The 72,089-nt window shown below is 36.4% G+C and overlaps 1 protein-coding gene and 2 pseudogenes across 3 annotated transcripts; all 3 read right to left on the bottom strand.

Moving 5' to 3' along the window:
• Positions 1 to 16,506: 16,506 nt before the first annotated feature.
• Positions 16,507 to 17,993, bottom strand: LOC105032821 (putative UDP-rhamnose:rhamnosyltransferase 1; annotated as a pseudogene).
• A 4,039-nt stretch (positions 17,994 to 22,032) lies between these two features.
• LOC109504938 (putative UDP-rhamnose:rhamnosyltransferase 1) lies at positions 22,033 to 27,327 on the bottom strand (annotated as a pseudogene).
• Positions 27,328 to 27,406: 79 nt separating this feature from the next.
• Positions 27,407 to 38,068, bottom strand: LOC105032806 (protein DEHYDRATION-INDUCED 19 homolog 2). Of its 3 annotated transcripts, XR_003798797.2 has the most exons (6): positions 37,758 to 38,068; positions 37,498 to 37,673; positions 34,929 to 35,006; positions 34,504 to 34,772; positions 30,963 to 31,089; positions 27,407 to 27,740 (listed from the first exon to the last, which is right to left on the bottom strand). XR_003798797.2 is itself a non-coding variant. In XM_029261138.2 (5 exons), the coding sequence occupies exons 1-5, from the start codon at positions 37,831 to 37,833 to the stop codon at positions 27,638 to 27,640; spliced, it is 702 nt and encodes a 233-aa protein (XP_029116971.1). In that variant the 5' UTR covers positions 37,834 to 38,065; the 3' UTR covers positions 27,407 to 27,637. The 3 variants fall into 3 exon arrangements, 2 of the variants coding, with proteins under 2 accessions (XP_029116971.1, XP_010905677.1); XM_029261138.2 differs by lacking the exon at positions 30,963 to 31,089 and having other exon boundaries at positions 37,758 to 38,065; XM_010907375.4 differs by lacking the exon at positions 30,963 to 31,089 and having other exon boundaries at positions 37,498 to 37,643; positions 37,758 to 38,062.
• Between the last annotated feature and the right edge of the window lie 34,021 nt (positions 38,069 to 72,089).

Genomic DNA, 72,089 nt, shown 5'->3' with positions numbered 1-72,089 from the left:
GGTCGGCCTCTTGTAGGAGTGTGATCTAGAGGAGTTCTTTCTTCTCTTGGGTGAGCATCCTAGAAATTTGTTCTAAAATTTTTGGATGAGGAAAAAGTCAAAAGAGAAGAGAGTTCTCCCTCCATCTTTTCATCACCAGCTCCTCCTTATTCTTTCTACAATTTCAGGGGAGTCTGCGAGATCTATAGGAAAAGAAGATCAGCCATCTATAAGTTTCTACGTGAGCTAGCACTCCTGCAGAAGCTTATCAGTGCAGTGCTTTGAATGGATCACCTGTAGAGGCCGGACACCTTGTGCAGCTGCGAGCAACCAGCAAAATCATGATTTTTCAGATGTGGAGATCTACTACCCGTGCTAAGGTATCGGGTTCTAAACTCGAAAGATATACATATGATGTATTGTGTAGATATGATCTATGGTTGTATATTTAGATGTGATCTTGCGTGCAGAATTTTGTTTTAAGATTTTTATATGCATACATAACATGTTATAGATCTTAGGGTAGGCGTTAAGATTAAATCTTAAGCATGTAGTATAGATTAAATTATTTAATCTAATTTTTTATTGTATAATTTTTTTTAAAATATATGCTATGCGTCTGTCGATTTTCTAACAGTGATATCAGAGCCTAGATTATTTATAACATGATTATATATGCATGATAGATCTAATTTTTGATATTTAGATTAGATCTAAATAGTTTTTGTATTCAGATTTATGATATATGATATTTAGATTTGAATAAGATTATCAAAAGATCACATAATCTGCCATGAGGTTGTCCTACTGTAGGATTTACCACCTACAGTGAAAAAGTTATCCTAACATTGTGTAGATCCTTTGAATAATCTAAAATATTAATATTTAGATTAGATTTAAATATTTTTTTATCAGATATTTGATATGTTACCCAGTAGATTAGATAAAAACTTATTTTTCTGCAAAATTCTAATTTTTGAAACCCTAAGTTTTGGTTGTATATGATACAAAATGAACAAAAAATAAACCATCTGAGATTAAAATTTATTTTAATCATAAAAAATAAAATCTGAAATCATAAAAAATTTGAATATGATCTAAAAATTGATTTATAGTTTATTTTGTTTCAGTTTGTGCAAAGTTTTTATTTACTGAAATTCTAAAAAATCTATTGGCATGCTAACTTAGTCAGCTCAGTACTGATTGAGTCGATCAAGTCTCCTGTTTTAGCTGACTTAGTTGTAAACTGGATCGACTAACTTACCACAGGCCAAACAGTAATAGTTACTATTCATCTACAGTTAGCCGACTAAGTATCAGACTTGGTTGATCCACTGTTGTTAGTTGGTTCAGTCTAAGACTGAGCCGATTCAGTTTTCAGAGATGAAAATTTTGTATGAATTTGAGTAAAAAATTTACAAAATTAAAATTATTTTAAAATTTAACCTAAATTCATGTTAAATTCAGACTTAATTGAAAATTAAGTATGAAACTAATTAGATCTAGAATTATGAATTAAAGATCTAATGACACTTTCATAAAATATAAGGGTGACATGGATTAGCTTGATCAGGTTCTCTTAATTGGATTCAACTTAAGATTAGAATCAAATGGAATATGAACTAATTAGAGAAATTGATTAAATCTAATCAAAAATTAAATTAAATTAAATTAGAATTTTTCTAGATCCATTACAATAGTTGTAGTTAGTTAAAGTCTATGTCTTTGATTCGACCAAGATGGACTTCGATCATGGCTCAGTGGTTGAGCTCGAGTCTTTAGGCAAACCAAATTGAATCTGATGAACCAATTGATGTCAAAGATAAGTTTGGCAGTCTTGACTGGTGGTTATTAATTGAAAGCTACTCGTATAGATTGAGTCTACGGTGAGTTAATGGCATATCTCTCCTATCAATCTTACTGGCCAATGTGGTGAATCAGCTTTTGATTCGGTTGCCTATTGATTCGTGCTAAACCCATGCTGCATAGGTTGATAAGTGTGACTGATTTAGATGCCATGACCAGCTTGAATCTAGTTTTCTTTGATCTGACTTGGTAAAGTCAGTGGGAGGATTATGATTAGTCAGTCAAGTTCAATCTCTTCTCTTAAATATGTCAACCAAATTCTCTAAATTATTAGGTTCATAAAATGAGCTAGTTATGGGGATGATTAGATTATAGCCTCCCATTAAGTTGGATGATAATGGATCTATTAGTTGGATAATCATTAGACGATCCAAAGATTTGGTGCTCATCTGCTATTGAAATTGTTATTCATAATTTGATGACTCAGTCGAGTCTCTTTTATGGATAGTCAGGATAACTGACCAAAGTCGGACCTGATCATTTGTTAGTTAGATTCTTAGGTATGATCATGTTAATGGTTGGACCTAACCAGACCTTTCAGTGGAGGCCAAAGCCTACTGTTAAAAATCTGAGGTAAAATTAATTACTAAAAATTATTTGGTGAAACAATTAGTTAAGAACCTATCCATAAATGTATATGGGTGGGCCGACCATAATCGGGCTCATGTGCGGTCTGTATGGATTCTAGTACCCACTAAGAAATCAGGATAATTTTTTAAATTGGAGGTAGAGGTTACCAATTCATACAAAATAATGAGAGAATCTTTAGACTAAAATTCATATCTTTAGGCTTAATTAATTCATATACTAATTAGATTTTTAATTTTTTTTGTACTGTTATGGCCACCAATTTGTCACTCTGATCACTGTTGGACAGTGACAAATTGATGGGATCCAATTTTGATAGCTGATATCAAAAATTAAAAATAATTTTGAAATATGAGCGGATTTTGTATGTGCTGACAAATCCGACACCTGAGGAGTTCTCTCTGAATTCTCGCAGTGCGATTCGAGATACTTATCTGAAGTGGTTCAACGATTGTACCACGATGCATTGTATCATACGGGCAGCCATGAATGACAAGTTCAGTCACAAATTCGAGGAAGCTCAACCAGAAGATATGCTCAAGGTGTTGAATGAGTATTTTGGCACTTCCAATGATGTTGAACGGTATAAGACAAGTTGTGCTATTTTCAACACCCAGATGAGGGAGGGAGTATCGATTATCGATCATGTATTACACATGATTGAGCAGATCGAGTGCTTGAGTAAGCTCAGCTTTCTCTTGCACGAGCAGCTTTGGAAGGATGCGATCTTGAATTTTCTATTGAAGTCCTATCTACTATTTTTCGGTCATTATCGAATGACGAAGCCTATAGTGAACTACCATAATTTGTTGGGGTTACTGCAGACTTTTAAGAAAGATCACTAGCTCCATAAGGGGACGGTAAATATAGTGGGAGGATCTTCTTTAAGTGGGCACCGTCCCTTTAAGAAAGGGAATAAAAAGAAAAATAAAAAGATACCAAGTGCTGGGGGTCAGACCAAGAAGTCTAAGTCCAAGTCCGACTAGAGTCAGGCAGAGTGCTTCTACTGTTGGAAGTTGGGTTATTGGAAGAGAAACTGTTCTCAATATATAGCTTTTCTTGATTCGAACGGATCGAAGAAGAAGAAAAAGCAATTGGTTACTGGGCAAAGTAATTATATGATAACACCTTGTAACTTCTCTATTTGTAATACAATAAGCTGGATATTAGATACTGGTAGTCCTATTAACATTTGCAATTCATTGTAGGGACTTTAAGTCAGTAGGAGATTTGAAGACGGTGAGAAATTTCTGAACATTAGAGATGGAAGATCAGTTCTAGTTCTAGCTTTAGGAATTATCAAACTTGTATTCAATTCTGATATCATTGTTCTTAGTGATTGTCATTTCTATCCAAGTTTCTTATCAAATATAATTTCTATAGGCCTTTGGACCAAAAAAAATTATGAGATTTCAACAAAATTTTTTTTTTGTGATATTATTTTGAATGGTGTTACTATAATGCACAGATAATTGAACAATAAAATTTATGTTGTATCATGACCTAGTGTAATGTATACATCGAACAAACACCGTAGGATAGATGATGTCTCAGATACCTACCTTTGACATTGTAGGCTAGATCATATTAACAAGAATAGGATGAACATGTTAACACAAGAGGGAACCTTCAAAGACAATAATTATGAATCATTGCTAACCTGTAAGTCTTGTCTACTTGGGAAGATGACCAAGTCATCTTTTACTAAAAAAGGTGAATGAGCTAGTGATATTTTAGATCTTGTACATATTGATGTATGTGGATCCATGAGTATAAGTGTTAGAGATGGGTATCACTACTTCATTATGTTCATAGATAACCTATCAAGATATGGATACATCTATTTCATGAAATACAAATCTGAATCGTTTGAAATGTTCAAACGATTCTGTAGTACGATAGAGAAACAAACTAAGAAGAGTATTAAAACTCTTCAATCTGATCGAGGGGATGAATATCTTTTCGGTGAGTTTTTGATATATCTAAAAAAAATAGGATTCTTTCGCAATGGACCCCTCATGAAATGTCACAGCACAATGGTATCTCGAAAAGAAAGAATTGAATCATGTTGGATATGGTTCGGTTCATGATGGACTTTTCTAGTCTGCTGATATCTTTTTGGAGATATGCACTCGAGTTGGCTTACAATGTACTTAATAGGATTCTAAGTAAGTCTGTGAATAAAACACCATATGAGTTATAGATTGGGCATAAAACATCATATGAGTTGCCGACGAGAAGAGAGGGGGGAGAGCTCGGAGAGGGAGAGGGAGAGGGAGAGGGGAGAGCTTGGAGAAGGGAGAGGGGAGAGGGGGGGAAGGAATGAGTTTCTTGTGAAGGAACATCGAATTGATGTGCATTGAATGCAGAACTATTAGCAACGAAAATTTTCGTTGCTGATACTATTATTTGTGATGAAAAATTATTTTCATCGCCAATAATTTTTATCAAAATAATTTTGTTCACTAAATTTTTTTTAAAAAAAAATTATCCAAAAAAATTATTGATGATGAAAAAAATTATCATTAATAATCTTATTAGCAACGAAAATTTAACTTTCGTCATCAATAATTTTCGTCAAAAAAATATTTTCACTAAAAAAATTTTCTCTCTAAAAAAATTTCATCCAAAAATAAATTATTGATGATGAAAAAATATTCATCATTAATAAATTTATTAGTAACAAAAATTAGATTTTCATCGCTAATAAATACTATCAAAAATTTTTTTCCCTCTAACAATTTTCTTTTCAAAAAATTTAAAAAAATTATTTTTAAAATATTTTTTTGATAAAAATAATTTTCTTCACTATTTAATTTTTTTTCAATTAATAATTTTTTTGTTTATAAAAATTAATTAAAATAATATTTTTAAAATATGGTTGCCAATGAAAAATATATTTATGTTGTAAATATATTTTTTAAAAAAATTTGATAAAAAAATTTAAAGAGTGTTTATGATAAAATTTATTTTACGTTGCTAATAATTAAATATCTTTTCAATATCAATTTCATAAAAAATTAATTTTAGATTTTTGCCATCAAGAAAATTTTTTATTCAAAAAATTTAACAAAAAAATGATATTAAAAAAATATTCATGATGAAAAATAAAATTAATTTTCTTTAATCTAAAGAATTTTTGGTCTAAAAAAATTTTTCAAAATAATTTCATCAAAAAATTTAATTTTTTATTAATAAAAAAAATTATATAAATAGTTAATTTATAATTTTTAAAAAAAAAATTTTTTTTCTCTCAAAAAAATTATGTACATAAAAATATAATTATGATGAAAAGTTTAATTTACGTCACTAATAATTGTTATAAGAACAGCTCTTCGATTATCATAATGGAATGAAAACTATGAAAGATCGATAGTTTTGAGGTCTTCGATCTTCAAGGAGCTCGTCTTCTTCTTAGAGTCTTTATTTCGAAAGTTGGAGTACGAGAATATCGTGATAATTCTGAGATCGTGAGAGAAATCTATCAAGATTAAGATTTGGAGGATATGGTAGGGATAGAAAGTTAGAGGTCCAGAAGCTCGTATATTGCATGTATGTAAGGATCGAGCTTGAGAAATTCATCAGGAATTGTATAAGCATAAAAAATCTAGCAATTAACCGGAATCAAAGTAGGCCTATGGGTAGTGCAAGTTGTATTATAAAGCACAAGCTCATATTTATGCTTTGTATTGCTAGGAAGATAAGTACTTATATTGTTTGTCTTCTCATGATTAAAATTTCTATAGAGATACATTTGAGCATCGATCGATACAGAAAATATGGTACGTTTCGAAATCGTAGAAGTCATGCTAGAATGTACTACTTAACTAAATAGTTTCTACATAAAAAGAGACTCCTTTCATGCAGCTTAAGATAGACACTCTATCAGAAAGATTCATTGATATCACTAGTAACAGTGACAGCGATGAACAGATGAATTTTACGTTGCAAATAAATATATAGCTCATTTCATTCAAAAGGATCTATTTATTTTAATCTGCGAATATCATCCATTTTCATATAATTTTTTCATACAAAAAGTTTGGCCTAGATCATAACTCACATTTACTTTTTTACCATATAAAAGGATAAAAGATGTATATAGCTGCTACAAAAAATAGATGTAGTTGCCTTATACAAAATTAAAAATTTAAATTTTATGATTTTTTAAAATTTTAATTTTTTTATATATTAGTGATAAAAATATTTTTATCATAAATAAATATATTTACAATAAAAATTTTATCTTAAATAATCATTATTTATAATAAAAAATTTTATCACAAATAATAAGCAACTTTTGATTTTTTTTTTAAGTACTGATTTTTTTTTAAGTATTTACAATGAAGATAATTTCATCATGAATAATCAAGTATTTATGTTAAAATATTTTTTTCATCATTAAAATAATTTGTTTACGATAGAAATTTTCATTGTAAATAATAATCAACTTTTGATTTTTTTTAAATTTTTTATTTTTTTAACTATTGGTGATGAAATTTTTTTATCAAAAATAATTAAGTATTTATGATGAAATTTTTTTTCATTGTAAAAAGTTTTTATTTATGATGAAAAATATTTATCATAAATAATTAGTAATTTTGATTTTTTTTTTAATTTTTTAATTTTTACTATTTATGACTAAAAGAGTTTCATCATAAATAATCAAGTATTTATGATAAAAATTTTTATTATAAATAATAAGTTATTTTTGATTTTTGAATTTTTTAATTTTTAACTATTTATGATGAAAATATTTTCATCATAAATAAAGAGTATTTACAATGAAAAAAATTTTTCATTATAGATACTCAATTATTTATGATATATTATTTTCATCATAAATAATCTATAATTTTTAAATTTTTTAAATTTTTTTAAAATATTGATGATGAAAATATTTTCATTGGGAATAAACTTATTATCGATGAAAAAATATTTTTTATGATAAATACTTAAATTATTTATGATAAATTTTTTTTATCATGAATATTAAAAATTTAAAATTAAAATAAATGATGCATTATTTATGATAAAAATATTCATCATAAATAATTTATATTTACAATGGAATAATTTTTCTATCGCTAATATGTAACTATTTACGATAAAAAATTATTTTTATCATAAATATTTTATTATTTATGATAAAATTTATTTTTCATCATAAATACTATTATTAGCGATGAAAATATTTGTGTCACAAATAATTTCATCATAAAATGCTCTTTTCTTGTAGTGAATCATTCGGTCTATCTGGACATCGAGTCTCATTACTAGATGGTTGCATCGATTAGTTCAAAAAATTATTTCTGTGCTACTGACTTAGGTTCGAACCTATAGGATATACTCAAAAGAAGTTACTATTTGATCATGTGGCTGATTGACGATTGAAAATTATTCTAGATTGTAATCATCAATTCGATTGATGGTTAGTCTTATGCAAAAGTTGCAGTAAATTAATTCGCTAAGGATTAGTAAATTATAGGAGGATAGATGAGCAATTAGATTACTAATTAGCTCAATTAAATTAAGCAATATGATTTGGTTCAAAATTAATTGAATTGGATTTAATTTGGTTTGACCTGATTAGGTTATAAGATGATCTAATTATCAAGGGTAAATGGTTCTTGATTTGATCAAGACTTGGACTTAATTAAATTTTAATTTGATTAGGATTTAATCATGTTTGGAACCTAATTGGATTAAGTTCATGTTATTCAATTGGATTTAACCTAATTTGATTAGGTTGGAGACTTAATTGGATAAACATTAAAGAGTCCAAACCAACTTAGACTCCTCACCCTTGCCAAACGCTCTTCCCTTGTGCATGCCCTAACCTCAATGTAAATTCTGATTTGTGTGAGGAAACTCCACATCTAAGAAGCCTTGTCACCCATTCTTGATAGAGATCAAGAGTTTGGATCAATTGGTTGATCTAATCGAATTCAAATCTGATTTGAATTCAAGTTTAGATAAGAAATTTATCTCATCCAAACGCCCCATTGCTGACATTTATGATTTTCATGTGCCAAAAAATAATTAGAGATCCCTTGAGGCGTGAGTTAGGGTATTGAGTGTGAGGTATTGGGGTGGGCAGCCTCTTGTAGGCGTGTGATCTAGAGGAGTTCTTTCTCCTCTTGGATGAGCGTCCTAGAAATCTGTTCTAGAGTTTTTGGATGAGAAAAAAGTCAAAAAAGAAGAGAGTTCTTCCTTCATGTTTCCATCACTAGTTCCTCCTTATTCTTCCTATGGTTTCAAAGGAGTCCGAGATATCCATAGGAGGAGAAGATCAGCCATCTATAAGTTTCTACACGAGTTAGCACTCCTGTAGAAGCTGATCAGCACGGTGCTTCGAGTGGATCACCTATAGAAGTCAGACATCCTGTGCGGTTGCGAGCAACCAGCAAGGCCATGGTTTCTCAGATGTGGAGTTCTGCTATCTGCACTAAGGTATCGAGTTTTGAACTCGTACTTATATACATATGATGTATTGTATAGATATGATCTATGGTTGTATGTTTAGATGTGATCTTGCATGCAAAATTTTGTTTTTAGATTTTTATATGCATACATGATATGTTATAGATCCTAAGGTAGGTATTAAGATTAGATCTTAAGCATGTAGTATAGATTAAATTATTTAATCTGATTTTTCACCTCATAAAATTTTTTAAAATACATGCTATGCTCCCGTCGATTTTTCAACAGCTGGTTGCTATAAGTGTGGTGTACAATCGAGCTAGTTGATCGGGTCCAGAGAATACTTTTTGCAAAACTCGATGGATTGAGGTATACATGGCTCAGATAAGAAGTAGAGTTGTATCTTTCATGGAGTAGGAGGAAACACCACCATTGAATCACCTACCACAAAGTTTTCTAGGCACTTCGTACTTACACATATCTCAAAGTGACCAGTGCATTGTTCAATGTTGGATATGTACCAAGAAAAATGGATTCTTCTTTTGCATGAAAGATACAATCCTATCCCATCAGCCAAGGAATTTGACTATTTCGGTGTCATTAATGCTCTTTTTTTCGTATGCGTTGATCCCACACACTTCAGGTACATTCTAGCATAGCGCTGAGCTTGCCCAAGCTGCACCAAACTGTTATAATCCATGGCCATGAGCCTCTACCATGAAGCAGTTCGGACCATGCTAGTAACCAAATTTTGGGGGTACATACCATAGTGGAGACTTGAAACCTGGCATCGCAGATCTTCATCTAGAGGTTGGATCATGACTTGAAAAAACTATGCAGCCTACAAGGCAAAAAAAAAAGAATAATAATTTTAATAATTAATTTAGATTTTAAAATTCCTGAATATGGCACATGCTATACATATGGGATGGTAAATGCAGAGCTTTGAGCTTTATCAGTATGTATTCTCCTCTCCTGAGCTTGTCTTATGTGGTAGAAATGATGCTGAGAAAGGATAAACGAATTTGATTGACATGAAAGTCCTATAAAAACATAGGTTGATGAAGAATTGGCTATTTTTAAGATCCAATGGATCCGCCTCAATAGAAAGGAAGTTGAAGCGAACTCTCTCCCTCTTTCATCTTTATTTCTGTAGCCCATCCTACCAGATCCGATAAGATCCGAATGAATTTTTCTAAACTCAGCCTAGTTATTAATGGGAGATTTTAATTGCATCCTGAATGCAAATGATAAGAAAGGAGGCAAAACTTTTCACATTGATAGAGATATAAAAGAATTTTGGAGTTTTGTCCAAAGTGCTGGCCTTGTTGACTTGGGTTTTTAGGGACCTCGTTATACCTGGTGCAATAATAGGTTGGGTATGGCTAGAGTTTGGGAGCGTATTGATAGAGCTTTTGCCTTGGACCTTTGGTTTGATCTTTTTCTGGAATCTACCATGGTCCATCTTGCTCGATTTGCTTCGGATCATTGTCCTCTCTTTCTCTCAACCACCAGTGATTCTTGAAGGAGTCCTATTCCTTTTAGATTTAAAAAATTCTAGCTTTATAGTGCAGGCCTCATGGATACTGTTTATCATACATGGTCTTGCACTGGTAATTATTTCCCTCCGATCAAACTTTTAAAACTTCTTCACAATATCAGAAATGCTCTTAAAGCCCGAAAATGTAGAGGGGGGAATATATTCAAGTAGGGTCTATCTCTATATGATTAGATTTATAATTTGTAACTCATTGAATTCCATATTGGTGGCCTTTCTATGCTGGATCATATGAAATTTCTTGCCCTGCTCAGAGCTTATCATAAAAATCTATGTATTCAAGAGATCTTTTGGAGGCAAAGGGCTGGACTTTGTGGATTAAAGAGGGTGACTCTAACACAAAATTCATTCATAGATCAACCTTGTTACGAAGGAGACACAATAAAATCCATCCACTGGACAATGGCAGTGGGGAGTATACTATTGATATTCGACCCTATTCCTTCAGTATTTTAAAATAAATGGACTATTGATCCTAATCTTGAGTCTATGGACCTCACTATTCTTCCTAAAATTGTCTCACAAGATCAAAACATTCAGCTCTACAGTCAGGTTACGAAGGAAGAAATTGGGGAGACTATTCGGAGTTTGCATCCGATAAAACCCCTGGTCTGGATGGCTTCCCAGCTTTCTTCTTCCAGCACTTTTGGATTTTGATTAAAAGAGAGGTCATTCAAGCTGTCAAATACTTCTTTCAACACTTTTGGTTGCCACAGACTCTTGAAACAAATGTATATCACTTTAATTCCCAAGGTCTCTCATCCCACTACTGTTCATGATTATAGACCCATCAGTCTTTATAACACTATTTATAAAATCATTATTAAAATCCTAGCAAATCATATGAAGCCTATTCTTCTTTGCCTTATTGCTTCTAAACAAGGAGCTTTTGTCTCAGGGAGGTATATCTCTGATAATATTCTTCTTGCTCAGAAAATTATGCACTTTTTTAATAGGGCCCCTCCATCCAAAAGCTTGATGATGCTCAAAGTTGATATAGAGAAAGCCTTTGTAAGGGGCATTGGCCTTTCATGATTCCAGCAATGAGATAGTTTGGGTTTCATGCTAACTTCATTAAATGGATCCAAGCATATGTCATTGCTCCCAGCTTTACTATTCTTATTAATAGCTCTCCTACTAACTGGTTTTCCTCTTCAAGAGGTCTTCATTAGGGGTGCCCTCTTTCTCTTTTTTTGTTTATCCTTTGTTCTGAACTTCCTCAAGATGCTGCATTATGCTATAAATTCTAATATGCTGAAAGCCTACAGGATTCGAGGGGCCCTTCTATATCTCATATATTTTTTGCTGATGATTGCATTATGGTCTCTAGAGCTACTATCAAAGATGCTATTGTCTTAAGAGCAATGATGGATTCATACTATATGTTATCAGGTCAATCTGTTAATCTCTCTAAATCCTATATCGAATTCAGTCCCTCCACTCTTAGAAGCATTAAAAGATAAATTTTGAGCCTCTTTCAGATCACACTAAAAAAGGATACTTGGGACTACCTTGGAGTTTTTATTCTTGGCTCTATCCTTCGGCCTTTTGCATTCAACTCCTTGTTAGACAAGGTGCGAGGAAAAGTGGAGGGTTGGAAATGGAAGACGCCATCGTTTGCTGATAGGCTCACTCTTCTGCAATCTGTTATCTCTTCATTACTTATTTATTGCACGTCTTCGATACATATTTCTACCTTTATACTTGATAGTTTGGAGAAACAGTTTAGAGCTTTTCTTTGGGGCCATCCTTTGGACAAAAAGGGAGTTTATTTAATTGGTTGGAGCAAGATTTGTATGCTTAAAAAATCGTGGAGGTTTAGGATTGGTATCCCTTGGTGTTAAAAAGTAGGCCTTCCTTTGCAAGTTGGCTGCCCAGCTTCTCCTCAATCCTAATTCTCTTTGGGCCAAAGTAGTGGATGCTAAATATCATTTCACTGGTTCTTGGTTTAATTATAAAAAACCACATCGTTGTTCTGTTATTTAGAATAAAATAAGTAGAATGGGAAATAAAATTCAATATGCATTTCATTGGCAAGTTGCGTCCAGTCAATCCATCAGTGTTATAGCCGATCCCTGGCTTACTAATATTCCTCTTGCGGCATGGCCTATTTATCTTAATATTGATCATATTGAAGATTTTCAAAGAGTCTCTGATCTCATTAACCCTGATCGATTTTGGAATGAAACTCTGTTAACTAATCTTTTCTCGGCTGAGATGATGAACCATGTTAAGCACATTCCTATAGCACAAGAATCATGGTCTGATCAGTTGACATGGGCCCAAAGTAATTGTTCTCACCCTACTATGAAAGACTTCCTCCCTTGGTTTCTCCAGCGTCTAATTCTGATACTCAAATTAACTTTACCTGGATTTGGAAGCCGCCCAATCCTCCGAGAATGAAAACTTTTTGGTGGCAGCTTCTTTGGACGAAACTTCTTATCAAAAGCTATTTAGTCAAGAAAAATATTGTTCCTTCTACCGGAGCTACTTGTGACCTTTGTCAATTAGAAAAAAATTATGATCATGTTGTGGTATCTTATCCATTTGCAATGGCTTGCTGGAGATTGCTAAGTAGTAAAAGTGGATTGGGATACCAGCTGGACTCATTGTCAGCACTGATTGAATTTTTATCTAATACTAAGATGAAAATTTTTTTGAAAATGATGGTTGCCTGTCCTCCATGGCTTCCGTGGAAAGCAAGAAATGATAGGATATTTCGGAATTGTTTTATTTCTCCCTTCCAGGTCATTTATACAGTAAATACCATGTCTGTTGAAGTTCTTAAATGCATTTCCTACTCACCCTCTGATACACAGTTAAGGTACTGGGGCGGTCATTCTCCTACCCCTCCTAATTATGTAAATGAAGTAATTGTGACTTGGCTGCCCCCTCCCTTGGGTGTCTTGAATTAAAGTGAATTTTGATGCTTCTGATACTAAGGCTGCTATTGGCTTCATTATTCGAGGTTATAATGGTGTACCGCTAAGAGCTGGGGGTAGAGTTTTGCAACCCTCTTCAGTACCCTTTGCTGAACTTGTGGCTGCTTGGTGTGGCCTCCATACAGCCATACAGGATCTCAATGCTCAAAACATTTGGTTGGAGGGTGATTCCATTACTGTTATTAGCTGGTTGAAAAAATTAGATTATGATACACGAATTCAATCTCCTATCCTGGATGACATTAGACAGTGGAAGAAAGGCAGGAACATATCCTTTCTTCATACTTACCGGGAAGAAAACCAAGCTGCTGATTTCTTGGCTAATTGTGCCTTAAAAGGGAGATGTTATAGATATTCATTATGTCATTTCCAATCCTAAATTTGCAGATATTATACAGGCTGATAGAAGATCTATTCCATTCATAAGGTATTAAAGATGAAGCTAACATACTCTTTTTTCAGTGTACAACCCAAGAGGATGAATCTATGTTTCCTGCAAAGAAGTTTTCAAATTTATGTCCCTTCATGTTATCTTGCTGGCCCCAAAGATTTGTATTTCTTATTCTTATTGCATCCCTCAAGTTCCAGCATTTCATGGGGAAAGCCGTGGCTTTTCAGAGCTCCTCTACCATTTCACTGTATTTGATTATTTTGGATTTTATTCAGGCTAGTCTTGTTTCAGGGTTTTTCCTCCAATATAAACAACTTCATGTTAACAACCTGTTACGGAACTGTTTATCTTGGTCTTCTGATGCTTGCTCTGAACTACATAATGATTTACTATGGTCTTTCTATTCTCTTCAGTATGCTGGGTATACAGTTGATTCTCAATTATGGATCATTATACCTATCTACTGTTGTGGTTTGGGATGCTGAAATGTTGATGGGGCCATAAGCTTTCTTCATCGCCTACTAATGTTTTTGTATCATAGGTTTGAATTTTGCAGATACTATGAACCGGTTGCCTCAATTTACCCATGCTGCCAGCTATGTATTCTCAGAGTTCTTACTGAAGGGAGTTGGATTTGCAATCATCATCATGCCAACCTTATATTACAAGCTATATATGCTGTCATATCTTCAATCCTTTGCTGTTATTTAGTCCCAGCATATGCATTGGAATGCTACAGCATCTACTTTGGATCACCAGCTTTGCGCAATTTGCTGGGACATTATAGATTTCTCCAAATGGGCGAATCATCATGTAGCTGGTGGGTGCTCTATGTCTACTGTATTTATGCTATTACAAATGTTTTCTTTTCGGTTTATAGGATATCAGGAGGCAACCAGTTGACCGGAGGATGCAATCAGGAGGAAGCCTGTGTAATCACTTCTTTTCTTTTGCGGTCACCACACCAGCATTGGGACGTGTTGATAATTTGCTCTCAAAGTGAAATGGTTGGACAGGGGATGCAACACCAGTTTAAGGACAATGATCAGGCACTTTCCTTGGCTATTGGGTTTTTATACGTTGATGTAATCCATCCTACTTACTCATCTTGTTGGTCTCCTGATTTTGCTTTAGGAACAGCTACTCTATTGTATACATTAGCTCTGCGGATCATCTGTAGGCACCGTAGTTAGTGTGTATCTGAGAACCATTTACACGCTTTTAATATCAGCTTAGCTCCTTTCTTTTGTCCAAAAAAAAAAACTCGGCCAGCTATAATCTGGGCTTGGATCTGACAAATTCACAATTTAATAAAGAGAAATTTTTATACATCATGAGCGGCGTAGAATCTGACGTGAAGCATATCGCCTCATTCAATTGATCCATGTAGTAATCATTTTCAACATGCATTTAATGTCTGCAGGTCGATTTTTTCATTTAAAAATTTTGTATGATGAAAATATTTAATTTTTTTAAAAAAATTATGATATTTTGTGTCGTAATATGACACAGGATATCATAATATAATCTAAGATATCATAATATAAGAGGGACATTTTTGTTCAACCACTTTTCAACGTATATTTAATGTCTGTATGTCGATTTTTTTTTGAAAATTTTAATAATGAAAATATTTTTATTTTTTAAAAAAAATTATGACATTCTATGCATATTATGAATGCATGATGTCATAATATGCACATGAAATGTCATAATTTTTTTAAAAAATCGAAGCATTTAAGTCGTATAAAATTTTTAAACAAAAAAATCGATCTGTGAAAATTAAATACGTATTAAAATATGATAAAGTGATAACTATGTGACTAATCAGATGAATTGGTGTCCGTGGTGCATAAAGAATTTTGCTTTAATAAATCCCAAGCGAATCTAAACCTGAAGTATGACTAAATCTGGCCCACGGGCCACTCTCTTTGACCTTGCCGTCATTGTGCCGTTGCACACTGTTACCCGTGCCATGGCTGCATGCCCATTCATGCACAAAGCAGGTTACGTATATCTCCACCCATCGTGTACATGGTCCCACGAGTGGCGGACCTACTCTGCTTGCGAGGTGTAAACAACAAGCGGCCTAGCACTAAGTATGTATGATGCATGTGTTAAGGAAAAAGATAAATAGCCGACCATTATATAAATGTTTGAATTCCGTGCATCGAATGCTGTCATGTTTTTAGTTTTAGTTAGGTTGACTTCATTGCAGGATTTGCATTAAGTCATTATAATTATAAATTACTCAAATTTAAAAATCTAAAATAAAATTTCCATAAATATTTTTGTATCATAAAAATAATTTGAAGTTTGTCTTTATTATTAATTATTTGAATTGACAACCAATAGCCATCACCTTGAAGTGTAAGAGGGAGGTGCTACTGTATAATAATCAGTGATACGGTTCTTTGAGATCACAGCTAGTAACTTTCCTTCTATGGCATTCATTCTTTTTGTAACGGGAATGCAGCATAACGTGCAGAAAGTGAAGAGAGTGAGAAAAGTAGGGAAAAAAAAAGATTCTCGACCCCCAAGATGCAAATATGCAGGAAGATATTAATTTAAAGACAAGAAGCATGCTTTAAAAGGAAACAATTCCATACATGGCGTAAACTATACATGCTTTCCCACCGTAGAACTCTCCTAACATGTTTATTAGTAGAAGCACAAGACGTGTGAACGATTAGTAGAAGAACATGAGAAAATCCAGAATTATTCTTAGAGAAGTGCTTGATTTGTGAACTAACTTGTCATCAATTGCCTTCAATTGATTGATTGTTTCGAGTCTTGAGGAGGTAGTCAACAAATTCCTTTATATACTTGTCATGAAGATCTCGATCAGCAAAAACAGTTGCCGTCTCTCTTGCTTTCCTTCTCAATCCCTCCCCTTCACTGGAAACCATCGCCATTTGCAAGGCCTTCGCAATCTCATTCCTATGGAAGCAATCATCATCCCCTCTCTCCACCTCCACTGCAATGCCCTTCTCCACCAGAAGCCTGGCATTAAGACCCTGATCAATTATGTTCGGCATCACTACAAGTGCATGCCCGTAGCCAAGAGTCTCTATTATAGATCCCCATCCAGAGTGAAACAGAGACCCCCCTATGGAAGGATGGGCCAAGATCTCCAACTGGGGAGCCCAACCAAAGCTAACAACACCCCGGCCCTCGGTCCGGGTTTGGAACCCTTCAGGAAGGGCTTCCTCGTCACTTCCGCTGGCCCAAGAAGGCCTCCGTAGGGCCCACAAGAAAGGAACGTTGGAGAGCTCCAGCCCGTAGGCAAGTTCATGGACTTCGCTCTCGGTCAACTTATACTCGCTCCCGAAGCTCACGAAAACCACCGATTTCGGTGGCTGGTCATCGAGCCAACCGAAAATCCGACCCCAGTTATCATCCCGATCGCCGCCGGTAGGCGGAGGAGGCGGCGGCGGGAGAAGGCCGACGGGGATGACCGGCTTCCGGAATATCCTCCGGACAACATCCAGGTACTCGCCCTCGTACTCGCGGCAGCTCCGGACGGCGAGGGCGGCGCACCCCTCCACTGCCAGCCGCATCCGATCAACGTCGGTCAAACCCATAGAAGTCATGGCGAAGGCCGACAAGTAGAGAAGCTCCGCCTCCCGGCGGCGGAAAGCCACCGTGGATCCAGAGGGGAGCCATTCGGGCGGCGACGTCATGCTCTCCGGCGACGGCCAGCTCTTCTTCCCGCCGTCCTCCATCAGCGCCTCCGGGGGACCGGAAAAGGCGGTGGCGGTGGCGGAGAAGACGACGAAGAAGACGCTCGGGACGCCGACGTCGGCGCGGCGGCGACGGCCCAGTGGTGAAAGAAATCGTGGAGGAGGAAGTCGGGGGATTTCTGGGCGAGAAAATCCTTGAAGGGATCTTGGAGGAGGTCGCAGGCGTTTTTCAGGAGTGGGACCTTGTCCTCGGGGATGTCGACGGTGGCCTCGGCTTGGTCAGGGAGGCCGTCGATGGGGGGCAACGGGAGGTCGACGAAGGTGATGAGAGACGTTAGGTGAGGGGGTATTTTGGGAAGGCGGCGGTTGTTTCGGGGGGTAGAGAGGAAGGAGACTCGGAGGCCGGCGGCTGCCAAGGCAACGGCGAGGTGGAGGAAAGGGATCATGTGGCCGAAAGCGAGCCATGGAAGCAAGGCTACATGGAGGCGTTCTTCACCCATTCCTCTTGCTTTCTTCTGAGGAAGTTTGGGTACGTCTCACTGTGCGTGTGATTTGTACGCTCAGCGTTTGTATAAGACTGGTGAATATATATATATACACATACACATTTGACATTTTGATTGCTTGCTAATTTAAGCATGGAAAAATTCCTTAAATGCAAGCCAATTTAGCTACCTGAAATATTTCGCCTTCCGCTACGTTTCCAGTATAGCATCCCTGTCAACATAGGATATAATATATAGGTAAAAAAATAAATACTTTTTTTTGGTAAATCAAAATAAATACTCTTCAAGATTTGGAAATATTTTACAGTTGTAGCAGATTTCTATCTTGTGCAACCATCATGATACCAAAGGTGAACCATGGGGTTTTGGCTATGTGACAGCATTCCCCTTGTCCATTGCCATAGTTTAGTTTTCTTGTTTTATTCAAATTTGGTTGTCATATAAGAACTTTCTAATTAAAATTTAAATTCTATAAAATTAGAATGTTACTTTCTCTAAGATGTCCCACTAATATTCCACCGTATCTTGTTTCCTTTCATTTCCTTCTCTATTTTTTTCTTCTATTTTTTTTTTAATAATTTTTCTTTTCCTTTTACCGTTCTTCTTCTTTCTTTATATCTTTTTCTTCTCTCCTTCCTTTTTTTTTTCTTTTTTTCTCCCTCCCATTCTTTCTTTCCTTGCATATATGAATTTTGTAGCTCTAATCCTATTTCAATTCTATTTTCTTATTAGAATAGAATGGGATACCCTCCATCTTACTGGAATTTAAAATCCTACTCCTAAATGAAAAGACTGCCTAGCAGGATCACATTCACTTCATCTAATTGGATGACGACAATTAAATTCTTGCTGGTTTATGAATGAAAAATGCTTCGTGGTTGATTACATTCTAATTGAAGTATAGAAAATGGTTCACCTCATCATTACTTACTTTTTTTTTTTTTGAAGAAAATTGATTACTTGCGTCTAGCACCAATTCCTGAATTTTTGATTGCCACGCAAGTCATGCTAATAAGCGGGTAGTTGCATGATCCAAAACAAAATTGAGAAATGGAGTCCCTAGAAAAGGCTGTCGGAGTTGCTACCAAAAGAAGATGTGTGAGTAGCTAGATGCAGCAGCAGATCCCTCAAACTAACTAAAGAAAATTGTAACACTTGTTTCTTGATTGTAAGTTTTGATAACACAATGATGTTGACTTAATATTTCTTTTATTATCTATTTAGTAATATAAATAAGGGTGCAAATCCGAATTAAACTTGGTTATCTAGCTTATTTCAATTTTCTATTTATTAATCAAACAATGATTCCATGGCTGTCTACTGTATCTGAGCCCCATGAGGGCTGGCTTATTCCCTTGTTGGTTGATGCTTGAAAACTCATTGTGCGGTATTCTTGTTGCTTGATCAGGCATATCTACAAGAAAGAAAATAGTGTGGTTGATTAGATAGTATCCTTTATGGCTGAGCATATTGGTAGTGTGGTTTGGGGTTTCGTTATGGAGATTCTATGTTGTTTATATGACTTGATTTTATCAGCCACTTATGATTGTATTCACCTAGGGCTTTTTAATAGAGTTGGATACAACAAAACAAAAAGCACAGCTCATAAGTTCCATTTTCTTGAAATTTTATCTTGATGTCTCACATTTATTGTTTTTTTTTTAAATTTAAAGTTTTCTTTATTGCCAATTCTTTTTGAGACCAGCAGCAACAATCTTCACTATCATAGCCTTACCAAAAGCAAGAGCCCACCAATGTGTCATAGATTGGTCCATGATTGAGCAGATTCAAGGATGTAAATATTTTGCAATTTCGAAGGATGAAAGGAAGCAGACAGTCAGATCCAATACAAGTTGATGTTTTATTAGCTTTTGATTATGGTGGACTTCAATGCCAATGACCCTGAAATGGAGTTGAAATTTCTATTTGTATTTTGGAAAGAGTCAAATGTATTTTTAAAAGAAATAATAGTATCGTGACTGGACTTGTCGTAATGATCATCCTCCTTAACTCAGCAATCTTTGATTTTGAATTTGATTAGAGATGATACATTTTAATGATCAACATGTCTCATAAACTAACAAGATACCGGAGAAAATGTATTTCTTAAAGGATTTTTGCATACATGCCCTCATAAATATTAAAATATATATTTTAATGATCAACATGTCTCATAAACTAACAAGATATTGGAGAAAATATATTTCTTAAAGGATTTTTGCGTACATGTCCTCATAAATATTAAAATTTGCATGAATATTCTTCTAAAATTGATATTTACATATGTACTCATATCATCTAATGCCGTTAAGAAATTAGCAGTTTAAAATTAAAATAATTAAAATATTCTGATAGATGCACATGCAAAAAGCAATATCTATAAGATTATACATGTAAATAGTAACTTTGCGGGGATATTCATGTAATTTAACATATTTATAAGTATATACTATAAAAAAAATTTAATTTTATTTTTATGTATTTCAGCTTATTTTAACACTTAGACTAGTCTAGTACTTACCTATTAATATTTTTTTTAACAAATATTGCTCAAAAAAGATCAGTTCAATGATTAAATAACAAAAAAAATGCATGTATACCCTCCTAAATACATGACATTACATGAATATTCGCAAAATTATCATTTGCATATATACCTTTATCAATATTTCTTTTTGTATCTGTATCCATTAAGGATATTTTAATCATTTCAATTTTAAATCGCTAATTTCTTAACAGCATTAGATAACATGGGTACACATGCAAAAATTAGAAGAATATCCGTGCAAAATAAGTAATGTACATAAGAAAATCCATATATATATATATATGCTTATTATTGCTATATAATTTGCTAAAAATTATGAGTGCATTTATAATGAAGAGCTATGTTTCTAATTATGGTGAGCCTTCCTATGGGAAGAACATTTATTAAAGATAGAAAATTATAGCAAAAATTTTAAAATTGGTTGTCATGGTAGCTCTAAATTTATATATAGAAAGAAATAATAGAATCGATATCAAGGAGAGTATCTTTAATCTATACATTCCCACCTTGTGTGGATTGAGCTTAGCTTTATTTTTGTCCATCAGTGTAGTGCTAAAACACTTGATATTAAGGTCAAAAAAGATGCTATCATTTACACTTCATTATATCTAAGATATAATATCATATCTAAAATCAAAATATAGTTTAATTTTTTAGAGTAGTGACCACTAAAAATAGAGTCTATGACAAAATAATAGGGCCACTATAAGAATAAGTATATTTGCTTACATCTTAGTTTGCTAGAATTTGAGATACGTAAAAATATCTGGACATATATCATAGATATTTTTGATATTATATTGCCAATGATCTTGGATTTCTATGATATATCAAGCAGGTTACTTTTGGATATTCAAGGTTCTTTAATCACTGGATTATAACACAATGATCTTAAAACACTAAAGATTATATTATCTTAGCATGAGAATCACCGGTTATCTTATATCACCATGGTGATCCCATTTAGGTCGCTAAATGCTCCTTTAAGGTACAAGACAGTGGGGCTATGTTATATTATTCAGTGATACCACTCTTTGACATCACAGCCAATAACTTTTTTTTTCCTTTTATGGCATTCATTTCCTCAACATGAGTTCATTTCGCAATGAGAATGGAGAATATAGCGTAGAAAGTAAAGAGAGAGGGAAAGAAATAGAGAGGATTCTTGACCCTGGGATGTAAATATATAGGAAAAACTTAATTTAAATAGAAGAAGCATAACAAAAGAAAAAAAAAATCCAAATATCATCAGTCATTTTATAAACTTTGGAGAAATTCTTTGTGCACCATGCTCGGTGCAGAAAATCACGTACTGTGTGCAGTGATTGGATCACATACGGGATCGGAGAAAATTTTTTTTTTTTGCACGGCTCCCCAGCCCCACGTGTGATCCAATCATCATGCATGGTGCACGGTTTTCTGCATCAGGTGCACAAAGAATTTCTCTAAACTTTGACATGCTTTCCTACCCAAGAACTCTCCTAAAGAGGAAAAGCAGAAGAAAATCTGGATTTATTAGTAGAAGCACATGATTTCTAAGCCAACATTTCAACAATTGCCATTAATTACCCGATCGTTTTGAGCCTTAAGGAGGTAGTCAACAAATTCCTTTATATACTTGCCATGGAGCTGTTGATCAGCAAAAACAGTTGCCATCTCCCTTGCCTTTCTTCTCAAATCCTCCCCTTCGCTAGAAACCATCGCCATTTGCAAGGCTCGCAATCTCATTCCTATCAAAGGAATCATCTTCCCCTCTCTCCACCTCAACTGCAATGCCCTTCTCCACCAGAAGCCTGGCATTAAGACCCTGATCAATTATGTTCGGCATCACTACAAGTGCATGCCCGTATCCAAGAGTCTCTATTATAAACCCCCATCCAGAGTGAAACAGAGACCCCCTTACGGAAGGATGGGAGCCCAACCAAAGCTCACAACACCCTGGCCCCGGTCCGGGTCAGCAACCCTTCGGGAACGGCTTCTTCGTCACTTCCTGTGGCCCAAGAAGGCCTCCATAGGGCCCACAAGAAAGGAACGTTGGAGAGCCCCAGCTCGTAGGCAAGTTCATGGACTTCACTCTCGATCAACTTATACTCGCTCCCGAAGCTCACGAAAACCACCGATTTCGATGGCTGGGCCTCGAGCCAACCAAAAATTCAACCCCAATTGCCATCCCCATTGCCGCCTGTAGCTAGAGGAGGTGGCAGCTGGAGAAGGCCGATGGGGATCACCGGCTTCCGATGTATCCTCTGAGAACATCCAGGTACTTGCCCTCGAACTCGGGGCAGCTCTGGACGGCGAGGGCGGCACACCCCTTCAGTGCCAGTAGGACCCGATTGATGTCGATCAGCCCCATAGAAGTAACAGCGAAGGCCGACGAGTAGAGGAGCTCCACCTCATAGCGGCAGAAAGCGACCGTGGATCCGGAGGGGAGCCATTCGGGCAGCGACATCATGCTCTCCGGCGACGGCCAGCTCTTCTTCCCATCATCCTCCATCATGGCCTCCGGGGGGGCTGTAAAAGGCGACGGCAGAGAAGAAGACGAAGAAGACGCTCAGGATGCCGACGTCGCGCACGATAGTGACTGAAGAATACGACAAAAATAGATTAGGGGGAGCAAAAGGAAAAACAGAATGGAGAGCACGTAAAGTCTGTGGTTGGGCTGCTTTGGGATTTTTTTCCGGTAGAAATTTTAGTTGTGGATTTTATTGTAAATCTGCACCTCAACATCGGTTGAGACATCTACAGTTTTAGTCGAGTTATAAGAGAAAAATGACTCAACACGAATGCATATATAACGAGAATTCAGATATCCTATCAGCAGCAAATCTCGATTCTCCATCTTTGGATGATCTATTTTAGATCGCTTTCGACCGACCTATCTCGGATCATCCAGAGATCGACATCTACATCACCTATCTCTATGATCTCGGCTTTGGACGATCTGATATTGCTCGTACCTAACATATCTATCTCTATCTGCAAGAGGATAAGTATTCGCTCCACGAACTCTAGTACCTCGATCATGACGACCTATTGAAAGTCAGCTTGGATGACCAATCCTAGATCGGCGGTGGCTAAATTATTTCTCCCACCAATAGATCCGTCTTTCTTCCAAATTAGGAAAGTCCAGATGAGGTAAAAACTTCTCCGCAATCAAAATTTTTGTAACAGAAATTTTTTTTTTGAATTAATCTATACGATAAATTCAGAAATCATTAGGACTCCGAGCTGAATGCGACTCAAATTCTTCTCCTATAAATTAAAACTCTGGGACCCTCCAAGGTATGTAATCACTCGATTCCTTTTCTCTTCTTACTATTCTCCAATCTCCTGACTTGAGCGTCGGAGGGTCTACATTGAAGAACGCAATTCCGATATGGATTTATTTTGCAAGTGTTCGGACAAAGCTCCAATAGCGATTCCATCTCATCCACATCCACCTCAACATCCGACCTTAGATGAGGAGATCGGCAGCAACATTTGGTGCTAGAAGAAATGTCCTCTTCGATTAGTTTCGAAGTCCTATTTTAAGACTAGTCTTAAGATCTTATTTCAAGGGGAGAAAGCTAATCACCAGTCATCATGAGGATACAAAGAGGTGAATCAAATGCGTCACAACGCTCTAATGGTCAGCAGGCCAACAATATGCAACCGACTAACGTGCCACTACCACCGGCACAAGAGAATCCCCCTCTAGTGGCACCTGCAATCTCCCATGACTAGTACAACCGTCTCGTTCAACAGGTGTAGGCACTTTCAGCTGCAGCGAGAGGGATGCAACAAAACATCGAGCTACCTTCCGTCATGAAAAATCCATAGCCAGCTAAAGGAAGATCGACTGATTGGCATCCCCATAGCCCGAGGGCAGGGGCTAGTCGTCAAAGCCGACCTAAAAGCCCACCTTGTCATTGCTATAGATAGTCTTCCACTCCGATCTCTAAAAGAGACTCTACCCCAGGTCATATCTCTTCTCGACGCCGACCAAGCCAGGAAGATGAGATGGAAAAGAAGTTCTGAGAAATGCAGCGGCAGATCGATGCACTTCAGGTGCCGAAACAACCAGATGATGATTTGGGATTCAATGTCGACACATCGTTCACTTAAAAGATTATTGAGGAGCCTCTTCCACCTCGGTTCAAGATGCCCCAGATGGAGCCTTATGATAGAATGGTTGATTCAGTGGACCATCTGAAAAACTTTCGAACTTTAATGCTTCTATAAGGGGCCAGCGCTGCGACTTTTTGCCGAGCTTTTACCTCAACCCTAAGGATAAAGAAAGAAGTATAGAACACAACGAAATAATATGGATTGGCTCAAGGCCTACCTCCACGGGGCATGCAAATTTCACTATGAGAGAAATCCATAAATACAAGAGGAGATCACAAACTCTAAACTCTCATACATCAATTTCTCAACAAGAAGCATACATCTCTCACAAAAACTCTCAAAACCCTTAAAGAGACACTCCAGCTGCTGTAAACTCCATGACCAAGTCATAGAGCTCATTGCAAGTTTTTTATAGAGCCTAGAAACACCTAAAATGATAAGAAACTACCAAGTTATGGTCCTTTGAATCAAAACAAATCTCAACCATCTAATCACCGTTCTGATACACAGATACTGTTGATCGTCGTATTTTTTCACCGATTTGTGCACTGAATCCGTGTCTCCACAATAGTCCTAGCACACCTCAATCGCCAGCCATCCGATCATGCCGATCGGACGGTCCAGAAGCCTCCTACCACAAATATTGATCTAGCGGCCGGTTCAAGGCGTTGTAACCGGTCCAGTGGCTGGTTCAACATCAATTCGAGCTGGTTCAACCCGATTCATAGCGGTTTAGGGCCGGTTCAGTTGGTTTTCAGCTGATTCTCCACTGGTTCAGCTGGTTTATTACTGGTTCTTCACCGATTCACCTTTAAATTGGCTAATTCACCTCCAATTCGAACCCAATTGAGCTTAGTCTTATGATTTCTGCACTCATCCTTGAGTCTTGGGCTTCTATTAACTAATCAAAATCGAATTCGAGGCGTTAAACCCAACTTGTTTCACCATCCCTGTCATATAGAATATGATATATAGGTGCTCTTATTTTTGGTAAATCAAAATAAATACTCTTCAAAGGTTTGGAGATATTTCATAGTTGTAGTCAAGATTTCTATCTTGGACAATCATTATGATATTTGTTGCCACAAGGCTCCGATCCAAGGAGTAGCTAAGATCGGTGCTCATCCGAGATGGAGCTCATTGGTCGACGAAAGTCTCAAAATTACTGGATACTTACAAGATCTGAAAGAAAAATCTGATCACCAGAGATTCTTCAGTGGAGGATCCTCTAATACTTAAGTAAGCCGAAGCTTTGGAAATAATGAAAAAAAATTGGTGAGATAGAGAGTGTTTGATCCTTCAAAAAAACTACCCAAGGATCCTCTGTATTTTTTTTTTATAGAAGGAAAAAAATATGTTACCTTGGTAATCGATAACTATCATGAAATATTATGATGCATGATGTCATTGCAGACCATAATATCACCTTTTTCCTCAGATTCTAATTCATTGCCCACCAATCCGGCATCTCCTTCTCTTTGTGCGTATTTTCCATTGAATCCACTTACCAGCAGCCACTTTTTCATGTATGCCTCAAATAAGTATTTCATCAGTATACTCCTTAAACAAGACATCATCATCCTTATTATTCTCTTTTAAATTACTTAATCTCCCACCGGCATCACTCTCATTGTCACCATCCTCACTACTGTCTTCTCCATTTACTGTAGCAGGTCTTTTCCCGAGGTTCGCGCCGCTCACTCGAACATCTATACCCTTCACCTTGTCATCGAACACCCTATGGTGAACGACCTCAAAGTTTCATTAAGAAACATATCTTTGAAAACCTGGATACCATACTTTGAAGCTATCCCTTTCTCTGCACCAATCCCTTGAACACTTGAATCTATAACTTTGGTCTTTCAGCCGCTCCATCATTCTTTTCATCCAATGCTGCTGCCTATACACCATCATTTCAATGCATTGTTTCACCTTCTCCATTCAGTTCCTCTGACTAAAATTGGTCATCATCATCCGGTGTTGATGGCTATGGGGATGCGAGAGAGAGTGGAGTATCTTGCTCCACCAATGCTTCTTGCACAGTATGTTCAACATAAATTTGTAAAACATCTTGCCCTTCATAGCTTCTAAAATGTCCAGCGTGTCCCGTCACAGTTTACCAGCTTCAAACCATCTTCAAAGCTCCTGTCAGGCTCCAAATGGTAGAACCGGGAACAATTTGAGCAACCCAATTTCTTTCCCATGTTTTATTCTATCAATGATATCTGATCAAGATCACCTTTATTGAAGTGATTCATACACCTCCCACCATATTGCAGTGAACCACTATGATGCAGTTGTATTATAATTAGCTTATTATCCATTATTGAATAGTATAAAGCATGCATTTTGAAGTAAGAAAAGGAAACTTATATGGGCAACAGTGTCTTGACAATTTAGGTGCCATATCAATACTGGGAGTCAATTTACAATAAAAAAACTATCGCTAACATGTAAGGGACCAAATTGGTTGAGGTCCATGAGTGACATGCTAAGAACTACGTTGGCAGTTGATTTATCATATGTTAGAGAGCTAACGTACAACCACTGCTACATGTCTCAAAGCAAGGAGACAACTAATGGGCCCAACAGAACTTCACATGAATACAGCTCCTGCATTTACCATTCATAGAGTTCTAATACGTAGTTCCCTACTTCAAGCTCGAGGAGATCAATGATGATAGAAATAGCAAAAGAGTAAAATTGCCCTTGGCAGTTCAAAATTGTTAACACCATCTCTTAGCATCATAATGAACTTTGCCAGCAATCTAACCTGTAATTCCAAGAGGAATCAGACATGGCTCGGGTAGATAGATTGTTGTTGTAGAAATAGTCCCTTCAGATATTGATACTGATGTTAAATGTATAAATACATTCCATGCTCCTCTCTCGCTCTTAAGGCAGTAATAAATATATAACCATCAAATAAATGCTCCCACTGATTCAAAGGAGACGATGAGCAACAATTACAACAATGACGCAGCCTACTGATGATCCTGGCGTTTTCTCAACGGCCGCTGTGGCCACCGTGGAGGTAAGCACTCCTTCATAATGTGTCATCAAATATTGTCGAAAGCACAAGCTCCTGTACAAAATCACTCCTTTGAGCTCTCTCCTTCTGATCCTCATCAGATAGAGATGGTTCCACCCTGGTAGTACGTCAAATGATTAATGAAATGGATAAAATAAGTCCTAAAATAATCAGAAAACTACAACCAACATATAGACTAACATGACGATACTACTTTACCCCAAAAAAAATACACATAACGATACTTCAATGCAATAGATTAAGGTGAAGTAAGAATTATAGGAAGCAACAATAATTACATGGTTGCATAAATCAAGGACATGAGAGCAAATTCACTGTAGAAATAAACCTGTAGAGGACCTGTAATGGCCCCTATGGCACTACAAGCGAATTAAATGTTGGTCAAATATTTTCTCTAAAACTAAAAGTATTATGAATTCTGCTGCTGCTAAAAAAATTGGGCCAATATGCCGAAACAATATCACCCAATTCTTTCCAGAAAAGCTAACCACTTCGAAAGGTGAACTAGTTGCCTGATGGGTCTCACCTGATTACCAGAACAAAATTCATAATGGTCGAATATTTTCTCTAAAACTAAAAGTATTATGAATTATGCTGCTGATAAAAACTGGGCCAATATGCCAAAACAATATCATCCAATTCTTTCCAGAAAAGCTGACCACTTCGAAAGGTGAACTAGTTGTCTAATATCACGCCTGGACATAATACCGCCATGCTATCAACGGGTACAACTCACGATAACACAAAGCCAACGTTCATCTTTTTAAATATAATAACAGATACATCATAAATAAAAATAATAAAAAAACTTCAATTCAAATTCTTAATTAAACCAAAACTGATTCAGAGCATCTAAAACCAAAAACAAATACCAACCCAAATCTCAAAATTCATAAATAGATAACTACAAGTCCATGATCATAAAATAAATTAAACTTCCGCTACAAAATTTTCAAGCTTGCTAGATCCCCAAGTCTAGATCCCTTCATCAGTCCTAACCTTATTCCTCTGTACTAAAACAAAATTCATAATTAGAAACCTCTTTTCTTTTTGGTGGGTGTGGGAGGCTGGTTGGCAACCTAAGCTTTTTCCCTGTTATCATAGCAAACCCCACTTCAAGAAGCATGCCATGACAAAACCACTTTATTACAATAATTTAGCCACCAATAAGCCCAAAGATGAGATTGATTTCATCAAAGGCATCATTTTACTATGAATTATTCAGTTCAAAGCAAAATTAAATTATTAAAAAATTCTGATGAACCAGATTACCCCATCACCTCTTTTTGGGAGGGAAAAAAAACAGCTAAAGTTTCACGTCCCAAGAAATCCTGGTACCTTTTTTTTTTTTTTTTATAAAGCAGACAAACTTGGAAAACATATTCATCTTCAATTTGTCTAGAGTGCAAAGAAATCAAAGTTTGTTTAAAAAATATCCAAACCCCAAAAACAAGCTTGATCATCTATTCCAATTTAATTATATTTATGCAAGTCTTCAGCCACAAAGCTGCATATCTAAAGTTGTCAAATAATGCAAGATTGTTAGAATCCTGCATCATTAATGGCAGACTCCTCCTCTCATTATTCAAAATACTGGCTCATGGAGATTCAATCTTGATGACAAAAATGTGCATTTTAAGTGCTACTCGCTATCATCAATCATATATTACTACGTTTCCATTCTTTTACCAGTCCCCACAGGATCTGGATCCAGGCAGCTGGAATTTCTTATGCCATAGGACTGACCTCAAACAATATATAGCAAGAAAAGGCATTGAATAACAGTTCTAGATTGCAGTGTGGAAGTTGCAGCATTTTCACAGCGGACGTACAAGTTGTCCAAAATGTGTCAAAATAGTACAATTGGCAAGAAAGAGCAACTCCAGGATTCAAGACAAAACTAGGTGATATAAGGTGATCCATCACGTGAATAAAGCTACAACATACATCAAAAGAACTCACACTAATCTTTTGCAATTCTAGACACTAACAACTAACCACAGTCCAGAGGTATTTGGCCACAATCTCAACAGTACAATAACAAATCTGATTTACCCTTGTTATTTGCAAAATTAATATGAATACCATTCATAAAAGTGCAGAACATATCATGAAAAATTAGATTGTAATCCTGTTAAGACAAAATGAATCAGACAATATCCATCCGAATCCATTTCCATATCCAAATTTATCTAGATTTGGACACAAATTTTACATCTGAATAATATCCATATCAATATTTGTATCTGTCAAAGAAAAAGGGATACGGATATCGATACACATTTTTGATCTGTATCAAATGTCCTATCCCGTTTGCTCTCTCTCTCTCTCTCTCTCTCTCTCTCTCACGATAATTTGTTTGCATCCTTGTCTAGTCTCCTCAAATGGTTCTCATGAACTCCAAAAGGAATAAGTCACAACATCAACATATATATTTTTTAAACTTTTTTCCCCAAATAGCTATGTCTATGATTTAGTGTATTGCATCTTTAACAGTCAGTGTTTTAATCCAAGGTGTGCAACTCGACAGAATTTTTAGGACCCACCAAAAGAAAAAGGTGATTGAGCGGATGCAGTTAGTTCTTTTTCATCTTCTGTCAGATCATTTTTGTTTTAGAATAATAATATAAGTTAGGAAGCACTAAGACACTTATTTTGAGTTAATAAAAAATAAAGTCAAAATAGCATTCTATACATTATTCAACTGTCTACATTTGTATCCATACTGTCAATATCCAATCATATCTACATCCATTAAAATGAATATCAATACAAATTTTAGCATCCCATTAGTCTCTGCATCTGTATTCATATTGCCAAATAAAAATGGATACATGTATTAATATTATTAATATCCCATCCATTTTTCAGGCCTAGATTATGTAGCTTTAAATGTCAATGAGAAATATGCAGATCATCCTGAAGTAAAGATCTTTAGCTAATGATGAACATTCAAGATCTTATTGATATACCTTGAGTGGTTGAAGTCCAAAAGCTGCTCAGCTTATTAAAATCCAAATGGATGAAATCAGTGTTATTAAAGGCGCACCTTAGGTGCAAAAGGCACTAGGCGCAAGGGCTGTTGCCTTTGTACCCCCTACGCGAGGCAACAGCCCTCAAGTGCAGCCTAGACGCCCCTGGCGCACGCCTTTGCATTGTTTAGAGACGCCCAAGAGGTGCCAGATCCCAACAAGTATTAATTTTTAGTTTCTAAAAATATGAAAGGTCAGTTATAGTACATAAAAAGGTCAATTATAGTAAATAGGGCTTGAAAAGTGGAAACGCATCATTAAAAGTCAAACAGGCTTTAAAAACCTACATGAGGCCCTTGAAATCGCCTAAAAGAATCAGAAGATAGAAGCTGAACATCTCCATCAGACTCCTCATCTCATCGCCTAAGAAGCACCTCCATCTCATCTCATCGCCTAACACCATCCCAAGTGCAGCTTGTAGATGAATTAGAAGAGACAGATGATGAGAATAAGAAAGATATCAGAGAGGAACAAGAAAAAAATGATGAAGCTGGTTTGCTTGATGATGATGATAATGATGAGGATTAGCCAATTAGAAATTTAGAAAGCACTTATTTGATTGTTTTTGGATTAGAGCTGTTTTTACATACTGGACTTCCTAGATCTTTTTTTGTTTTTATTTTTTAATAACAGGATGCTAGTTTTTACTTGCTAGAATTCTTACCTATAGCTAGTTCTCTGTTTTTTTGTTTTTGGCACTTGACTTCTCTCAAGCGCGTGCCTACGCCTTGCGCCTAGACTCAGGGACTCCTAGTGCCTAGGTGTGCCTAGGGCCTTTAACAATACTGGATGAAATACTTATTTTCAAACTTACACCACTGTAAGAGAGATGGAGGATCTATTGGAGAATTTACCCCATTAAAGAAAACATTAACCATTTACTCCTACAGTTCAAGGACAATAAGGTAAAGCATGTCACAGAGAAGCCAAAAGAGTTAAAGATTAGGTAGCATATTTTGGTAGGGCCCAACTATGGATTCAAATAGGTCAACAGTAAATCATGTGAAGCCAATTCTATGTTGTATTTGATATTTCTGTGTTTATTCACAGAATGTAAAACTGTTTAACTGTGGCTGATATAAATGTTTCCCTTTTATCACACACATAACAAGAAAGGAGAGAGGGCATATGGATGAAAGTTAAGGGAGAATAACCAGTTAGCGAGGATCTCAGTCTGCTTTCCCCAGTAAACTCAAAAAATAATAAGAATACAAGCACTCATGAGGTTAGCTGGCAGGATGTTTAACTAAAATGGAGAAAGGAATAAGAACTTAAAAATCATACTGGATGATAGAGCATTTCAGTAAAATAATTGCAAAGCTTATCTACTATGACAAAGTATGTGGAAAAGCGGAAATGTGATTGTACAGGGGGAAGGGGAACATGTAAGAATGCTAAAGCTAATTATGATGCATCTGCAGTTTGGAGAAAATAATTCATGAGGCAAACGGGAGAAGGGATTGGTGTCAACTTCAGAATAGGCTAGATCACTACTAAGAAATTCAGACGTAGTTGAAGAATCGCTTATGTATATTTCTGGAAATTGCATGTCGCCCAGATACTAAAATCAGGAACAATCCGATGGCAGGATATGGTGTACAAGCAGTTGATTTTTTTTTTTTTGGAAAGAACTTGAGACATAGGAAACGGAGTGGTTGACAAAGACTCCTCTTCTACTTGATTGACAGACTAACGTTGACATTGAGAAAAAGGATGGCATAAATCAAAAAGGATGGCATAAATCTTAAATGCATGCTGAGCGATGTCTATGTAGGTAGCTGAAGGATGGAGTGCAAAATTTACAGTCGACCATCACGGATAGATCTTTTCAGATGTTTATTGTTGATAGAGGGAATCGGGATAGGTGTGCTGGAATAAGGTGTTAACATTATGCAATTCTTTCTAGATACAATTATCCATACAAAAAGAATCTTAACTGCAGATGCTCTTAACAAGAGGATTAAACAGTGGCATTGAACGCACGCTGCATGCGGTCAAGCATAAGGTGTAATTTATTACACTTTGGGCAGTTGTCATCAACTCCTAACTTGAGAAGTTCGGGATAACTCGTCACCTGTAGTCATCATTTTTGCTCAAACTCGGAATCCCAGAGATTTGCTCCATTTGGAGCAAATATCATGCAACTGGGAAGATTTTAAAGAGAGCAAAACAGGCATCTTCATTAAGGTAAGGAAGGTAGTTTTAAATCTACATAAAAAGCTCGAAGTCAAAGTTGCACTTTCTTAAATTATTTACCATGCTTTTTTGAGGAAAAAGTTATTAGATATCCTTAAGGATTAACTTTTCATTTTCATCTACAGTTTGATCTCCTCGAGATGCATGAAAGCTCCAGTTCCATTCAATCCCATCCATGTCAAGTGGTATTCATCTCCTTAAAATAGTTTCCTATTCATTTGTATTGTTCTTTGGTATCTAAAAGTTGCTTAAGGTTCTGCTTCCTTCAGCATTGAGCTTTCGCAAACTTTGACTTGATTTACATAATAACCAACTTAGCATGAAGAAAATATTATCCAACAAAAGGATACATGCAAACAAAGTTATGAATGCCTGAAACCAAGATAGAAACCATAACTAACACAAGGACCAACCAAAACCAGATAGTCGGTTCATCCAACCTAGATGCCACCTTCATGAAACCTGCAAAAGTTATCCTCTAATAAACAATAACCATTACCCCAAATAAGGATTTGGTCATATAAGTCCTTCAGCAAGTGTTGCTATTAGGGGCTATATACTCAACCACAACCAACCAGTCCAATCCTTTATTGAACAATGATTCCATCCAGTTTAACTTAGATCCTCCACCTCTTTTTTAAACATTTGAGACATTTCATCAATTCCACTGTCCATGAGCATTACCTTAATTTTGACATTTCAATCATCATTCAAGCAGTTGCTACTAACTTACATTTAAATTGAATCAGAAGTGATCAATGATGTACAACATAATTAAGAGGTTAAATGATGCATCAGGATGTTTATGCCATTAGTATGTGATCATGCAAAATAATGTACTTTAAAGTTTGCCATCTCGGTACTGGACACCGGTACTGGACACTGTATTGGTGCCATGCTGATATGATATTAGAATGCCTGTTACAAGGGTTCATTCGGTGTATCAAGATTCAATACACCCCCCAAACTGAGTCTTAGATCAGTAACAATACCAGACATTACACTTAGTACAGGGCAATAAACACCAATATAGCAAAACTTGATGTACTTCTAATTGAATATACATTGTGATGCAAGTCAAAGCATAGCATGATGAAACTACAATTTTTCCGTTTACAATATGGAAAAATTTCATGACATCCAAAAAGTAGATATAGAGAAAAGCATTAAAAATAACTCAAGGCCACCATAAGACTCAACACAAAATACAATACTAGAAAATATAGTACAATTTTCCATAAGTTTATCTGCATTTCTTGATGTCATATGATTCTAGTGATTAATATATGTCCTCATAGATCTTAATTTTCAATAACTAGTACGGAACATCATGCATCATGTGCTTGTCCAAAACGACAATTATCCTCACCACAAAGTGATAATTAAAGTACTTGACACCTCTGAAAAGAACATTTTTCAAGAACAAGGGAAGTTGCTGAACCATTGATAAGTCATAAGATATAAACAATGTCACCAGTTTCAATCAACATGCTGACACCGCATTCATAAGATGTAGAGAAGAAGGGAACATTAAAGTAACATAAATAACACCTATTTCAATCATCAAGCATACACCAGATTCTTACAACAGAGAAGACAAGAACATTAAACTAAGAATCCAATGCATCATACCTCTCTGCAACCATTTCATCTGAACTCTTGTTAACCAGCCTTCCTTCATCCAAAGACTCAGGTTGTACATCTCTTGATGGTTCAGCTACAGGTAAAGTGTAAATCAATGATGACAGAAAGGGATCGGGTGCCGCAGAGGAAGGAGCAGCCATGTAGGAAGATCCTCCAAGAAGAGATTGTAGATTGCCTTCCCTTAGATCCCTTCTCAACAAAGATAGCATTGAATGGGACCCAGATGAACCTCTGCGGAATCTCCTTCTATATTGCATGTGGTTTTCTATTAAGGAATTCAATTGCTAAAATTATTTAAACACCAATCATAATCATTTTATCCAGATATAAAGAAATACTATAACCTTCTTAAGCAGAATATTATTAGCTTAAACTTCAAAAACGATAAGTCATTCATAAAGACAAAAGGATATCTTGAAGAAACTTCCATGTTGTGTTGTTATGTGCCCAACCAAGTCCAAACCAACCCTAGCTGCACAAACAGGACATACCTGCAATGGCATTATTCATGCCAATTCTAAGCATTAATAGTATTTTTCAACATAAATCAATAAATTAGAGAACTTCTGAACACCAAAAACACCACTACTTCAGGGCTGATATGCTTTCTAAAAAAAACAACTTAAAGCTAATAGCATCATGGTGTATTTCACATGCATGGTACAACATTACATTCTACAGTACTTAAAGCATCTATCTATAGTTCTGTGTATGAAAAGAGAATGAAGAAATCCATTTTAAGCTGTGTGATACAGCATAGATATGTGCTTCACTTTGATACAAGTAATAGTAGATACTTATATTTCACAGATTTCTGTTATAGTTCTTGTGTTAGTTCATGATATAGCTATTCTGATTTAAATGGTATTCCTGGTCTGACTTAACATGATCTAGGGGCAAAAGGGGTACTTGCAAGAAAGTGGATATATAACAACAGATTCACATAATGATCCAAACTATTTGCAAGGTCATCCAATCTGAACAACTTCCAAATGAGATCTTTAAGCATTGATAATTTCCACAGATATCACAACCTACAGTTTTTGGGTCCCTTTCCAAGATCAGTTTAGCACCAAGGCAACCCCTTTCGGAATAAATTGATAACATGTGTATGCGGCAGAGGCAAATCATGTTTCGCATAAATTTGGTTGGAGGGGGCAAGATTTATGGCACAAATTTATTGGAGTCATGACTCAGAGAGCTTTGCTATAGTTATGTTTTTGCTCTTCCTCTTATTCATCTAAGTAGAGCAGGACCCACTAAATCCATGGAATATCAAACTTCTGATAGCCCCATTATGTGCAAACCCAATAGAACTTAGAGGCCACATCATAGAGGCATCAGGTTGTATTTGTTTGTGATAAAGAAAAAGATCCACTCATTTGTTTGTATTTTTCCAAGCATGCTTTCCTTCTCATGAACTCATTCTATACATATTCACTATTCGGAGATTATTGTGAACTATTTCTCAACTTAAGGTTCGGTTTCATTTGTGACAATGATGAATTTGTCATCATATCCAAGTAACATATTTGCGTCTACTGATTCCCTTTTCTTCTTATTTCTTTTTAGGAAAGAAACGTTTCTTCTAATCGACAACCAATGCCAGTAAGGCTGTTGGTGGGCATATATCCAAAGTGACCATCTGTGGTGCTCAAATAACATGACCCCCTGAATGCCATCATGCTCCAGTGGCCCCCCGTACAGTGGATCTAAACTACACCCTTCTTTTATCCATTTTTCACCGCCTTATGCTTATTATTTTTAATTGTTTAAGTTGACTTTCCACCAGGTAAACAAATTTATTAGTTAGTTCCCAAAAAAAATTTAAATTAGAAAGCTTGTATAATTAACTGGAGCTGCTTAAACAAGATTCCTGAATGTGCCAGTAGGTTGATATTTGTTGTTGATATGATCTTGTGGCACAGTAAAAACACACAAGCTTTCAAAATTCTTATAGTATGAAAGCACATCTTCCTCAGCAGTTAAATGCTTGAGCCCACTTACAATGCCTGATGGAGGCAAAATAGATGGAGCTACTAAGCACAACACTTTGATAATATTGACCAATAACATGGAAAATCTAAAACAAAGAAGCAAAAGCTTATTACAGATTCATCACCATATAATGGCACTCAATATTAACCAAAGACAATGCTCATACATGCATTTCAATCACTCCCAGCAACTTGAATTCTAAGATTTTGTACTTACAAGGCAATTGCTCGTCTAGTTGTTATCACCCACTTCACATAAAATAAAGAGGGATTTAAAAATGGGAAAGAGAGGATCGTTGAAGAAAAATCACGTTTTTTGTAGAGATTGTTTACAGAACGAGCAAATTAAATATGTTCACAACTAATTTCAGGAAAAATGCCAGCTTTGACAATTCTATTTGAAGAGAATATCAATATTTGCGGCGAACAAAAATCACGTACGAGAGCAAGTGTGACATGGAGTACAGCCACAAAAACAAGCGAATATCATAAAATTCCGACAAATTTTCATTAACTTAGTAGGTGGCAACTCTGCACCAAAGGAACAGCAAGCCTAAGTAATTTAATTAAACAAGAAAAGATTAAAAATCTGAGAATACAAAATTTTGACCATAGAAAGGTAAAGATAAACACTTAAAGCTACCATCTCGGATTAAAATCCAGCTGACCTCCCATAAGCAGGTAATATCAGCAGCCGATAAAGCTATAAAAATCATGCATTCCCCTCAGCTAATAAACATAGCCAAACAGAAAGTGAAGCAAACACCTACAAAGATAGAAAACCCATAGAAAACTCTATCTACCATTAGAAAATAAAAAAACTTAGAAACCTAACAAATTCCCGACAAAAATAACCATCTCCATCACAAAAAAAGTATTTTTATTCAACAATTATAGAGAAAAAGCACAAAGCTCATCCTTTTTAAGATCGGATAATTCAAGAACACTGAAAAACAAAAACAAAAGACTGGATAGGAGGTAATACCCCACTCTTAGCCTCCACAGGGTGCTCATCATCGATGTGGCAGCAAAGCCCCACGAAATCGAAATCCTCAGAGCAAAACGGGCAGGGAAACTCCGCGCGCGAGTCGTCCTCACCGCCATCGATCTCCTCGAACCCAAGGTACAGATCTGGTAACCAGAATGTTCCATCAAAACCCACTTCTCAGATGCCCAAAACAACGCACAACAATCAGAACCCCCTGAAATAACACCCAAAAAGGGATCAGGATCTTGAGGCCTCACCGTTTCGCGATTGGTGAGCGGACTGGCGGCGCCTGGAGGCGGCGAGCGAGAAGCGGTTCCAGGAATCGGCCTCCATGGATTCCTCTTTTTTCCTTACCGAAACTTGGATGCGATGATGCGATTCCTGTCCGGAAAACCCTAATCGAAGAACCAGGCCGGTGACTGCCAACCCCAGAAATAGTTATTAGAAATAATAATTTGCAAATAACAAGTAGACGATATGTGAGAGAGAGACAGGCGGGGCGCTGATAAGTGATGACCCTCTCGAGAGAGAGAGAGCGAGCGGGGGCGCCGATAACCCTTTCGAGAAAGCGCTCCTACCGACCGACCCCGCTGGTTAGCACTCATGCGGGCCGCGAACCGGACACGGCATTGGGTCGGAATTACGGAAATGACCCTGGCCAGGGCACAGATGTCGCGTACTGTGTTGGAGAGAAATGGGGCCCACTACAAAATGCGGTGGCTGGATCTTTTTATGCTGTTTGCTGTTTTTTGGACATCCGATCTCAAGGAAATTTTCTTTATTTTTTTAATAGAGGAAAACAGGCGGCCACGCGGGGCGTAGGTCCTTCGTACCATGAACGAAGGGCAGGGCACGTGGATTTTATTGGCCGGGTTGATGAAACGATCCGCGTGACGGCGTTGGAACTTGGAGCCAGAGCCTGAGGATCACCTATTTGGTCCCGGATGGCAGCCATCCTTATCTACCCACGTGTTGATCGTGGGTTGATGTTGTATCCTCCGCAAAAGAATGATTAATGTTAACGTATTGGACGGATTTTTTTTAAATATTATTTTTTTAATACTTAAGAAAAATTATATGACCGCCCCTCAAATTTTTATCAAATGCATTTGTACCTTTCAAATTTAAAACATCTCAATTAATTCTTAAATTATTAAAATATATCAATATACCTCTTCCATCATCTTCAAATTTAAAACATCTCAACTTTTTTGAAATAGCAAAATTACCCTTGATTTCAATTTTCAGTCGAGTATTAGCCAAAGCATCAAAAGATAAAATCATGTACCTCGCATAACCCATTGTTTGGATGCTCTAAATATAGAGAGGAGGAAAATGAGTGAGTCTGCGGTCTTTGCTGAGAGAGATCTTTGATCAAGAAGAAAAAATTCATGAAAAAAAAAGAAGGTTACCAATGGAGAAAGAGGCAATGGAGGGTTTCTAATCGACCTCTTCCAGTTACACCTGCTTCCGAAGTATCGATTTTTGTCATTGTGGAACCAGATCACCATTGAGAATCTCTTGGACTACCGCAAATCCTAACTGGCATTCCTTTGGATGTGGGATGTATGAGGTACAATAGTCATTTTCATTATTTTCTATCATAATGTCTATTTAACTTTAAATTATTTTCAGGTAAATAGAGACTGTGCGTACTTCCATTGACATGATCCCCCTTCAAACGCTAGAGACAAGGATATTATTAATAGGCTTTTGCAATAGAACAAAAAGCTTGAGGGCCAAATGCTAAGCTACAAAAGAAGGGCCACCTGGGTTGTTTGGTGTATGCCCGACATGTTAAGGATTTCTTACTATTCTCGACGTGTATCTTCATTTTCTGAAGTTAAAATATCATAAAGTAATGGTTTGAATTACTTTAAGAACCTGTAAGTATCCCCCTGAACTTCTCTGAGACTTGCAATCTTATCCCCTGTTATATTAAAAAGTTTCGATGAACACCCCGAACATTTTACTGCTGTTATGCTTACACCCCCTAAACTATTAAAGTGTTGACTATACACCCCTTGTTTTCAAAAGAGAATGAACAGAGGTACATTATCTTATATAGTTTCGAGGTACTTGTAAGAAATTTTTAATCACACACATCAAAATATCACAACTTTTAATAAAATTTCATAGAAAATATATAAAATGTGGCTGACAAATCACAATGTATCACATGTGTTCAAAATGTATCAAATTGTTTCATAATATTTCACAAAGCAAGACAAAGTCTCAGTGTATAGACAGAATAACCCAAATACACCCAAGTGGATTCAAAAATCCAAACAAAATACAATGAAGTCCCTGATACATCCAAAATAGCCTTGATACAACCAAAATATCCCTGATACATGTCATGGTTGAGATGAATGGGGTGCTGCTATCTGAGACAAATGACCTATTACTGGTTGGAAGGGAGTTGGCTATGAGAAAGCATGAGCAGGTTGAGATGTAGTAGCTCTTGGCTGAGAGGACAGAGGTTGGGAGGGAGCTGGCTGGGAGGAAGTAGCTCCTGGCTAGGAGGGAGCTGACTGGGAGGAAGTAGCCCTAGCTGTGAGGACAGAGGCTGGGAAGGAGCTGGCTAGGAGGATGTACCCACTAAAGTTGCTGTCTTCTTACTTCTCCCACTATCTTTAGCCTGTAAAAAATAATGCAGAAAGATAAGTAAATGTTTGTTAATTTCAATATTGATTATAAACATACCTGTGATCTCTCTCTTTTTCAACTAATTTGGCTTTCAGTTTGACTAGATGCAGTGATATTTATTTCTTCTTCGTCTTATCCTTCTTAGGGCCTTTGCAAGTCTTAGAGTTATGGCTCCACTGTTGACAATTCTTGCACCTTAAGGATGTACCCCTCCTTCTGTATCTACTAGAATCTTTTGGCTCATCCTCTTCTTTTCTTCTTGCCTTCTTGGGTCTAGTTAGAGGAGCCCTTAGGGGAGAGGGGATACAATAAGGTATTCTATCTTTGGCTAAGATTTCATACTTGATACCGACTCAATGATATATTCATAGGCCAATATCCATGTTGCTTTAGTGTACCATATACTAATAAAATATTCTACTTCCTTCCTAACATACATAATAGCTGCTGCAACATGTGTTGCAAAATATATCTTAAAGCCAATCATCTAGGTTGTAGATGATTGTGCTCCATACATGTATATAAATTATAAAATAATAAATATTATCCGATAAAATTCATCATAAGGAATACATCTTTCAAAATAGAACTCACATGTTATGATGAAGTCCTTAGAGCTACTTTCAAAATGATAAAGGAGGATTTATTATGTGGTTCTTAAATTTTGCTCGCGACCAAATGATATAATTGTTACAAAGATAATAATTGTATCGAGTGTAGGTCATTGTATACCATATTAGTTAGTTTTCCTCTTAATCAAGACGTGTGGTGACACAGATATAGTATACGGATTATATATAGGAGTACATTTCACTGAGTGTGACCACTTTCAAAGCACTCTGCTGTCAATGACTTCTTTAATGAGATATAGATATATGTGTCCTTTGAACCTAAGACTACCTCAGTGACTTGCAAGCAACTCACAGTTCTTTGGTGCCAGACTATCTGAATTTCTAATTTGATGATAAAAGATTTTGGATACAGTCAAGTACTTGTGAAGTTTGAGTGCGAGTCAAGATGGGATTGACTACTCCAAGTAAAATTGGAGATGATGCATCATTGTATTTCAATTCAGCAAAATTTTGGATAAGGTAATCTTAGTAAGGAGTCACAGGATTTTTAAGGTTAAGATACAGTATGGACCACTCATCTTGGGTTGACAGTTTATCCTTAGTCATCTTTGAGCATCAAGTGTCAAAGGGATGAATTATACGGTAATTATATCCATATGGATTCTAGAGTGTTGTTGGGCATACATTCGGTCTATCCGGACGTCGGATCCCATTGCTAGATAGTTACATCGATTCGTACAAGAATTGTTCTTATACTATCGACTTAGATTCGAACCTATGTGATTACATATATAGAAGTATCTATCTGATCAAATGGCTGATCGACGATTATGAATCGTTGAAGGATTTAATTATCAATTTGATTGATGATTAATCTTATACAAAGGTTACAATAAATTATTTACTAATGATTAGTAAATTAAAAAATAATTAATTAACAATATGATTGTTAATTGATTGAACCATGAGGATTGGATTAGATCTAATTGAATTGGATTCAATTAGATTGGCTTTGGATTAATTGGATGCAGCTATATTGAATAACAGGACTTATTCCAATTGATTTCAGGGATGCATGAATATGAAATTAATTTTTATATAAACTTGGATTAGATCTAATCCTATTGAATAATAGGCTTTGATTTGATCAAATGCCATTTGATAATAGGCTTGATTGGATCAAGTCCGATTATCAAATAGCTTCCCTGATCGCAATCAAGAATCATTCTCTGGATCAATAGGATTTTAATCTAACTAATTATAAATTCAATTAAAGTCTAATAATTGGGCTAGGACCCAATTAGTTATTTTGTTATAACTAATTTCTAAGTTAGTTAGGATTGGATTCAAGAATTAGTTAGAATTTGACCAAGATCTTGAATCCTATTTGGAATAGGACTCAACCCAACCAACCCATGTGATATAAGAAACTCCACGCCACCACATCTCTTCACATTGAGAAGAAACCTCATGCCCCACTTTCTTGTGCGCCCTCTTTCCTCTCTTCCTCCTGTGAAAAAGGAAGAGGTGTCCCTCCCCTTATGGTCACCCAAGAAGAAAAAAAATGGTAAGGGGGCGTCCGTCCAAGAGTTGGACGCCCCAAACTCCTCACGCCTACCCTCTCTTCTTCTCTTTCTTCTTAAGATTTTATTACTGATTTTTATGCATCAAAGAGAGGCTTCTCTTCTGGTTTTACAACAAAAAATTGGAGAAGAAAAGTTCTTTCCAAAGAGAGAAAGATCAAGGAAGAAGAAGTGTCTTCTTTCTTGTGCGCAGCTTTGAAGAAGAATGAGTTCTTCTTTCAAATTTTTTTATTTTTTTTAAAAATAAAAATTAGATTAGATCTAATTTTTAATAATAAATTTATAAAAAAAATATCAAAAAAAATCTGGTTGGGGTTTGGGGGCTCTCTAGAGTTCTAGATCAAAGAAGAAGATGGATCTTCTTTCTTGTGCACAGCTTTGAAGAAGGAGTTCTTCTTTCAGATTTTTTTTAAAATTTTTTAATATAAAAATTAGATTTAATTTAATTTTTTATATGAGAATTTGAAAAAAAAATATCAAAAAAAATCTGGTTGGATGTTTGGGGCTTCCTAGAGATCTAGATCAAGAAGAAAAAGAAAGAAGAAAAAGAAGAATGGTTCTTCTCTTGGATCCCTCTTTTAGTTTTTCTAGATCTCAAAATTTTATATGATTTTTAACATGAGAAATTAGATTTGATTTGATTTTTATCATAAAAAATTAAAAAAAAAAAATTTCTTAAGGGTATGAAAAGAAAAGAGAAAGGTTCTCTCTTATGCATGGAAAATTGAGAAGAAAGGGGTCATCTTTTGATCTCTATTATAGAGTTCAGATGCATGGATCCAAGAAGAAAAAGAAAGGATCTCCTTATTCTTCATCTTCATCATGTTCCTCTTAGATCAGCCAAAAGATGGTGTCTCATAAGCTAGCACTCCCAGAGAAATTGATCGGCATAAGGACTTCGTGTGGATACCCATAGAGGTCGGACACGTGTGCGACTGTCAAGCATCATGAAGAACTATCTACCATGAATTTTGGATGTGATGATCTACTATCCATACTCAGGTATGAGATTTTGATCTCAATTAATATTTAGATATGATCTAAATATAAATTAGATATGTTCAATACTTGCTGAATTTTAAATTTCAGATGTACATATATGCATATTAGTTTATGTCATAGATCCTGTATGGTGATTTAGATTTAATCTATGCATGTATTGTAGATTAAATTATTTAATCTATGTATGTTTCACTGTAAAATTTGAAAAATATATGCACATCACCCATCACACTTTCCTTCAAATGGTATCAGAGTGAAGGTTCATTGTGACATGAACATATATACATGTAAAGTTGAAATCTAAATTTAGCAATGTATGAGATGTATTATGATCTATTTTTAGATATGATCTAATGTAAAATCAATTTAAAATAATTTAGATTTGATCTAAATTTTTACATATATGATATGTGAATTAGATTAGATGTTCTGAGTAGCAAAGTACTCAGATTGGGTAATCACCAAACCGTCCGGTCATAGAATCAAGTAGGGTTACATGACCCTCTCTTCCCATTCAATGAGGTGCTCTTCATGACGTATAAGGGTGCCACTATGAGGTCCCATGAAGAAAAAAGTGAAAGGAAAAAACTTATTTTTCTGCAAAATCCTAGATGTTGAAATCCTAGGATTTATTGTATGTGATACAAAGCATGAATTGTATAAAAAGTAAAATATCTAATTTATATTATTAAAATTATTTTAATCATAAAAATAAAATTTAAAATCATAAAATGTTTAGATATGATCTAAAGATTGTTATGATTGATATTATTTCAGTTTATGTGAAAATTTTCAGATCTGAAACTATATGATACCAATTGGCATGTCAACTGAGCCGACCAGTTTTGAACTGAGTTAACCCAGTCCCCTATTTTTTTTTATCGATTCAGTATTGACTGACCCGATCTAGTTATCTCAGGCCAAACAATAATGGTTATGTTTATAATCAGTTAATCGACTAAGTATTAGACTAAGTCAATCCACTGAAGTGAGCCAACTCAGTTCAGGGGTGAGCCGATCTAGTTTTCAGATTAGAAAAATTTTGTATAAAATTGATATAAAATTATTTTATAAAATTAAAATTATTTCAATTAATAACCTTAATCCATGTTAATGCTATACTTAATTAAAATTAAGAAATATATTTTAGATCTAGAATTATGATTAAAGATCTAATGACATTGCATAAAATATGGGGCATGGGTTAGCTTGAATCAGATTTTTTTAATTGGATTAGATCTAAGATTAGAATCAAAGACTTAATAGACTAAAAAGAGTAGTTGATCCAATCTAACCAATAGTTGATTTAGATTAGATCAAGGATACTTTAGATCAAAAATAATAGTTGTAGTTGATTGAGTCTATGTCTTTGATTAAACCAAATGGATCTTGATTCAGACTCAAAGATTGAGTCCGAGTCATTAGGCTGATTAGATCGTTAGGTGACTCGAGTTGACCCATATTATTAAGGTTAATTAGTATGACTGATTTAGGTGTCATGGACCGACTTGTCTCTAATCCTTCTCATGACTTGGTAAAGTCAGTGGGAGGATCTACGACATGCCGGTTAGACCCACTAGTCACTAGTCCTTTTCATGACTTGATGAAGTTAGTGAAAAGATTTATGACTTGTAGGTCGATTAATATTTTATAAAATAAATTAATCAAATTTTTTAAATTATTAGATTCATAAAATGAGCTAGTTATAGAGATAACTAGATCATAGCCTCCATTAAGGTGAATGGTAATGGATCATTACTTTAGATTGACATTGCAGGTGCCATCCGTCTGGTGTTCTCTCTGAATAATGAAATTATCATTCATCATATGATGATTCTGTTGAGCTATCTGATTGTGGTCAGATTGATCGAGCCATTCTCGGCCTGATTATTTGTTGGCTAGAATCACTGAGTAGGTTCATGTTAATGGTTGGACCTAACCAAGACTTTCAGTGGAGGCCCATCGCCTACTGAAATAAAATTTGGGGTGAAATTAAATATTAGAAGTTGTTTGGAGAAATAATTGATTGAGAACCTATCCATGGATGCATATGGGTTGACCGAGCCATCCTCGGATTTATATGTAGTTTGTGTGAATTCTAATACCCGCTAAAGAATTAAGATAATTCTTCGAATTGAAGGTAGAGGCTATCAATTTGTATAAAATAATGAGAGAACCTTTAGATTGAAGACCAAGTCTTTAGGCTTAAAATAATTCATATACTAATAGGTCAATTATTTTCTTTTCAGAAATGACTAGAATATTGTCGCTCTATTCATTATTAGACAGTAACAATGTTATCAGACCTGACTTCGATAGTCAGTATCAAAAGTTGAATATAGTTTTTGAGAGAATTAATCAAGAAGTCTCAGGCTAACCCAAACAAGCTTAAAAGAGAAATCAGCAAATCATTGCTGGTCAAGATATTATGTGATAACTCTTTGAAATTTCTCTATTGATAATACTACTATCTGGATATAGGATACCGATAGTGCAAGTCATATTTGTAAATAGTTGCAAAAGACTTCAGGATAGTAGAAGGTTTGAAAATGATAAGAGACTTCTAAATGTAAGACATAGAAGTCTGTTCCAGTCTTAACATCAGGAATCATTGAGCTTGTTTTCAATTTTGAAAATGTCATTTTAGGTGCTTGTCACTATTGTCTAATCTTATTGATGGTGTCAATAAGTATAATTATTGTGATATCATTGTGAATGATACTGCAATAATATATGGACTATTGAAAATGACATAAACTCTTTACCATAGCCTATTAGTGTAAAGTATACATCTAACTAGCATCCTAGATTAGACAATATCACTAAAGCCTGCATTTGGCATAAATGATTTAGTCACCTTTTATTGAAAAGGGTGAATGAGCTAGCAATGTTCTGAGTTTGATACATATTGATATATTTGCACTCATGAATATAAGTACCAGAAGAGATCTTTACTACTTCATTAAAATCTCTGACGACCTATCTTGGTATGAGTATGTCTTGCTTATAAAGCATAAATCTGAATCAATTGAAATGTTCAAATGATTCTGTAATGAGATAGAAAAATAAACTGTAAAGAGTATTAAAACTCATCGGTCAGACCGATGAAGTGAATATCTTTACAGTAAGTTTTGACATATCTAGAGAAAAATTAGATTCTCTCTGAATGGACCTCTCCTGGGATACCACTATTTAAAAAGGTGTCTGAAAGGAGGAATTAAACCTTGTTAGATATAGTTCAATCCACTGTGGGATTTGCTGGTCTGCTTGAGGTTATGTTTTAGAGACTACTTGATATATGCTCGAGAATATTTTGAGCAAATCGATCACCAAAACTCTATATGAGATATGGACTTGGGTAATTTGATACTCTCTTACTTTGACGTTTGGAGTGTCGAGCTTATGTAAATATTCACTAACTGACTAGCTTAGATCTTGATTTGATAAATATTATATTAAATATATTTCTTCTACTTTCTGGATGGATATGAGATATTCATGAATCTTAAGGTATTCTTTTTAGAAAAGAAGTTCTTTAGTTAAGGAACTGATATCGTTAAGAGCAAGCTTGGTGAAGCTTGAAAGGTAGAGAAACCAACTCTGACATAAATCAATAGAACTAGAGTTGATTAGATCAAATCCGGAGCCCGATGTAAAGGCATCCTTGAGTAGATATGATAGAATACCATATCAGTCTAATAGATACTTCGATTTTAAGTTCGAGATCGAGATTTGATCTCCCATTCGGATGCTGTACAAGGATCTAACTTTGAGAAGTGACTTGGAGTCATTAAATCTGAAATAAAGTCCATCAAGATCGACAATGTATAGACATTCGTTGATTCACCTGAAAGGATAAGACCCATAGGGTATGAGTAGATTTCAGATGGATCAGAGGTGCAGACGGAAAGGTGGAGACCTATTAATTCTGTCCGATTGCTAAAGAATTTCATCAAAGTTATAGTGTTGACTATGATGAAATATTTTTCTTGTGACAATCATCAAATTCATTCAGATTGAATCAAGCTTTGCAGAGTTGGAACATATGTTTTGAACATATGGCTTCGATAAGAATGAAGCAGAATCCTATATATACAAATAGGCTAATAGTTCTGTAAAACCATACTTTGTGCTGTTTGGATGAAATTCTTTTAATCAAGAATGACATGCCCTATATTACAGAGAATAAAAGCTTGATTGTCATTTCTATTTTTCATAAAGGTTTGAAAGGTTATGAGAACCATCCTTAAGTATTTATGAAATACTAAGGACCAGTGGCTCGTTTATAGAGAATATGACTTAAAACTTGTAGAATACTGATTTCAGTTTCTAGTCAGATGAGAATGATAAAATTGTGTCAGATTGTATTTTTATCCTAAAAAGATGAACGACATGCTGGAAAGGTTCCATACAGTATTCAGTAGTCAATTTGTGATATGGAGTTCTTTTGGTATCTGATACTGGTAAAGAAGTTGTTTGGTTATGAAAATTCATCAGCGAGCATGGAGTGGCACCCTCCATTGATGGTCCAGTCTTTCTGTATTGACAGTAGTATTGGAGCCATAGCTCAAGCTGAAGAATTGATGTTCTATCTAAGAACCAAATATTTTCTGTATTGCAATCAACTTATTCGATAAGATCGAAATAAAGTCGACCTTAGGAAGATCGACTGAAAGGAGAACTTAACCGATTCATTGACTAGAGCAATCAGATTTAAAGAGTTCAATGATCACAAATGGAAGATGGATATTTGATACCGATCTGATTGGCTTTAGTCCAAGTGGGAGTTGTTGAAAAATATATCCTAAAGTCAATCATCTAGGTTGTAGATAGTTGTGCTCTATACATATATATGAATTATAAAATGATAAATATTATCTGACAAGATTCATCATAAGGAATACATCTTTCAAAATAGAACTCATATGTTATGATGAAGTTCTTAGAGCTACTTTCAAAATGATAAAGGAGGATTTATCATATAGTTCTTAAATCCTGCTCACGATCAAATAATAAATTATTATAAAGACGATAATTATATCGAATGTAGGTCATTGTATGCATATAAGTTGGTTGTCCTCTTAATCAAAATATGTGATGACACGGATATGGCAAACGGGTGATATGTAGGAGTATATTTTACTGAGCGTGATCACTTTCGAAGCACTCTGCTGTCAAGGACTGCTTTGATGGGATATGGGTATATGTATCCCTCGGACCTGAGGCTGTCTAGGTGACTTGCAAGCAACTCACTATTTTTTGATGTCAGACTATCCGAATTTTTAATTCGATGATGGAAGATTTTTGGATACAGTCAAGTACTTGTGAAGTCTGAGTACGAGTCAAGATGGGATTGACTGCTCCAAGTAAAATTGGAGATGATGCATCATTGTGTTTCAATTCAACAAAATTTTGGCAAAAGTAATCATAGTGAGGAGTCATAAGATTTTTAAGGTTGAGACATAATGTGGACCACTCTTCTTGGGTTGACAGTTTATCCTTAGTCGTCCTTGAGTATCAAATGTCAAAGGGATGAATTATACAGTAACTATATCCACATGAGTTTTAGAGTGTTGCTGGGCATACATTCGGCCTATTCGGACATCGGATCTCATTGTTAGATGATTACATCGATTAGTACAAAAATTATTCTTGTGCTATCGACTTTGAACCTATGAAATCACACATATAGAAGTATCTGTTTGATCAAATGGCCGATCGATGATTATGAATCATTAAAGGGTTTAATTATCAATTTGATTGATGATTAATCTTATGCAAAGGTTGCAATAAATTATTTATTAATGATTAATAAATTAAAAAAATAATTAATTAATAATATAATTATTAATTAGCTTAATTTGATTGAGCCATGGGGATTGGATTTGATCTAATTGAATTGGATTCAATTAGATTGGCTTTGGATTAATTGGATGTAGCCCTATTGAATAACAAGGCTTATTCCAATTGATCTTAGGGATGCATAAATATGAAATTAATTTTTATATAGATTTGGATTGGATCTAACCCTATTGAATAATAAACTTTGATTTGATCAAATGCCATTTGATAATAGATTTAATTGGATCAAGCCCTATCATCAAATAGCTTCCCTGATCACAATCAAGAATTATTCCCTGAATCAATAGGATTTTAATCTAACTAATTACAAATTCAATTGAAGCCTAATAATTAGACTAGGATTTAATTAGTTATTTTGTTATAATTAATTCTAAGTTAGTTAGGATTGGATCCAAGAATTTGTTAGAATTTGATCAAGATCTTGAATTCTATTTGGAATAGGACTCAACCCAACCAACCCATGTGATATAAGAAACTCCACGCCACCACATCTCTTCATGTTGAGAAGAAACCCCATGCCCTACTCTCTTCTGTGCCCTCTTTTCTCTCTTCCTCTCATGAAAAAGGAAGAGGTATCCCTCCCCTTATGGTTGCCCAAGAAGGAAAAAAAGAAAGGTAAGGGGGCGTCCAAGAGTTGGATGCCCCAAACTCCTCACGCCTACCCTCTCTTCTTCTCTTCTTTCTTAAGATATTGTTGCTAGTTTTTGCACATTAAAGAGAGACTTCTCTGCTAGTTTTACAGTAAAAAATTAGAGAAGAAAAGTTCTTCCCAAAAAAAGAAAGATTAAAAAAGAAGAAGGGTCTTCTTTCTTGTGCACAGCCTTGAAGAAGAAGGAGTTCTTCTTCCAATTTTTTTTTATTTTTTTTAAAAATAAAAATTAGATTAGATCTAATTTTTAACATATGAATTTAGAAAAAAATATAAAAAAAAATTTGGTTAGGGTTTGGGGGCTTTCTAGAGTTCTAGATCAAGGAAGAAAATAGATCTTCTTTTTGTGTGCAGCTTTGAAGAAGAAGGAGTTCTTCTTTCAATTTTTTTTTTAATTTTTTTAAGATAAAAATTAGATTAAATTTGATTTTTTATATGAAAATTTGGAGAAGAATATCAGAAAAAAATTTGGTTGGGTGTTTGGGGCTTCCTAGAGTTCTAGATCAAGAAGAAAAAGGGAGAAGAAGAGAGAAGAACGATTCTTCTCTTGGATCCCTCTTTTGATTTTTTTTAAAATATTAAAATTTTATATGATTTTTAGTATAAAAATTATATTAGATCTAATTTTTATTATAAAAAATCAGAGAAAAAAAGTTCTTCTTAAGGGCGTGAAAGGAAGAGAAAAAGGTTCTCTCTTATGCGTGAGAAATTGAGAAGAAAGGGTTCTTCTCTTGATCTCTATTGTAGAGATCAGATGCATAGATCCAAGAAGAAAAAGAGAGGGTCTCCTTATTCTTCATCTTCATCATATTCTTCTTAGATCAGCCAAAAGATGGTGTCTTCACGAGCTAGCACTTCCGGAGAGATCGATCAGCACAAAGACTTCGCGTGGAGACTTGTAGAGACCGGATGCGTGTACGGCTGTCAAGTATCATGAAGAACCATCTACCATAGATTTGGATACAGTGATCTACTACCCACGCTCAAGTATGAGATTTTGATCTAATTAATATTTAGATGTGATCTAAATATAAATTAGATATGCTCTATACTTGCTGAATTTTAGATTTCAGATGTGCATATATGCATATTAGTTTATGTCATAGATCCTGTATGATAATTTAAATTTGATCTATTCATGTATTATAGATTAAATTATTTAATCTATGTATGTTTTGCTATAAAATTTTAAAAATGCATGCACATCACCCACCACACTTTTCTTCAGCATGGTAGTATGGGATGCCAGTTAAATTCTATACCCTATATCCACATATACTCTCCTCTAAATCAACAACTAATCTACTATTATAGTGCTCAACTTCAAATCTGTGGCCTCCTCCCCATATATAATGGCAATCCATGGCCTCTAACTTTGCTTTCTCCAATTTTCTTTGAATCTTAAGACACAGGGATCCTATAATTTTCTGCAAACATTCTCTTTTGGATTGAAACCATTGCATCAATAGCCTCCGAATAGTCTCCAATAAGATGATGATGGACTTATCTCGAGCATCAATGATATACTTGTTGAATGACTCGCATATATTGTTCAAGAGCATGCTAGACTTGCTTCTAGTGCTGAAAGCATGCCTCGACCATTTCTCTGGTGGATGTTGTTGGAGCCACTGCCATGCTATCTCACCGAACTATTGTAGCTCCTCCATGGCAGCCTCAGTCTAGAAGTGTGTTTGCCTTGGCACACTTCTAAAAGACATCTCTATAGTTCTTGCCCTTAAATCCAGCAGTTTTAAAATTGATGTGCAAGTGTCGCACATAAAATCTATGATCAGCAGTAGGAATAAACTCTGGAAGGTCTCCACAAGACCCTATAAAAGAATTGAAAAAAAAAATAAATTATGTACAAAATCAAGTGTATTAAGAGAATTGAATAAGTTTTTTAACAAGACAAATAAATCTTCTGCCTGTCAGACATAAAGGTCCATCCATGCTCTTCTAATGGACCAATATCCTGTAGTAAGTAAGTTAAAAACCAACTCCAGCTATTTTTCCTCTCAGCCTCTATAACGGCCCATGCAACAAGAAAAATATTTTCATTTCCATCCTTCCCCACTGCAGCTAAGAGCTATCCTCTAAAAGAGCCCTTCAAGTGACAACCGTCCAAACCAATGATAGGTCTGTAGGCTTTGATAAAGCCCTATTTGTATGCTGCAAGACAACAGTATAATCTTCTAAAAATAGGCTGGCTGCTCTCATCGGGCCTCTTAACATCTAATAACATCATGCTCCTAGGATTAGTTTATCTGATTATCTGATAGTATTCCCATAAATAGGCATACTACTTCCTGTGGCTGCCCTGAATAATCTTCAAGGCTCTACTTTTGGCCCTATAGCACTGTGCCCTCAAAACAGAAACCTTCACATTCCTCCTAACTTGCTCTCAAAAGCTCTTGACACTCTATTTTGTGTCACTTCTAATCTCATCAAGATACCTCTCTACTAGAAAGGTGGATGTGACGTTGTGATTCTCAAATTACTGTCCACAGTTATGTATAGATTGAAATATCTTTATTTAATAGGTGAGCACTCTATGTACAGGAGAAGTATGAATCCTCCATCCACATGCGAGCTTGCATACAGCAGTTATCCGACTGCCTCGTTCTTCTTGTACATATAATCAAAATCCTCCTGTATGCTACAAAGCCGCAACACCTTCCTAAACTGTGCGATATTCCTAAAAGTCATTTTCACTGAAAGTTTAATATTTCTCTTAACATCTGTGGATTCATTGAATTCAGGATATTTAGAACCCCGAATACCCGCATCTGAATCATTATCATTGCTCAAGCTATGGAGATGGGAGCTGCTACTACTATCTGATTCCCTACCAGTAGGCTGCTCCTCTCCAAAAAAATCAGCTCCCTCAAGAGGTGGAGAATAATGTGCCCAAGATATCAACTGCTCCTCAAGTACATCTCTATCTACATAATCATCGAAAACATCATTGTCATCATCATCTGAATCACTTAATTGACTAAGTGATTCATCACTGCTACTTTCACTAGCAACTATAGGCTTTGAAGTGGTGGCTTCAACCCCTTTCAATTTCTCATCAAGTTTAAACCTAGAGCACCTATCTTTTCATTGCCAATTTCTTTACCCGAGTTCTTGGTGTTGATGCAGTTATATCTTTTTTAGTGGGCATCTTCTCCCCTGTGATTGGGATACACACCAACGGGCTTGTTTGCCTGTTTCAAATGAAGAAACATCACCTGAATCCACTTGGTGCTCAACAAATACCTCAATCATGTCAGCACCTCTCATTAAACCCATCATCTCCAATATATCAGCATCATACATTAATTTTCTCAAGCCATTTTGTAATGGGTACAATTTGTGTATCCTAACTGGCTCATCATGTCCTTTATCTCTGTGATACTAAATCTGTCTTTATCATAATTATCAAAGTATCAACTACTGTCTTGACTATAATAGTAGGTTGGATGGTATTTGAAAGATCCACTATAGTGGATTTGTATGGTTAATAAGTCAGAGTCCATTCCTGCACAACGAACAAGAGACACAGAATACTAAAAAATGACTTAAGTGAAATATCTGGTGGATGTTACTTAATAGAGTTTGGACTATGAATTTTTGCATACTGCTAGGAGTCAAAATAGGTGCTTGCCTGAGGAAATGATACAATAGAGTTCTGGTCAACTGCAATAAGCCTGAAGGTAACTTGCCTAACTGCAAGTATATACAGATAATGAATGCTTTACCATGAAAAAATATAGGAGCACAACATATACAGATTATGTAATGCTTTCAAACATTAAATATTTTTTCATACATCATTTCTTCAAAAGCCAGGTAAAAATTATGCTCTAGCATAACTTGAAGCCAAACAAAGGCTTAAATTGAGTATCCATATGACTCCTACCTAAAGGATGAGATAACCATGAGAGATATGCCACAGGAGAATCTGATCTTTTTCTTGATAATTGGATTAATCTGATATAACAGTCATATGAACATATACAAAAGACAGAGGACACTAAAAATACTAAAAAATACTGGATTAATCAGAGTCTATCTCTGCATAATGAATAAGAGACACAAGATACTAAAAAATACTGCTCGGCTAAACTAAAATATTTTTGAAAAGAAAATGACATTTGACAGTGGAAGACTTTTTGTGGATCCCATCTGTCATGCTCACACATATCAAAAATAGGATCACAAAATATGCGAGGGTAGAGGGACCACAAAAATCAGAGAAAAAAATCCTAAAAGTATCAGTTTATGATCGTAAAACCTTAAAATTATCGATCAGCCACTAAAGAGACATACATCAATAGAATAATCACCATAATCATGATTTTATATGAAAATAAATTGTTAAAAGATGCATTACTGGTAAAAGAAGATGTAGGGCTCACCCACGAATAGAAATAAGATATTCAAGAGGCTGTCACGCTCGTGCACGGAGGAGGCACTGCTCAATAGAAACAGAGAGTGGCATGGAGGTCATCGCTGGAATCTCATCAGAGAACAATCACCAGAAGCAAGGGATGCAAAATGATGGATGTTGAAATAGGGAGGGTCAGCATCATAACAGATTTTGAAGGGAGGGATGGGCATTTCCATTTTTTTGAAAGACAACATAACGGCGTTATCACTTAAATCAATGGAAGAGGCACATTGATACACTTCGATAATTTGGAGGGTCTAATTGAAATATTTTAAATTTGAGGGTGGTGTAAGTGAAATTGAGGTAAACTTGAGGGGATGTCTGTGTAATTTTTTCTAATACTTATTTTCAAATCTGCCCTCCTTTCTAACTTATTTCCCAAATTACGGTAGTTTGGCTGAGTGGGATCCAATATGGCAAAATCACATGTTGAACATGTGAATTCGGATTTGCTCCTTTTTGACTTATTTTCCATAATACGATAGTTTAACTGAGTGGGATCAGATATGGTGAAATGGCATGTTGAACATGTGATTTCGGATTTGAAATCGCATGTTGAATATATGATTTTAGACTGAGATGGCATCCTATAGTTGATATTTTGAAATATAAATTAAAAATAAAATTGCATACGATTTCTCTCCTTGATTTTTTTTTCTCCATTTTTTTTCGCTCTCTTATACCAAGCCTTGTACCTAGGGGTGAGGACGAAGGATGGAGGGGGCACGAGCGGAGGATGGAGGGGACGGTGTTGGGGGAAGGGGGAGTGGTGGTCGCATGGGGTGTGCCAGGGCTTGGGGGGGGGGTTGTGCAGTGTGCGGGTTTGCCGGGGCCCAGGGGGAGGGGGGCGGTTGGTGGTCGCATGGTGTGAAGGTTCGCAGTTTCACCGGGGCTTGGGGGGAGGGGCAGTTGGTGGTCGCACGGCATGCAGGTTTGCCGGGGCCCAAGGGAAGGGGAGGGGGGTAGTGGTCGTGCGGAGCTAAGGGTGGACGGCTGATGCGGCGTGGATGGCGATGGGACGAGGCCGTGGTGGGTGTAGCACGGACAGCCGCGGTGGGTGCCTCACAAGAGGAGAGGGAGGCAACCATGGCAGTGGGACAAAATGGGCGTGGGGTCCATGGAGGATGGCGGCAGGATGGGGCCACGAGTGGCATGCCGGAGGGGGTGGGTGTGGGTAGGCCGCCGGCAGAGGAAGGCAGAGGACGGTCGAGGGGGTGGGAGGAAAAAAAGGGAGAAGCGAGGGGGGAAAGAAAAACCAAAAAAGGAAAAAGAAAAAAATAAATAATAAAATATTTTTACTTTATTAATAATAAAATATTATTATTTGATGAATAATAAAATATTATTATTTGATTAATAATAAATTATTATTATTTGATTAGTAATATTATTTTAAAATATATTTATCACTAAAAATTGATAAATATATTTCATTAAAAAGCAATAAATATATTTTCACTAAAATAAAAAATTATATAATAATAAAATATATATTATTTTAAAAATTTATATAATAATTAAATAATTATTTCAGGTGGTGACCTATTAATTATTTCAGGAGGTGACCCATGGGTTGTCTTCTTTTGAAAAAAATGGCATTGACATGCCTTTTTGGGCTGGCATGCAAAAAAAAGATGACCCATGTGCCAGGGGACGACACATAGGTCGACCCCTCTTGTGTTGTAGATCAAAGTAGAGAGGTCATTATATTCAAATAAAATTTCTATTCTTTACATTGAGCCTCCTCTGATATTATTTTAATATTAATAATAAAATATTATTATTTGATTAGTAATATTATTTTAAAATATATTTATCACTAAAAATAATAAATATATTTATCATTAAAATAAAAAATTATTTAATAATAAAATATATATTATTTTTAAAATACATATTATTTTATTATCATATAAATTTTTAAATAATATATATTTTATTATTATATAAATTTTTTATTTTAGTGATAAAAATATATTTATTGCTTTTTAATAAAATATATTTTTTGATTTTTAGTGATAAATATATTTTAAAATAATATTATTAATCAAATAATAATAATTTATTATTAATCAAATAATAATATTTTATTACTCATCAAATAATAATATTTTATTATTAATAAAATAAAAATATTTTATTATTTCTCTTTTTTTTATTTTTCTTTCCTCCTTGTTTCTCTCTTCCCTTCCACCCCCCAGCCGATCCTCCACCTTTCTCTGCTGGTGGCCAACCTGCACTCACTCTCTCTGGCATGCTACCCACGGCCCCGCCATGCCGCCATCTGCCGCAGGCCCCAGGCCCGTTCCATTCCATTGCCAGAGCCACCTCCTTCTTTCTCTGTGGGGCCCAAGCCGCGGCTGTTCGTGTTGCACCCGTCGCGGCCCAACCCCACAGTCATCTACGCCGCACCCACCATCCACCCCCGGCTAACGCGACCACCAATCGCCCCCCCTCCCCCCGAGCCTCGACGAACCCACACACCACACAACAGCCCCGAGCGTCGGTGCACCCTGTGCGACCATCACCCCCCTTCCCCTGACTTTGGCCCTTCCGTCCTCCGCCCGTGCCCCCTCCCTCCCTTATCCGCACCCCTCGGTACAAGGCTCAGTATAAGGAAGTGGAAAAAAAATAGAGAAGAAAAAAATAGAGGAAGAAATTGCATGTTAAAAATGCAATTTCACGATAAAATTGTGTTTTCAACATGTGAATTTATTTTTTAATTTATATTTCAAAATATCAACCGTAGGATGCCATCTTAGTCTGAAATCGCATGTTCATCAAGTCCGAACATGTGATTTTGCCTCATCGGATCCTACTCAGTCAAACAACCATATTTTAGAAAATAAGTTAGAAAAGAGAATAGATTTGAAAATAAATATTAAAAAAATAATATTTAAAAAAAAAATCTTATATTGGAGCGCACCTTGCATAGATCTCAAAATACCATAACCCTTTTATTTATCCACCTACATAGATCACAAGGCAATCATTGTAGGAGCTAATGATGGATTTGTGTGAAAGAAACAAACCTGTTTCATTGATCATTTTGCCCAAAAGAGTTGGGATCAGTGATTTGCACACATGCATTGGAAATTTTTTAAGAAAATTGGCATAAGAAATAAGGGATTTGGTTTACAGGTCTTGATTGTCTTATGGTGGCGAGAGGCTCGGTTGTAGCAATGATAGCAACCTAAAGATAGGTTCTTTGAAGGTATTTAGACGTATCATATTCTTAATGTATTTTTTGGTGCATGTGAAGAATAGGTTTGGATATTTCTATGGAACTAAAAATTCTATGAAAACAGAGTTTATTGATCTATCTAGCTTATATTTCCTAAGGGTTTGTTTGGTTAGGATAATTTGATATAAAAAAAAGAATCTCATGCCATGTTACCATATTTGATATAAAAAATGAAAGAGAGAGATGGTTCAAAAAAAAAAATGGTGAGCCCACATTTATTTTTCGGAGAGAGAAGGTAAAACAAATACTATGGAAGATTGAAATTTAGTAAATTTTCAGATGGCGGTAACTCATACTTGACAATAATATCTCTAATTAAACTATATATGTAATCATTGAATTTGTTCAATATCTTTCTAAATTTATTTAATAAGCTTTTATAAAAAATAGACTTAATTATTTAAAAAATCTTAAATTTTTTGAGAGTCTTTATTTCTGTCCTGAACTTTGATTTGTTGCAATGAGATTCTCAAATTTTTATAATGTTATAATTTCTTTCCTAAGTGCTATTTTTATCTGGCAACCATGCCGGAAATGTCATGTGCTATCATGTGATACGTAATGTAAGCTGATATAGAATCTTAAAAGCCTTCTTTCCTGTTCTTCCTTTTAGCTAGAGTTTCTACTTCCAATTTCATCATTTTCTCTCTATCGCTACCTCTTCTAAAACTCTACTATCTCCTACACTATCAGCATCTCCATCTATATTATCACCATCTCTAAATCCTTCTCCATAGAGGCCACCACCATCACCAAGACTGCTTCCATCACTATCCTTTTTATCAAGTGTTGAAAAATTTGAACATTGAGATTATAGAGATCTTAGTTGTCTCTTTTTTTTATTATTTATATTTGCTGAAAAAATTATATAATTGATAGGGTTTCTGTATTTGTAATAATTTGAATTATTGGTTTGTTTGATCTAGAGCTAATCTTATAAACTCACAAAGCAATCTTGAAAAATCTAAATTTTAAAAAAAATCTAGAAGATGAGAACAATCAATCCTAATCCACTGTGCTTTGTTTTCACATCTTCTTCTTCTCGAATGGGTCATGCTCAAAGATGAAGGTAAAAAAATGAAATAAAAGTAAAAACCATAGCTATAAAAATGAAATAGGAAAGAAGAAGAAGTTCAGAGTTTCAAGTCAGTTAATTCTATATCACATCAATTTTCACTGTCACATGATAGCATATAATATTTTCGTCACACTCATCAGATAGAAATAACACTCAGAGGAGAAATTGTAATATTATAAAAGTTTGAAGACCTGGCTGCAACGAATTGAAGTTCAAGATAAGAATAAAAAGCCCCAAAAAGTCTAAAATTTTTAAAGTAATTAAGCTAAAAAATTAAAATGAAGATGGCATTATGCAAAGGACTTCATAATTATAATCATTGCATAAAAAATAATTGGAGGTGACAATACTATCTTAATATTAAAAATTAATTTTATATTAAAGATATATTTATAAATTTCATTATATTTCTATATACGATTATCTCTAACCAAACATAGTAATCTTTTTTCAATGTTATTCTTTCGAATAATTTTTCTACCAACCAAATACAGTAAAAATTATTTTTCTTCATAATTATTTTTTCAGATAAATGATTCCTATGAATCATCAAATTATCCTATAATTTGACACATCCCACTCAAACAGACCGTAAAAGTGTCCAAATCCAACACAAATTCTTGCCTTGGGAAAGAAAAACAAGATCTATAAATAAATCTAGCATGCATTTTTTTTTCTTTTCATAGAATTTGAGTCAAATGGAGTTTCATTGAGATTGGGCTATATTTAAATAAATAACTTGATCCATGGATCCAATTTCACTTCAAAATAGCAATATAGGCTCTAAATGGGGTTGCGGAGTTGAAAATTTTGCACTAGATGGAAGCTAGAGAAATTGGGTGGTGTAAGAGGTTGCCATGCGATGCAAATGATGTTACAAGCTGATTACACTAGGAGAAGCCAGGTTCCAATTAAGCCAAGCCGAGTTGAGTAACTGAAAGCTTAAGCTCGACTCGACTCAAAATACTCATACTCGAAACTCGATTAGAGATCAATTTAGTTTTAATATTTCAAATTTGAGCTCGGCTCGATGAAAAAAGGATAAAATTTGGGAATTCAACTCGATTTGAATATCAACCAAACCATACTTGATCTCGAGTTTGAACTCAAAATCAAATCTTAGTCTACTAATAATATATATATTAATATATATATTATAAATATAATATTATTGAATATACATATAAATTCAAAGAGGCTTGTAAGCTTTCGAGCCGAGTATTTTGCTACTCGAGTTTGACTCAAAAAATTATTCAAACTATTCGAGCTCGATTTAAGCTCAATAATAATCGAGTTGAGTCGAATTTGGACTCGAATTGAGCTCGAGTAGATTGCAAGTAGCTCGACTTATTTGCTCTCTTAGGTACTGTTGTGGTCATGGATCAAGGGATCGAATGGCTCAGATGGTTGACTTATGCCTTCGCCTCCGTATATGTGGGTACTGTCCGCTTTGACTCATGACCATCTTTAGGTTTCAGTGGGCCTTAGTCTTCAATGGGCCTTGATCATTTAGATCCTTACAGTTTTGTCCTTTAAGAGGGAGTATGTGTGGATAGGAGGCATTCCTACAGACGGCGCTAGGCCTTAGCCTTCAATGGGCTTTTGACTTCAATGGGCCTTGATTATTTAGAGCCTCACAGTTTTGTCCTTTAAGAGGGAGTATGTGTGGATAGGAGGCATTCCTACAGACGGCGCCAATGTTGTGGTCATAGATCAAGAAATCGAATGGCTCAGATAATTAGTTTATACCTTCACCTCCGCATACGTGAGGTATTGTCCGCTTTGACTCATGACCATCTTTAGGCTTCAGTGGGCCTTAAACTTCAATAGGCCTTTGACTTCAATGGGCCTTGATCATTTAGAGCCTCACTATTTTATCTTTTGAAAGGCGTCTTACGTTGGGAGAGAAGGTTCCAATCCGTATAAGCCATATTTTCTCTTGACTCATAACCGATGTGGGGCTAAAAAAATCCTCTCTACACCACAACAGGTACCATCTATCATCCCCTCGAGCACCAGTCCTCCATGCCCTTTGAAGATTAATTAATGCAATACACAAGATGGTATCGTGTGTATAAACCAAATTGATGCTATGATTAGGAAGTAAAAAAAAAAAAGCAGATCAAGCCGTTCACGTGTAGCATCAACAAAAGAAGAGGGATTTCGGCAGGATAACAGTGGAGTTGTCGGGACAACCGCCTTCCTATTTTTTTTTGCGGGTAGAGCTAATTAGGCCCAAACATGACGCGCGAATGCTGCAAGAAGTCACCAAATCTTAATGTCTTCCTCTGTGTCTTGCGTGTTGCGTTCTGCCAATTGCGAGGCCAAAAAAACAATTGGTTAGGGTGCACAACGTCGTTTATTCACACCACCTAAAAGCCAATCTTTTCATAAATCATGCTTACCTAATTTGGTTTTAGCATGTGGTGCAAAAATAGTTTAAAGTTAGAGGGTATCTGATCGGGTGAGACATGATCAGGATTGGATTTCATCGATCCAAGCTGGATTTTATCGATCCAAGCCAGACTTATTTATTAAATAAGTAATTTGAGCCGGTTAGTAAAGTTCGTTTATTGAATAGGTCAAATCAGATTAAATAGGTTGTATAAGATAAGTGAGTTTGTAATTATTTAAATAAATTTCAACAAGTTAAGCAAATCGGACTAAATATGACAAAAATATGTTGAGCAAATTTTAAACAGAATAAATGGATTGGGTTATAATCTAATCTAATTATTAAATGGATCAACAAAAGTTGAACGATTCAAAGATCTAAACTTGAATTTAACTTATTTAATGAATATGTATAAACAGATCGATCCATTTATGACTTAAACTAATTTAAGTCCAATCCGAATAAACTTAGAATGAATCATTTGCTGGTCAAATTCATAGGTCGGATTATAAATTGCCACTCCTATTTATAGTACATATATAGTGACCAGTGAAAGGGAGATTGTAGTAGGGAACCGGGCAACAAACTGTTGCATGGCTTATTGCCTCCTTACCACTTCATCCAACATAGAAGCTTCTAAAGGAAGGTGGAATGTATTTTAATCTTATATTAGTTGTGAGTCAGTGCATTACGCACAGATTCTACATCATAGAATTGATTATTTATTACAAAAATATTCTTTAGAAATAGTAACAGCATATACATTCATATTCGTAATATCAATAACAGTAAATTTTAATAGCATAATTAAATATACATAAATAAATTTCAATTCCATCCATTAATGATATAGTGCTTTCATTTAATGCTAGAAAGATTGTTAGATAGTGGAAGCCAAATACGTAGTATATTGAAAATTGGTTTTGATCCATATGATATTTATATATGAAAATTTGCTGCTTCCGTGAATAACTTGATTGACTACTCCATTTTTTTTTCAGTTTCTACTTTCATATATATATATATATATATATATATATAAAAGATTTTGGCCTGTCATTTACGATACTTCTAGTTGGATATAAGCAATTGAGACAACTCATGGCCTACCACATAGAACCATTCTTCTTGTTCCCCGGAGATGCAAGAGGGCCCAAATAATAAAAAGAAGAACAAGTTCTGGACACTCAAAAGAGGAGCCATGTCAATATCGCTGCATATTTTTCTACTTACAAACAATTGAGCTGCCTTTCTCGGACTTGGTCATTGGCTTCCAGTCCAATAGGGATGGATAGATATATTTTTGTTAAAAAAAATAATGTTATGCAATTCTTCTTCTGTTTTGTTTTCACCTTGATATATATTTACACACACAAGGTGACTTTTGATCCCCTATTGCTGGTTGTATATCTTAAAACATTTCAGTCATCTGGTTTAATATATCTTTTCCATATGAAATCTATTGTAGATCTGTACCTCAACCTCGGCCTAAACAACCTCGTCACCACCGAGTAAGTTATAGCTAAGCTATAGGAGATGTCATTTGCTGGATTGGATAGATACAATGATCATCTAGTATAATTTGTTGGATTAGCAGTTCTTCTTCCTCAGTCTAATCCCTTACCTCGACGAACGATCTAGTTCAAGCTGATCAACTTCAGTTAGCAAGATTCTACGTTCCTCAACTTTAGCAACCTACTAGGTTGGCTATTACCGAGGAAGACCTACGAGGTCAGTCCTTACTGAACTACTATATCTGTCTACAGACTCTTTCTCTTTAAATCTGGAAAGTCCAGATGAGGTAGAACTCCTTTACAATCGGATCTTCTGTAAAAAAAAATCCTCCGAATCTATCCATTCGACAAATTTGAAAATCACCAGGACTCCAAGTCGAATACATCTCAAACTCTTCTCCTATAAATAAAAGCTCCAGGACCCTCCAAGATACTCAATCAATCAACTCCTAATTCTCTTTTCTCATCGTTCTCCATCTCCTGATGAGCATCGAAGGGTCTACACTAGAGCCGCCCCTCCGGTGTGGATTTGTTTTGCAGGTGTTCGGACGAAGTTCCAGTAGTGGATATACCTCGGCCGCATATATCTTGACGATTGACTTCAGGCGGGAAGATCGGCAGCAACACTTAGCGCTAGAGGAAGGAGCTTCTTCGACGAGTCTTGAGATCCTACTTCAAAGCTAGTCTGGAGGTCCTATTTCAAGAGGAGAGGAAGCTTGTCACCAGTCGCCAATTGCCATAAGGATGCGTAGAGGGGCATCGAATGCATCACAACGTTTCAATGGCCGGCAGGCCAATAATGTCCGACCTACCAATGAAATACCACCAGCACAGGAGAATCCTCCGCCCATCTCACCAACAGCACCAGTAGCACCCCCGGCGCTGGCCATCTCTCATGACCAATATAATAGCCTTATCTAACAAGTACAGGCCCTATCAGCTGCAGTGCAGAGGATACAACAAAACACGGAGCCTCCCCCCATTGAAGAAGATGCACGGCTAGCATGAGGAAGATCGTCAAATCGGCTCTCTCGCAGCCTAAGAGAAGGGACTAGTCGTCATAGCCGACCCCCAAGTCCTCTTCATCACCATCATAGGTCTTCTACCCCTATCTCGAGGAGGGATTTGACCCCACGCCATGCTTCTCCCCAGTGCCAACAAACTAGGGAAGACGAAATGAAAAAGAAATTTTGAAAAATGCAATAGTAGCTACACACACTTTGGACACCAAAGCAACCAGAAGATGACTTGGGATTCAACATCGATCCATCTTTCACTTAGAGGTTGATGGATGAACTCTTCCCACCTCGATTTAAAATGCCTCAAATAGAACCCTACGATGGAACAGCTGATCTGATGGATCATTTGGAGAACTTCTATACTTTGATGCTTTTGTAAAGGACCAGCAATGCAACTCTTTGCTGAGCTTTCCTTCTACTTTGAGGAAAGCAGCTCATCACTAATACTCCAACCTACAGTTGGGCTCTGTAGATTCATTCTACTAGTTGAGTTGACTCTTTGTTGCACACTTCATACGCAGCCACTGACAATGACGTAATTCAGATTTCTTAGTCAGTATTAAGCAGAAGGAGAATGAATATCTTAGAGATTACATAAGTTGGTTTAACACTGCTACCCTGGAGGTCCAAAATTTAGATCAGTCCATGGTGATGACTGCATTCAAAACTAGGCTCCAGTAAAATGATCTCCTTTACTCCCTTAATTTAAATTATCCAAAAAAAACTTTTTGAATGTTGTAGCGGGCTGAGAATTATGCTCCAGCGAATGAAGCTTGGGATCAGCAAGAGAAAAATCTTGGCCAGACATTTCATCAAAGCTCTGAATAAGAGAAAAGAAAGACTTTCGATGAAAGCAACATCGACATCCTGAACCTAAACCTCATCGTTCTCAAACCCCACCTTGAAACAACCATCCTAGATCTCCTGCACCACCTCGTCGATCTAAGTCTCCTCCCCGAAGATTTCATTATTTCACTCTTTTAAATACCCCTTGGTCTCAGATCCTAATAGAGATAGGGTGGCAAGAAGACCTACCTTATTCGAGGAAGATAGTTACCCCGACACATAAGAGAGATCCAAGAAAGTACTATAGATATCACCGTGATCACGGACATGACACCGAAAAATGTAGACAGCTTAAGGAGGAGATTGAGGCATTAATCTGATGTGGACACCTTCGTCGATATGTCGACGAATGATAAATCCTGAGAAATCCATGCGACAACCTCCTCGATAAGAAAATCCCCATAGAGATCAATCAGTTGTGGAAGAGATTCATATGATCTTGGGAGGATAGCTCGATTGACGCACCCCAAGTCCTAACCGAGCTAAAGATAAAGAGGTGAAGAAGCTAAAGGTTGGCGAATAGGTCACTTTCTCGGATGCCGACCTAGATGGAATAAAATATCTCCATGATGACCCTATCATTGTTTCTTTAAATATTGCTAATTATGATGTATATTGGATTCAAGTTAATAATGAAAGTTTGGTTGATATCTTATGTTATGATGTTTTTGTTCGTATGAACTTGAATTCTGAGCTGATGATGAAAAGGATTACTCCTCTAATCAGATTCTCGGATACTACGGTCCCAGTGAAAAGAACCATCCCATTGATTACCATAGCCAGACGAGCTCCAAAACAAGTGGTTGCACAAATAAACTACTTCATCGTAAAAAATCTATCTGTGTACAACATTATATTAGGCCGACCTGGACTTAATGCACTTAAAGCTATAGTGTCAACTTATCATTTGATGGTAAAATTTTCTACTCTTGAAGGGGTCGGCGAGCTTCGAGAAAATCAGCAGCTTGCGAAGGAATGTTATATAGCAATCCTATGAGGAATGGCACCTACAAAATAGTCAACGGACGAGCTAGATGTACAGGATGAAAAAACTAAACAAAGAGGACAACCAGTGGATGACTTGATATTAATACCCATTGGTGAAGATCCGAATAAAGTGGTCCCAGTCAGCTCAAACTTATGTGAAGAAGATGTTTGCATCTTATCTCTTTTCTATGAGCAAATATCGATGTATTTGCTTTGTCGGCTTCCGATATACGAGGTGTAGATCCAGGGTCATAGTACACTGACTCGATGTGGATCTAAAGTATCGCCTGATCAGGCAAAAAAAATATCCTTTTGCCCCTGATTGATAGAAGGCCATACAAGAAGAGGTGGATAAACTTTTAAAAGCTAAATTTATATGAGAAGTGTATTACCCAGAATGGTTAGCCAATGTTGTCCTCATCCCAAAATTGAATGAAAAATGGCGTGCATGCATTGACTATACCAACCTCAATAAGACGTGTCGAAAGATAATTACCCCCTACCTCATATTGATCAGTTGGTGGATGCGACCTTGAGACATTAGCTCCTTTCATTTATAGATGCATTCATCGGATACAATCAGATCCAGATGGCCTCCAAGGATGAGGAGAAAATCTCTTTTATCACTGACTAAGATCTTTTTTGTTGCAAGGTTATACCATTCAGTCTAAAAAATGTAAGGGCAACCTACCAATGACTTATCAAAAAAATTTTCAAGACACAGATCGGTCGAAATATGGAGGTATATGTTGACGATATGCTGGACAAGAGTGGATTGCCGAACATCATATTGTTGATCTTGAGAAATCGTTCACAACACTGTGGCAATTTTGGATGAAGCTCAATCCCAGTAAGTGTGCATTCAGTGTCATCACTAGCAAATTCCTCAATTTTATGGTATCTCAATGAGAGATCAAAGCAAACCTAGAGAAAATTCAAGCTCTCTACAAAATGAAGCCGCCAAAGATGTTTAAAGAAATACAGTGCCTAACTGGTAGGATTGCAGCTTTGAACAGGTTTCTTTCTAGGTCGACTGAAAGGAGCCTATCTTTCTTTAAATCTCTCAAACAGGCGAAGAACTTTCCATGGTCAGAGGAGTTCCAAACTGCCTTCGAAGATCTAAAAAATACCTTGACTCATCTCCACTTCTTAATAAGCCTGAACTTGGAGAAATATTGTACTTGTACCTTGCCGTTTCTCTTGCTGCAATTAGTTCTATCCTTGTCCGTCAGGAAGCCAAGGTGCAAAAGCCAATTTACTCCATCAGTCGGATACTCCATGATGCTGAGACAAGGTACACGAAGCTTGAGAAAGTGGCCTATGCTCTCGTAATATCGTCCAAGAAGTTGCGATCATATTTCTAAGCTCATACTATTACCGTCCTCACTGATCAATCCATAAGATCAATATTCTATCAACCGAAGACCTCGAGGCGATTAGCCAAATGGACCATTGAGCTGGATGAATTTGACATTAAGAACCTACCTCGACCATCCATTAAAGCTTAGGCATTGGTTGATTTTATCCTAGAATGCACTATCCTAGATGAGGAATAGAATGCTAAAGAAATCATCTCATCGATCGACGAATGTTGGATCTCCATGTAGATAGATCCTCGAACACCTCAGGCTTGGGACTAGGATTGATTCTAACCAACCCAGATGGAGTGATTGCAGAATATGCCTTACGCTTCGAGTTCTCTGCCTCCAATAATGAAGCTGAATATGAAGCACTGATGATCGGACTGAGAATGGCAAAGGATCTAGGAGTGAAGCACCTCAGAGTTTATAGTGACACAACTCATCGTCGGTCAGGTGCAGGAAGAATATGAAGCTCGAGAGCCGAACATAATAAAGTATTTGCAGAAGGTCCAAGATCTTGTCTTCAGCTTCAATATAATGAATATCCTGTAGATACCAAGGGCGAAAAACATGCGGGTCAATCTACTTTCGAAGCTGGCAACAGTGGATGCGGTCGATCTAAAAAAGATGTTATATCTCGAAACTCTTGAAAAGCCGAGCATTGAGGAGCATGAAGTGATGCAAATTGATCCTGAGTCGAGCTGGATAGATCTCATATTACATTATTTACAAGATGAAACATTACCTATTGATCGAGATGAAGTTAAGAAGTTGAAATATCTTGCCGCCCAGTACCTTGTCTATGACAGAAAGTTGTATAAAAGGTCATTTATCTTACCTTTGCTTTGGTGTCTCCATCCCTTAGAAGTTGAGTATACTTCACGAGAAGTTCATTAAGAAATCTATAACAGTCACTTGGGGGGCAAGGCCCTTGCTTGTAAAGTGCTGCGGCAGGGGTACTTTTGGCTGACCATACAAAAGATGCTGCCGATCTGGTGAATAGGTGTGACCAATATCAGAGAACTTCAAATATTCAGTGCTGACCTTCTATCCCTTTAGCTCCAATTGCAACCCATGGCCTTTCGCTCAATGGAGAATGGACATCCTTAGACCCTTTCCAATGACGGCAATACAGAAGAAATTTTTGCTCATCGCAATCGATTACTTCACCAAGTGGATGGAAGCGGAAGCACTGACGACTATCACTTCAGCAAAGGTATGTGACTTCATGTGAAAATCAATCATTTATCGGTTTGATCTGCTGCGAACAATTATCACTGATAATGGATGACAGTTCAATAATCCAAAATTCAAAGAATTCTATAATAGATTGGGCATCAACCAAAGTTTCACTTCTGTAGCTTATCCTTAGAGCAATGGTGAAGCTGAGGTGATGAACAGGACCTTGCTGCAGGGATTGAAAGCTCAACTCGATCAGGCAAAAAGATTATGGATCGAAGAGCTATACCATGTGCTATAGACGTATCGAATGACTTAGTGACTTTCAATAGAAAAAACCCCCTTCAGGTTGGTCTTCAGCATTGAAGCTGTCATACCACTCGAGATCGGCTTGCCAACACAGTGGGTGGAAGAATTTGATACAGACGATAACTCCTTTGGGCTAAGAGCAAATTTAGACTTACTGAAAGAAACACATGAGCAGGCACGAATCCGAATGGCTAACTATCATTAGAGGGTAACTCGATATTACAACTTTCGAGTTAAAGGAAAGTCTTTCTTGGTAGGATAATTAGTTCTTCGTCGAGCTAAAATTTTTTATCCAACAAAGTGATCGAAGCTTTCACCGAATTGGGAAGGTCCTCACCGCATTGCTGAAATAGTCCGATCAAGAGTTTATCGACTCAGACAGCTAGATGGAACCCCGATCTCAGAAATTGGAATGCTAACAATTTACATATCTACCATCCTTCAACTATAATGTTCATCATTATTGAATCAAATAATAAATTACTTCTTTTATTTTATTGAACTACATATTTTTTTGAAAAATATATGCTCTTCGCCCACGGACGGAATGTGGAATGTTCGCCATGCAGATCTCTGAAATACATGGTCCTCGATTATGATTGAGGAATGAAACGTGTTCTCCATCAATTCAAACACATGATCCTCGGCTATGCAACTCAAACATGCAGTTCTCGACTATGGTCGAAGAATGGAATGTGTTCTCCATCAACTCAAACACGCGATCCTCGGCTACGATCAAAGAATGAAATATGTTCTCCATCAACTCAAACATACAGTCCTTGACTACAGTCGAGGAATGAAACATGTTCTCCATCAACTCAAATATACAGTCCTCGACTACGGTCAATGAATGAAACGTGTTCTCCATCAACTCAAACATGCTGTCCTCGACTTTGATCAAGGAACAAAATGTGTTCACCATCAACTCAAAATACACAATCCTCAGCCACAGTCGAGGAGTGGAACATATTCACCATCAATTCAAACACGCCATCCTCGGCCACGGTTGAGGAGCGGAACATGTTCACCATCAACTCAAAACAAGCTATCCTCGACCATGATCGAGAAGTGGAACATGTTCACCATCAACTCAAACATGTGATCCTTGGCTACAGTTGAGGAGCGAAACATGTTCTCCCTAACGATCTCCAAAATATGCGGTCCTCGATTATGATCGAGGATCGGAGTGTCCATATAAATTCTTAAGTATATAAGCCTCAGATATGGCTGAAGAAGTGGAATGGATTCATATAACTCTCCACATGGTCTGCGGCCACGACCTGGGACCAAGTGTTTTGATTCTCATCAATTTTTATTCCTCATCATTAAGAGAACAGTCTAGACTAACAAGTGCTATCTCAAGGAACTCAATGAAGGTCGATAATCGATCTCGATAATTGACCAAGTAAAGAAAATATTTTCATTGAAAGAAAAAGATTTTACAAGTAATGATCGATCCGTTACAAAAAAACCTCAGTGACACTTGAGGTTGCAAAATGGGACCAATCAAGGAAACTCAAATATGCCTGAGTTGGGACACAAAAAGCAAAAATAAAAAGCTTTAAGCCTGGGGGGCTGGTGGATCTTCAACTTTGGCTCAATCAAAAAGAATGATAACAGCTGGAGGAGGGGCTAAAACTACTTCGTCGACTCTCCCATCCTCCCGCTCCAAACTAAAAAGATCCTCAACTAGCAGACCTTCGTCTTCACCCTCACTGACCTCCACTTCATCGTCCAACTCCAACAGACTGAGGTCAAAATTTGAAGTCATCTTCTGGACCTTCTCTTTGAGGTCAGAGATACCCTGTGCATATGAGGCCATACCGAAGTCCGCTTTGATGTCGTGGAACTCGATCGAAAATTTGAGGGCCTCAACCCTAGTGACCTTGGCGACCTTCAGTCCATCTTCATATTTTTCTTCTCGACTGAAAGTCGAGCTTCAGATTCAGCCTGAGCTTTAGAAAGCTCAGATTTCAGTCGCTTCACTTCTTCCTCCAGCAACTTGGCCTTTTCTTCGACCTTAAGCTTTGCCAGTTGTGCATCATCTGTCCTTCTGCTAGTCTGGTCGGCCTTTTCCTCGACCTCCCTCAAGATGCATCGAGCTTCATGCATTGCCTCGATATAATAATCTACATGATGGGCGAGCTAAAAAAAATAGTATTGAATAATGAGATCGGTAATAATCGAGCAACATGGGAAAGATCATCGCTTACCCGAAGTATAGAGTCGTATGCATTGTGCATCCAGAATGCACTGCCTTCAACGTTGAAGGCTTCGACGTCAGTCAGTAGGAGGATTGACTAGATCAAGGATCGGGCAACTCAAAAATTGTTGATATCAGTCCTGATGTCCTGGGCCTCGATGTCTAAAGAAGCTTCCACTAGAGCAGAAGATCCGACCTGTACGTCGGTCAGGCATGAAGATATCTTTATAAAAATTTGGGGCCCATCCAAACTCCACTGTGATGAAGATGCAGAAGGTCGGGGGGTAGGCTTTCTTGGAGCGACAGATTGCAGTGGCACCACTACCCTCGTCGGTGCTGATGACTCCTTCCTCAGGGTTCTGCTCGGCCTCGAGGAGCCCTCAGCAATGGGCTGAGCAAGAATGGCCTCGGTGCGGCCGTGCTTTGGAGCTAGGGCCGTGCTTGTCTTCTTTCTCTTCATAGCTCGAAGAAGAGCCTCGGCATCCTTAGGATCCATTTCTACATGGCATACGAAGTTAGTAAAAAATGCAAAAAGTGATGAGTCAAAAAAGATCTATGAAAAGCAACTCACTCTTTTTGGGTCGGCTAGACTTAATCATGCCCTGAACAAGGTGTCCTCGATAAGAAATTCAGCTAGCGAAGGGGGAGTCTGACTGAAGATCTACTTCAACACCTCCTCCTCGGTATCAGACAAAACTGGAGATATGACCGTCAACCTATAAGGTCTACCCCATGACGTGCAGAAGTTTTAGGGTTGCTCGATGGAGATGAAGAAAAAATGCTCCTTCTAGTTGCAAACTGAAGGAGGAGTATCTCAGAAGAGATGATGTCCCCACCGAGGAGAAACATACCACCATCTATTCTCTGTGGGATGCTCTTTTAATGTGAAGGAGGCACGAAGAAGACGGAAGGTCGGCTTGACCTCGAGGAGAAGGCAGTGAGCAAAGAAGCCTATGATCTGGCGCCACGAGTTTGGTGCGATACTACAAAAACTTATTTTATATAATATAAAAATTCCACTATGAGGTAGTGGAAGGGCAACCGAACTTCAACTTTCAGAGCTTCCTCGTATAAACCAACTCGATCAGGACAAGGAAGAGCTATTCTTTTAACTGGAACGGCCCCCTCCAATTCATATTCAGAAGAAATTTGGTATTTTAATCTAAGGACTTCTAAATCCTCAAAGAAAAGGATAGAATATACCCTATATGGACCAAAGTCCGGAACCTCGGGTCTTCCCGAGGAACAAGCAACATCAATCCGGGATCTACACTCCTAGTGTCATTCTCCAAGCCTAATGTCTCGGGGGTAGCACTCCTAACATCATCATCTGAGCTTGATGCCTTAGGGCCTACACTCCTAAAACCGTCACCTGTGCTTCAGGTGTCGGGAGAAAAGCTAGATTCACTCATGGCTAACGAAAGAGGGACTGACCTAAAAATGAAGCGGCCGAGCAAATGGAGGATGAGGAGTGGAGGAGGACCAACTAGTTTGGCTTTATCTGAACAAGTGTGCAGAATCACCAAAGTGCCAGAGTTTTTCTTTTGAATAGTAGAAGCAGTAAAAAGAAAGTTACCATGGCCCTATTTATAGAACCCCAGAACGGCTCTAATCTATTGATGATTTACCTCCCCTGGCCAATGTTTGATAAGTGTCGCCTGATGATTGGTTGAAGTAGGGCTTCCACGGATCCGAGGAATCA

Source organism: Elaeis guineensis, chromosome 5, assembly GCF_000442705.2.
Source record: "Elaeis guineensis isolate ETL-2024a chromosome 5, EG11, whole genome shotgun sequence".
NCBI classification, from domain to species: Eukaryota; Viridiplantae; Streptophyta; class Magnoliopsida; order Arecales; family Arecaceae; genus Elaeis; species Elaeis guineensis.
The sequence above is the reverse complement of the archived record's forward strand: the minus strand, read 5'-3'. Positions and strand labels throughout refer to the sequence as shown.

Bases quoted from the DNA above. Each gene is read 5' to 3' on its own strand.
- LOC105032806 (XM_029261138.2), bottom strand. From the start codon at position 37,833: ATGGAGGCCGATTCCTGGAACCGCTTCTCGCTCGCCGCCTCCAGGCGC. The intron at 35,007-37,497 runs GTATTACCTCCT...ATGCCATTGCAG, and splicing joins CTGTGGAGGCTAAGAGTGGG to GTATGTCCTGTTTGTGCAGC. The intron at 27,741-34,503 runs GTATGATGCATT...ACGTACTACCAG, and splicing joins GATGAAATGGTTGCAGAGAG to GGTGGAACCATCTCTATCTG.